This window comes from Urocitellus parryii, chromosome 10 (genome assembly GCF_045843805.1).
Source record: "Urocitellus parryii isolate mUroPar1 chromosome 10, mUroPar1.hap1, whole genome shotgun sequence".
Taxonomy (NCBI): domain Eukaryota; kingdom Metazoa; phylum Chordata; class Mammalia; order Rodentia; family Sciuridae; genus Urocitellus; species Urocitellus parryii.
In genome coordinates, this window is record NC_135540.1 from 66,298,271 (window position 1) to 66,370,359 (window position 72,089).

At 42.8% G+C, this 72,089-nt stretch overlaps 3 pseudogenes; 1 reads left to right on the top strand and 2 right to left on the bottom strand.

The window, feature by feature from the left end:
- Positions 1-2,024: 2,024 nt before the first annotated feature.
- On the bottom strand, positions 2,025-40,024 carry LOC144257148 (cilium assembly protein DZIP1-like; annotated as a pseudogene).
- Positions 40,025-45,645: 5,621 nt separating this feature from the next.
- On the bottom strand, positions 45,646-46,173 carry LOC144257312 (ras-related protein Rab-6A pseudogene; annotated as a pseudogene).
- An 8,753-nt stretch (positions 46,174-54,926) lies between these two features.
- On the top strand, positions 54,927-55,941 carry LOC144257149 (la-related protein 1B pseudogene; annotated as a pseudogene).
- The last annotated feature ends 16,148 nt before the right edge of the window (positions 55,942-72,089 follow it).

Sequence of the window (72,089 nt, forward strand, 5' to 3'; positions counted from 1 at the left end):
GCAACCAGCTGAGGAGTCACCTTCACCAAAGCCAACGACAGCTGCGGGCAGCAGGTGTCCCAGTGACCCTGGCCTGGGCCCAGGCACCACAGGTCCTTCTTCATCCCCTGGAGCTGGACTCTCTCCAGATGCCCAGGAGAGCCTCACACCACCGAGGCTCCCCCACACTGCGGAAGCCAAGTTCCTTCAGCCTGCTTTGGCCCAGGCTCAGGTGGCACCCACGTGAGTTGAGGACTCAAGGGCTGGCCTCGCTGCAAGTGCTGCCCCAGGAGCACGCCTACCTTGTGGCCTGAGGCCCGCCTGCCCAGCCCAGCAGCAGGCTCCAGACTCCCCGAGGGGTATGGTGGGCCCAGCAGGTGGGCAGGCAGGGGAGCATAGGTGGCGTGGGCAGGGCGGGCAGCGGCTCTGAACCTGCACCCCACTGCCCCAGCTGGCCTGGCCTGTGCTGCCCAGCCTGCCTGGCGCTCCTGGCAGCCCCACCCTCAGATGCGCCCCTGAGGGTGCCCCATCTCTCACCTTATCACGCGGGCTGAGCCTGTCACCCTGCAGCAAGTGGATTCAGGGCCTGTAAATCACATGTCAAAGTGCTTTTTTAGGGAGGCTGCGGGAGAGTGCGAGTGTTCTCTGCCTGGAGAGGACAGGCCAACAAAATGCATGTGAGAGGGTTGCCACTTCACCATGGAGACGAAGAGTCCCTGTGGAGATCGCTCTGCTTAAAAAATGTGGTGACGACTTGCAAATATGTTTTTAGAAGCAATTTTATTACAAACTGTCCCGTTGGCAAAGCCTGGAAAATTATGGGGCGCCGTGTTCATCCCTCAGGGCCGCAGAGCAGCGTGAGGTTGTGAGTGGGGATTTATCCCGGAGCTGAGGCAGGCTGGGCAGGTGTGGGCCGCGCTCTACCTGCGCGGCCCCGCCCCAGGGCCGGCTGCAGTCCCCTGGCTCCGGCTCCATGCCTGGGCCTGGGGCCGCACCTTCCTTGAGTCCCAGCCCCTGTGCCTGGGCAGGCATCCAGGAGCACCTCCTGTCCTAAGTGCAGCTTGGCATGTAGACCCTGTGGGTTGCTCACCCCCTCTTTCTTCCTGACGCCAGAAATCAGTAACAAGCCACCATGGTGGTCCTGGTGACATGCCCTGTGCGGTACCCCCCAGTGTGGACTCATTGCCACATAATAGGGGGTGGCTCCTGAGATGAGGCCAGGTGGCCTGTGTCCTGCCTTGGGTGCTGAGTCCCTCCCTCTCTTCACCTCCACCACCTCTCTCACCAAGTGCTTTGGGGGAAGCCATCCACTGGGTCCTGTCTACTCAGAGCCCATGGAGAAGCTGACGTGGCCAACAGGCTCTGAGTATCCAGGATCTACGTCTCAACAGCCTGGGAGTGAGCCCAGCAGTGAATCTCTGCCAGTGAAGGTTCCGAATGCCTACAACCATGACTGAGAGTTTGTACTTTGGAAGAGACCTGGAGTGAAGCCACTCCTACTCCCAAGCCTCAGAATCTGTGTGAGATGGCAAGTGTTGTTTCTTTTAGTAACTGTGACTTCAGTAACTTGATACACAGCAGTAGTCAACAAGTACAACCATCATTCCCTCAACACCTACATCATTATCATGGCCAATACTATTTTAGTACCACCACCATCATCAGCATCATGTCCACCTCCACCACCATCCTCACCATGACCAACATCACTACCACCATCAGCACCAATATCACCATGACTATCACCAAGACTACCACCATCAGCATCATGTCCACCGTCACCACCATTCTCACATGACCAGCACCATCAGCATCATGTCCACCACCACCACCATCCTCACCATGACCACCACCATCAGCATCATCACCATCAGCACCCACATCATTCCATGACCAACATCACCACCACCATGACCTCACATCATCACCATCAACTCCCATCCAGCTCGGACCACCAAAGAGAAGCAGGAAGGTGAGGTGGGGCAGGCGTAAGCTTCCCATAGCTTCACTTGGAGCTCTGGTGGGCTGCTTCCCTGAGATGTGGCTCAAGCAGCGCCCATTTCTCCAACCCTTCTCCATGTTCTGGTCTCCTCTAAGGTGGCCTTGAAGTTGCCGCAGTCCAGCTGCAGCAGAATAACCGGGGGGCTGACGAATAAGTTGTGTTCGTTGATACAGCAGGATTGGGAGCCGTTTATTGTAGGGCAACAGAGCTATTTATACATTTTGCACAGCTTATCTTAATTAGCATAAACTAGATACATCAATCAACCAATAAGGCATCTCCAAACTTAATGGCTCGCTTTTGTTACTTTTCAAACCACTCCCTCTGACATTTTGCCAGGCACCATCCAGACTTGTTTACGAACTCTTAACATTTCCCTGGCAAAATACCAGGTGTTATTTTTTACTTATTTACAGACCTTAACAATTACAGACCTTAACAGAAGTCTCTGAGTTAGCAGAAGTGCCCATGGGCAGCCTGGTGTAGGAGTTAGACTGGAGGTTGTGACTTCGGGTTCAAAATGATGTGTTTAGAGATGCTGAGGGTGATGTTGCCACCATGAGAAGCTGGGGAGTAGATCATCCAGGTAGGCTGTATGCAGCAGGCCAGGGCCCCCAGCTGGCTTCTCAGATCTGCTCTCCAGGGCCACTGAGCTACGGCATGAACCGGCCAGCAGGTGGCGCCTCGCCTAGCTTAACCAGCAGCCTGTGCCCAGCTCCCAGCTCCTCTCAGGACCAGGTCAGTCCAGGGCAGCCCAGGCCTGATCCGAGCAAAGGTATCTAACCCTCAGCCATAGCCCAGTGCCAGGGCAGGGAGTGACAGCCTTCTCAGAAGTCCCAGCTCTCATGGGTGGACCTCGCTGCCCTGGGTGGGCGTTATGTGGGTGAGAGGAGCACTTCCTACCCAGGGGCTCCTAGAGCTGCCCAGGAGGACCAGACCCCAGGGTGGACCCCCGGCTGCAAGCACAGGCCCTCTTAGGCTCCAGGTGGACTGACCCGTTCTGCAGGCTTGTGGGACGCCCTGAGGTTTGGGGCAATCTACATGGAGAACACCTGGGTGGCATGAAGAAGCAGGCAGCCAGTGAGCCAAAGGCCTGCCCCGGGGCCACTGCCTGGTGCATGGCCAAGTCCACTCTTGCTGGAGGGGAGTCTGGAAGGACAGGATTTCCATCTCCCATTGGCCCCGCAGCCTGACATCACCTGAAAGTGACTAACACATGTCCCCTTTAACCAGGGCCATTAATTGAAAACACTTAATTACTCTGCCCAGGAGAGAGATCAAATGAAGATTGTGTCCCTCCACAGCCACACGTATTGACTTTGTTCTTCCAATTAGCCGTCAGGCCAGCGGGTCCTCTGGTGAGACTTGACCTTACCATCACCTGAGCACTTCGGTGGCTATGGTCCATGCCAGCTGACCCTGCTGACCTGGCGCCCCTTCCTGCAGCACCTGCCTGGTCCTCTTGGCTGGGCATGGCTCCACTGATGGTTTCACACATGTGGTCACCTCGAAGCCGTACGGCTGCCCACTAGAGGAACATCCTGCTTGCAATTAACTGCTTTATTTAGGGCATATTTTCCTTCCAAAGCAATTAGGTTTTTGTAGCCTTTGGAGAAAGCAAGTGACCCGGAGCCAATACCTGTAATTCAGGCTCAAAGATGGATGAGACCTATGGTGGTGTGTTATTGCCCCAGAACTGGGCTGTGTCCTGCAGACATTCCCAGTAGGGACACACCTCTGTCCTGGAGGGAGGATCCCGGCCGGCAGGCCTCACTGATGTGGAGCTCGCAGGGCCACAGCCAAGCTTGCAGGCCACCCTCCCCACCTCCCTCCTTCCCTCCACTCCCTGTTCTGTCCCCTCCCTGGCCCTGTCCCCCCAACCCCGCCCAAGTGCCACTGCATGCAGATGTCTGATCATGGACATCCTGGAGTCCACCCCACCAGCCTACAGCCTCAGTCCCCCGGTCCCCCATATTGTATGTGCTTCTTCCTCTCTGGCCAGCACTTGGACAGCACCTATGTGACATGTGGCCATAGTTTGTTCTCAGGGCTGAGCAGTATTCCACCTTGTTACCCCTTCACCTGCTGAGGGGCTTTCTGGGGTTTCCAGGTTGGACTGTGGCAGATAAAGCTGCACTGAGCTTGGTAAAGCTGGACATTTGATGGACACGTGTGTTCCTTTCCTCCGGGTAAGTGAAATGGCTGGGTTATGGTCCATGTAAGTTTCAGCCATTCAAATGGGTGTGCAGTGGTGCCTAATTGTGGCTTAGTTTTCATCTTTCTAAGACAAGTAGCGTCCGGCATCTTTCTTGGGCTCTGGTGACTCTGGTAGAAATGCCTGCTCAGGGAGCGAGAGGTGTGCTCAGCAGTGCGCACCTGCCCAGCATGCTCGAGGTCCTGTGTGAAGTCAGGGCTTCCCTCCTGGAGCCCAGCCCAGCAGGTGTAGGCAGTAAGCACCTCAGGAGGATGGGCAGAAGCTAGTGGAGACTGGAGAGGGACTGGCCTGCAGGCCAGGGAGCTCAGGTCCTGGTGTGTGGGACTGTGGCAGGGGCCCAGACTCCTAGCATGGCCACACCTACCTGCTGTCCCCTCCTCTGCAGCCTCAACTCATCAGTGAGGCCAGCCATTGTCCTGCTGCTGAGCAAGGGAGGCAAGGCTGCTGCCCTGGAGCAGGAGTCCTGCTGAGAGCCACCAGGGTGCTCCCAGGGGGCTTCTGCCTCAGTCCCAAGCAAGGGAGGGCTGAGTCCTGAGGCCCAGTGCTCCCCGAGATGTGGAGAGGGAAAGGAGGATTCTAAGCAGGGCACCCCTCACCTGCCCAGAGAAGACCACCCTGCTCTGCTTGGCGCCTAGCACCAGGAGGCTGGACTCCTCTGGTCCCCTCCCCTTCCCAGGTGAGGCAGGTAGGGCAGCTAGCCTCGTGCATGGATGGGCCTGCCAGGCGGTCCTGTCCATGTGCAAAGCTGGCTTCTCCAGCTGCCAACCCACCAGGCCCAGGGAAGCAGGTTGCCCCAGACAGCGAACAGAGACACAAAGTGTGAAAAATTGGACTGACAGCCCTGCGCGGGAGCTCGCTGAGTGAGTGAGCAAGGGCCTGGAGATTTCCATTTATATAGCACATTTCACCAGGCTGGGCCCGTGCCCGGGCCTGTGCCCATGCCCGTCCACCAGCCCCACACCACCAGCCGGCCTGGGAGTGCCCACAGTGGGCAGAGCTGGGTGGGCAGAGGTCCTCCGATGAGTCTGCCTCTGCCCTGCACAACAGGCCTCTCCAGAGACCTGGGCGAAGCAGCTGCAGCCCAGGCCCAGGATGAGGACTGCTGGACACCCAGAAATGAGCTGCGTCCCCTTCAGGTACATGTGCCCCACCCCCATCATGAGGCAGCTGGAAAAGGACCTCCAGGGGTGACCCGGGTTAGGTGAGGTCACAAGGGGGGAGGTCCAGAGGACAGGAAGACACCAGAGGTGTGGGGGTGCAGTGAGAAGGCGCCGCCTGCAGGCCACAGGGAGAAGCGCAGAGCAGGTGGCCTGGGCAGTGCCTGGGCTCTATTCTGCCAACTGGGCATCAGTGGGGAGAAGCAGAGGAATGACTCCACGGGAGAGCCACCCACATCCCTGGAGGCAGCAGCCCGCGCTGGGGCAAGAGGAGCGGCAGAACCCACACCCAGAGGCAGGAACAGGACCGCCAGATGCTCAGGACAGAGCTCAGCCCGGGGACAGCGAAGGCACTGCTAGGCTGGCGTCACACCCCCAAGGGGAAAGCCCAGGAGGTTCAGGGCTAGACCCAAGTTCAGAAGGAAGTCCAGCGGGAGTCCCCAGGAAAGGCCCAAGAAGGCGAGCGTGGGCTCCAGGGTCCAGGCCTGCCGCAGGCGGGCAGGAGTGTGCAGCAGAGCCACCCAGTTGCCAGTCGGCCACACTCCTGGGAGGTAGACGCGAGGTTGCCAAAGGCGGGCCAGGACAGAGGCTGGCAGCCTGGCGCAACCGCCGCTGCCAGGAGGAGGAGCAGGGCTGCCTGGGCCTCCCAGCCGCAGACTGGCCTGGCTCTTTCGGGCTTTTCCTTCCTTCTTCAGGGGAGCTTTGGATCTTTTTCTTTATGAGTTTTCTTTTTAAACCAATTTTAGCCTTTCATCTCTCTCTGCCACCTTTTGTCTGTTTGGGGGAGAGTCTTGTCATTTGAAATGCCAGAGTTTATGTAGTCACATTTGTCAGTCTCCTAGGTTGTCTGTGTTTGTGTCACATGGGAAAGTCTGTCCCCTCTGGAACCACGTCTTAGGAACAGGGAAGTCCTCACTGCAGCCTGTTTTGATCCTTGGGGTGTGGGGTGCCAGGCAGAGGCAGGCAGGCGGCTTTGGTCCTACTGCCCCTCAGTGCCCACCCAGTGTCCACCCCAGTGCCCACCCAGTGTCCTCTAGTGTCCCCATTGACCACTCCAGTGTCCCCCAGTATCCATCCTGTGTCCCCTAGCACCCATCCAGTGCCCACCCAGAGTCCACCCAGGCAGGTCTAGAGCTCCGGTTTGAGCTAGACTTCAGGCCGTGGTGCCCTGCGTAGGTCTGGTCCTCTCCACAGTTCCCACAGTGTAGCCTGGCCACTACCCCCTCCTCGCCCTTGGGGTGGGGGTCCCTTCTGAGACAGAGGGCAGCGGCTGGGTAGAGGTCAAGACAGACCCTTCAGAGGCCCCCTCTCCTCTCACCTGAGGATGTTCTTGCCCACCCATCTGCACCAAAGTGGGTCCTGATTGGCTCACATCGGGAGTGGGCACAACTGGGCAGTCTGGTTTGGCTGGGTGCTCTTGACCGGCAGTCCCACTCAGTCTGACGGGGGGCTGAGCCACTCCCAGGTGGCCAGGGCTGGGTGCTAGAGGTAGTCCAGAACTGGCCCTGGGAGCCCAACACCTCCTGCAGAGCTCCTTGGGCCTGGCCACCGGGATAGCTGGAGCCCTGAGGGGTGTCCACTGCCACCAGGGCCTCCAGGGGGGCTTCTGGGAGGGGCTGGAGGGTGAAGGGTCTGTCCTCTGGTCAGATGGAGGAAGAGCATGGTGGGAAGCCCCTGGCTGGTCTGGGGACTGTGGTCACCCTGGGACTCCAGGTCCCTTAGAGGGACACCTCAGAGGAGGATTGACAGGTGTCCCTCTGCTCCTGTTGGGGAGTTGGTGAGCCTTAGAGGGACCACTTGGGAGCAGACAGGCCTGTTGTTGGCCACTGGGGGAGAGTCAGGTGGGCAGGGGAGGTCCCAGTGGATGGGCTATGGGACTCAAGCTGGGCACTGGGAGCACCTGGCTCCTGCACGAGGGCCACAGCTGCTGTTGCAGACCCACCTGGGCCCACAGGTGGTCAGCCTCAGGGCAGGACAGGGAGGGTTCGCTGGCTACCGTGGCACCCAGACGCTGGGTCTGCAGTCCCAGGTACGGCCCAGACAGAAATGCTCCAGGACGGTAGGCTTCCACTTGGGCTCTGCCTCCATGTTTTTTGCCGCCCGTGAGTTATCAATCTCCGCTCCCTCAAAGACAAATGCCGCATCAGGCTGGCCGCCCGGACCCCCATTTATCACCATTTAATATGTATTAAAGCGCTCTCACCTCTGATTGCAAAAACAAACAAAACTGCATGGACCACAGGCCGGCAACAGGCGGGAGGCGGCCGGCAGGCTGGGCACCCCTTCCCTGGTCCCTGGCCTCGCTGTGCTGGCCAAGGCTGTGGGTCCTTGCTAGGGTCTACAAGGGCAAAGACAACCTTCTCATTCAGCCTGGGCCACAGTTAGTGGAGGACACGGCCTGCCCCCCAGCCTGACCTCCCGATGAGGTCCTCATCAGTCCAGAGGAGTGGGTTGGCCCTGGCCAGCAAGCGTCCGGGAAGGCCCTGGCATGTCTGCACAGGTCTCCGTCCTGCGAGACTCATGACTGGCACAGGTGGCCTGGGATTTGGGGACCCCACTGCAGGGAGCCACCTGAGAGCACAGGAAGGGGTGGGGTCCTGGCTCTCCCTCCTGAAGCCCTTGGAGCCATGGCCCCCGTTAGAGGGGGAGCTGAGGGACACCCACGAAGGGCTGGGCTGGACCCAGGACCAACTTCCACCAGGAGTGGACCTAGCTCCAGGGAAACCTGGACACCAGAGCTGCAGCCGCAGACACTGGCGTGAACAGAGCCCCTCCCTGGCCAGTGAGGAGCCTCTGGGAGCGTCCCCTCCACAGATGGAGAAACCGAGGCACGGGGCAGCAGCTCCTACCCAGCCTGTAGACGGGACATGCAGCTACTCCTCTTCCAGTGGGGACCAAGGCACCCCCTCCCTGTTCTCTCTCAGGCATCACCAACCACTCCCTCGCCCATCCCATAATACGCCAGGCCCAGTCCCGTGGGGGTGGAGCCCCTCTGCGGCCCCAGCAGTGGGGGCTGCAGGGCTGCTGTGGGATGGAGGGGCACGGCTCGGGCCACTAAATCACCCCACGCCTGTCACCAGCACTGCTGCGGGAGCTGCCCGAGTGGAAATAACAAATGGCTGTCATTGTGGAGCCCAAACCTGTGATTATAATTATCACCCCCTCGGTGACCTTGCATAAACTTTGATCCCTCTCCAATGGAGCATTTAAATAGCCTTCGCTGCTGCTCGCAGAGGCCGCCCGCAGCTGTCCCAGCACTGGCTCCCAGGGGGCAGGGACGCCTCTGGAACCACTGTGCCTGCTGGAGCTGCGCCTGGGCTGAGCTGGGGTGCCCAGTGGCCCTGCTCCCCAGGCCGGTTCACAGGAGAGGGCACTGGGGGTTGAAGCCCAGGAGGTGGCGCCAGGCACTGCCCCAGCCCTGTCAGGAAGGTCGGAGGGGTCAGAGGTGGTGGGGCCCTCGTCCCCTGGCCTTCATGGGGCTGGGGACCCAGCCACCTGCCAGCTCCTGTGGTACTCAAGGCCCTGAAGCTCTTCACCAGCCCGGGGTCCCTGCCACCTCCTGCTTGGCCAGGCCCCCTGCTTCCATCGTCCCCGACACTCATTCGCCATGGAGGGTCCAGGCCCCAAGGACACTTCAAAGATCTGGCTTTGTGGCTTTGCCCAAGGCACCAGGGAGACCCTATCCTACAGCTCACGGTCCCTCAAGAGTAACTCCCCTCCAAGGACAGGACCCAGCACATGAAGCCCAGGGCCCAGCCCTGCTGGACAGCCCAGCCCTGCTGGACGGCCACACCTGGGAGCCCTCCTTGGGGCGTGAGGGATCTGGACATGAATCAGTGTTCCTCTATGGCCCCCGAACACATGGCCCTCCTACCCAAGGCTGCCCAGCGTGGCCTGTTCCCAGGTTGGGCTTTGGACTCCAAGCCTAGAGGACTGGGCCCATGACCCTCGGGGCCCAACAGACTGGGACGCACAGCTGCCCCGTCCAGCCCTCTCACACACAAGCCCTTGGTTGGGGGCAGGTGTTGGGGGGTGGTCTGAAAGCTTCCCAGAGGGCCAGAGCAGAGGGTCCCAATGCCCACCACCAAAGGCACTGACGAGTCGTGTCCTGGAGAAAGTCTTTGGCTTAGTTTGAGCAGTGGGCTCTCCATGTGGGTGAGAGGAGGAGTCCCTTATGTCTGGAGCACCCCCTCCCAGGTGGGGGGATGGGTGGAGCTCTGCCCTCCCTCCCTCCCTCCCTCCCAGGGATCGACCTGTGCTGGGAGACCCCAGACTACACTGCCCCTGGAGCTGACAGGCATTGACTAACTCATGACAAGTGCAGGAGTCCTCGTGAGGGTGGCCAAGGCCTGCAGGGGTTAGTCACTGTCCTGAGGAACCGTCCGAGCAGGCAGTGGGGAGGGAGTTCCAGAGGGTGTCAGGGGACCCTGCACAGAGCAGCCAGCTGCTCTGAGAGGCAGGGCCAGCCCAGGCATGGGGCCAGGGTCCCCTCTCCTGCCCTCACACGGCACATCCACCACACATCTGTTCCTACTTGCTGTGATAGCTGGAGATGCCAGTGACGTGCACCCATCTTCCTGGGTGGGACAGCCATGCACTCAGGCCCCCTGAGAGCCCCCCTGGCTCCTGCTCAGGGCCTGCAGGGTCAAAGTCCCCACAGCCACAGCCCCTCTGTTGCTTCCCCAGTGCCTGTCCCCCACGCGCCCCTCCAGAGCTGTTCCTGCCCCTGCTGAAGGTGCTGGGCTTGACGTCCCCTGCTCGGGATCCCAGCTCACCCTGGAAACTCACAGCTATCCTCTGGCCCTGGCACCTAACAGCCAGGGCTGTCACCCCAGAGTGGCTGGAGGGTGGCAGGAGGGTGGCAGCTCCAGAGAGCGCTCCCTGACAGTCCCTGCCCACACAGGGCTGGACCTGCAGGGAGACGGGAGGGTGGGGGGGGGCAGGCTAAGTGTCTGCAGGCTCCAGAGCTCAGCCTCACCAGGACTGGCTCAGGTGAGGTGCTGGGGCAGACCCCCCTCCGCACCCCCCACGGCTCTCGCAGGGCTCAGCTGCACCCCAAGAGTGGGAGTGTGGTGCTGTTTGAGGAGGGAGCCCCCCCCCGCCCCTTGGGGGCCTCAGGTTCTGGCCAGTCCTAGGCGAGGGCAGAGCTGGGGTCCCTGAGGCAGGTGCCTCTGGAGCTGGGAAGCACAGTGGCCTGGACGGCCGCGGCGGCACAGGTGCTGGGACTGGGGGTGTCACAGTGCCCGTCGTCCCACCGCTGTGTGGTGACAGCCCAGCCCCAAATGAGCCACTCTGAGGCCACATAATTGCTGGCTGCCATGGGATCACCCTTGACCCTCACAGGAATGGCTGTCAGATCAGTGCCAAAACCTAGCTCTTGGGGCTCAGAGGGGTTGTCCCCACCTCTCCTGGGTGATGGTCTCTGTTCCTGGGGGACCTTTCACTGTAAGAGCAGCCAAGCGATGCTCCCTGTCGACGGGGGCTGCAGTTCTCCCCCCAGACCACCTGGGTCCTCAGGGACTTCCCCAGGGAAGCCAAGGGGCAGACCGCTGGGGTGCAGACCCCACAGAGCCGAAAGCAGATAGAGTGCGCCTGCGGTGGGGGCCCTCACTCCAAGGCCACCATGGGTAAGTCTGGCTGTCCCCACCCTCACTGTCCTCCTGGGGGAGCCACCATCTATCCCAGAGCCTACTGGGCCCCTCCCTGTACCCACCTGTGGCCACACCCACCAGGAGGCTGGTAGTGGGAAGGCGCGAGCCACCATCCGAGATGTGTCCCAAGGCCTGGGTGGGAGCACCCTGCCACTCTGCTGCCTTCCTCAGGCCTCCCTCTTACAGCGGGCCCCTGGCTCCAGAAAGGCAGGTGGGAGGTGGCCCAGGCCCTGGGCAGCCCTGGAGAAGCTCTGGTGCTGTCCACCCTGTGTCGGGGCTTGGTTCCCTGACCAGCTGAGAGGGTTCCGGCCCAGTCTCTCCAAAACAATCAAGAGGGGAAGAAGAAAATACATCCAGAGGCCAGGACCATCAGAGGGCCACATCACTCTGGTGGCCAGTTGTGCTGTGCCTTGTGGCCACTGTCAAGACACTGACTTTTGACTGTCACACAGTGTCCCTCAATTGTGCAAAGCTCTGGGGCTGTGCGGAAGGAGCAGTGAGGCTGTTGGGGGGGGGGAGACGACGATGCAGACACGCATGCACACGTGCCATGCGCATGTGTCCAGATGTGTGAGCGCATGTGCATGGATGTGCACTCAGACCCACACAGCTGGACACGTGTCTGCACAGACAGACGTGCGGGGCTGTGCACAGGTGCACACAAATACTTGGGCCTCTTTCCCCAGCATGCACTCAGCCTCGGCCTGAAGCACATGAGGAGTAGTGACCTGAACACCCTCTTGGGGGCTCCACCTGGTCCAAGCTGCCAGAGAGAGGGGTAGTCAGAAGGGGTATTCAGAAGGCTGGCATGGGCATGACACATGGTGGGCCCAAGCCATAGGCCTGGCGAGCAGGAACGAGCGGCTCCAGGAGGGGTGCTCCGTGCGGTTCGTCCATCTCCGTGCCCATTGGCTCAGCGTCCTCCCTCTCCTTCTCTGCCAAGTGCTCACTCTTCCATTCCTCTCTTACCCACTCTTCTATCCAACCACAGATCTGGTCCATCCACCCATCACTAGTCCATCAGCTCTATCATGGGCCTGTCTATCTATCCACCAAATCTCCATCCATCTCTGTATCTACTGCTTCCACCAACTTACACGTGAATCGATTTTCCATCAACCAATTGACCTATGGATGTGAGAAGCCTGGATTCTGGTGGCCACAGGTGGTGCTGGCCCTTTCCAGAAATGCACAGAGTCCACCCATGTCTGGGCGGGAGTAGCTGTGCAGTTGGAGATAGAGCTGGCAATGTGACAAGGAGATGTCCTCTTGTAGGTCATTGTTGTTCTCACTGATTGAAAAAGTGGGTCCTCAGCTGAGAATGAAGAGGATGCAAGGACACTGGGCAATTTAAGGAAGGAATGGAGGGGGCTTTCTCTGAAAGCCAAAGAGCATGAGGAAGAAATGAATAGGGTTGCTTGGCCGAGCTAAGCACCTCTGAAAAGCTACAAGTGACAGACAGCTCAAAGACATTGTGTTTGGGTTCAGCCACATCCAGCTGCTCAAGTTCATGAACATATCCACCCACTGGCCAGCAGTCCACCCACCCAGCCATACTCCTCGACCTGTTCTATCCACCCAGTCACTATCCACCCATCCATCCATCCATCCACTCATCCACCCACCCACTCATCCATCCACCCACCTGTCAACCAACCAACCATCCATCTATCCATCCACTCATCTACCCATCCATCCACCATCCACCCACCCACTCATCCATCTACCTACCCACCCACCCACTCATCCACTCACCCACTCATCCATCATCCATCCATCCTTCCACCCACCCACTCAACCATCCACCTATTCACTGGTCCACCCAACCATAAACCCACTTATTCATCCACCTACCCACTCTTCTATCCATCCATCCATCCACCCACCCAACCCACTCATTCATCCACCTACCCACCCACTCATCCATCCACTCACCCCCCTTCCATCTGTCTTCTACCCACCCACCATCCACCCACCCACCCTTCCATCTATCCACCTACCCACCCACTCATCCATCCACCCACCCACCCTTCCATCTATCTTCTACCCACCCACCATCCACCCACCCACCCTTCCATCTATCCACCCACCCACCCATTCATTCATCCATCTACCCACCCACCCATCCTTCCCCCCACCACCACCCATCTTCTCTGGTGTCCATCACACGCCCCCCTCCTCCACTTCAGGGAAAGGCATGAGTAGCAGGTGCTGACCCTGCCTTCAAGGAGTGTAGAAGAGGGACAGTGCGTGCCTGTGGTGGTGCTTGGTCCCTGTGTGTCAGGCTGCTGAACCTCTGGGAATGATTGCCTGAGCCCCATCCCCCACAGAGTGTCCCAGCACACCCTGGACACCAGCCTGGGTGGCCCAGAGCAGAACTGTGTGAGCTGTGCTTGGGGCTGGGGGCACACTCACTGCCCCTTCCAGGCCAGGCTTGGCGCCCTGGGGCACCCAGGTCCACGGCCCACATCCTATAATGGCAAGATGGCAGGACATGAAAACGTTCATGTGCCCTGTGTGACCCCAGGTCCCCTCTGCCCGCTGGGGAAGTGGGGCCCAGGAGATGGAGGAGCCCTGAGTCCCGGCCCCAGCATGCTGTGACAGTGGCCCTGGGGAGGGCTGCGGGCAGCATAGCCATGCTGGCTGTGGCTGGCCCTCAGAGGAGAGGCCCAGAGCTACCCGCAGAGCCCGGTGCATGGAGCACCCCAGCCAGCTGGGTCTTCTCAGGGCCTCCTCCCAAGGCACGTGGGGGTGAGGAAGAGGCACGCCTGGGGAGACCCTTCCTTGGGCCAGGCGCTTAGCACTGCCCCCTGTCGGCTGGACACGGCTGGTCAGCCACCAGGCACTTGCCCCCTGGGCAGGAGGAGAAGGCTGTGGCCAGCTGGGTCAGCTGGGCCAGACCAGCTGGGGAGGGGGCTCTGTCTGAGCCACAGCAGTCCCTGGCTGAGTGCTGGGGGAGGAGGCGGGTGGTGACAGCGGCTGTGACGCCACACACAGGAGCACCCTGCAGGAAAACGGGCTGGGGACATGGGACTCCTCCCCAGCGACTCCTGTCCCACAGGACAAGGCCACCCCTGCCCTGTCCCACGCTTGGTGCCAGCTGCCTGACCGGGCATGGTGTCTGAGCCTGGACTGAGCACGGCTCTCCCTGGCTCCTAGCAGCTCCTTCACAAGCGTCACCCGTGGGACCTCAGTCATGAGGACTGGCTGTGGCGTTCCCCTGAGAACGCCCTGGGTCCCCACCCTCCTGTCCTGGGCCAGTGGCTGCCCCCTGGGTCACTACAGCTCCCTGTCCCCACCTGCAGCTGCTCTGAGACCCTGGGGGAGTCCCTGTGGTCATCCTGGCTCCAGAGCCTCTCCTCTGCGGTGACCTTGAAACGCAGGAGGAGCCCAGTGATGGCGGCGACTGTGCTCCCTGCCAATCTCAGCACCTCAGAGCTCCATCTGTCTGCTCCTGGGCTCCCTTCGTCAGCCTCCCAGACATGTCCGCCGCCCCCACCCCGAGCCCCCTGCAGCTGAGAACGCGTCCCCCAGCCTCCGCCTGGAACCTCAACGCCTCCATCTTATCACGTCTGTTATTTATGTGTCTCCTCTGGGCAGATGAAACAGGACCGCAGAAACCACAGGCCGCGCCAGCAGCAATGGACAGATAGACCCAGGGAGGGGCTTCACGGGGTTCTGGAGGAAGGCACACTGGGCCTCCTATGGGGCCCCCTGCCCTGGGCCATGGACAAGAACCCAGTGCCCCCCACCTGGTCCTAGAGCACGGTCCACCTATGGGGCTGGTCATACTGTGGGGCCCCTTAATGACTCCAGGGGACATGCCAGCTCCCTGCAGGCTCTCACACAGACGGGGACATGGGTAGCCTCACCAGAACACAGCAGCCAGTGGTCAGGCACAGCCGGGCTGGCCTGTTGGCTCTTGGCTAGCAGAGGGCCTTCACGGGGATACAGGAGTCCGTGCCCACCTGCCATGTGGATGAGATTTCTGTGTGGTCTTGATACTTGCTCTCCAAGCCCTGGGGACATTGGTTGGAGACCTAGAACAATGGTGACAAGTGTTTGCCCCCAAAATACAGAACTAGCAGGTCTGACACTGCAGCTGGGATGGGAGCGGCATGGAGGGGCCTGGGAGGCCCCTTCCACAGAGCAGGCATGGATGAGGGGTCCAGGCAGCAGAGTGCAGGAAGAGCAACTGTGCAAAGGCCCTGAGGCAGGAGGTGGGCCTCTCACAGCCCATGTGCACTGTCCTGTGGAGACATTGAGCTGGTGGTGCAGCCAACTGAGCAAGATCCTGGTCACAAGAGGTGGAAGAAAGACTCCCAAGAGCAGTTCCAGAATTTCAAGCTAAGGGTGCCCCGGGCCTGCAGGGACTGTTTCCTGCAGCAAGGCTTGCTCTGGCTGTGGTGGCCAGGGCTGGGGAGGACAGTGCAACATGCAGTGCTCACAGCAGCTGGAACCAGGTAGTGATGTAACTGCTGGCAGGGAGGGACCGACAGTCACCCCCCGGCTCCGTGGCCCTCTCCTGGGACTCCCCGTGCTGTGCTCCTCCAGATCCATGCTGAAGCCCAAGCCCAGCACACAGGGGACCGCTTGCAGACGGGGCATTGAGAGTCCATAAGTCAAAAGGGGCCTCCAGGGCTGACACACAGATCAGGGTACCTGCAAGGACAGCTCAGGAGAAACCAACCGTGTGACCTTGCTCTGACCTCCCTGCCCGGGGTGGGGTGTTGCTGAGGTGACTGAGCAGACCCGTCCTGAGCGAGGGCGGAGGTGTGGGGAGGCGCTCAGAGCTGGGCAGCGACAGAGCCTGGGCCTCTAAGCTTTGGGTGCCACTCAGGTGGTGGCGCAGCCTGTGGTTTCTGCCGTCCTGTTTCATCTGCCCAGAGGAGACACAGAGATAACAGGCTGACAAGATGGAGGCGCTGAGGTTCCAGGAGGAGGCTGGGGGTGACTCTCAGGGCCAGGGGCTGTCCCAGGACTCAGGCGCTTACTCCGCAGGCAGTGGGAACGCTCGCTCTCCTGGGCCCAGCCTCCCTCACACACAGGGGAGGGTGGAGGGCTGGTTCTAGGTGGGGGTGCTCAGCCTCAGTGGGCAGTGGCCTTTAGGGCTGTACTTTAAGGTAGGAGTCTCCCTGGGATGAGGACCCCAGCAGGCCAGGCCAGCTGAGGCGGGTATGGGGTGGCCAGCGGAGAGCCAGTGCTGGCTGTCCAGAGGCTGGGGGCCTCTGTGGGGAAGAGGCATCCTGGCTCCCTTGGTCCCTCTGGAAGTTCCAAGGACAAGTACCAGAGGCTGGCAGGGTCCTGCTCCCAGGGAACACAGGTCCCTTTGAGTTGGGTCCAGGGAAGCCCAGTCCACGGTCATTGCCCTGGGTATGGAGGCTCCAGCTGCACCTCCCAAGTCCAGTGTCCCGAGGCGGTGGCTCCCAACAGGAGCCCTTGGCCCTCTCCAGGGCGCAGACCCAGGTGTGGCCCTGCAGGGATGGCCGCTCCTGATAAAGGGGTGCTCCCCACATCCCCTGCGTGTGCACTGATGCCTGGCCAGGTACAGCCCAGCAGGGCCGCCAGCCAGACGCCCAGCGCCCCAGGAACCGTGGCAAGGAGGGGCGGCCACAGCAGAGAACGTGTGGGACGGAGAACCCTGCCCCAGGTAACTCAGTCTCAGTGCAGGACAGGAGCCTCTCCCTGTGCTGGCCCGAGGCCCAGTGGCCCCCAGGGGCTCCGCGAGGCCTCCAGGACAGGGACAGGGAACAGGGGACAGGGAGACGCAGCAGGGGAGGTGGTTCCCATTTCAGCTCTCACAGCCCCTGACAGCTGCTCCTCCGCTTCTTGCCTCTCAGCTCAAATTCCTCCACAGAACAGGGGTGAGAGCCGCTCGCCCCCTGGAGGCACCTGGGGGTCGCCTCCCCACCCCAGGCCTCAGGGGCCAGCACAGCCCACCCCAGATTGGGCCAGGCAGACATGTCCCTGGGATTCAGCCACACCCAAGAGGCAGGGGTGGTGCTGGAGCTGGGCAGGCTGCATCTGGGCTTTGGGCAAGGGGCCAGTGAGCTGAGGAGCAGAGGTGAGGCCTGCACCAGTGAGGGGAGATTCTGGGGGAATAGGGGAAGACAGGGCACTGCTAGGGTTCATCTGGAGCAAGGACAGGACCCCAACACACAAAGCAGCAAGGGAAGCTCCCTACTCAAACAGCCAAGTGGGCAACAAAACCTGCTTCAGGCAAGGTTTGAACCAGCAACTCCAAGCGAGGACCAAGTTGTATCCACCCTTTACTGGGAACTCAGAGGCCTTTTGGAGGTGGGCAGATGTAGTGCATGGGATTTCTGGGCACTAAGACAAGCCCTGGGGGCAAGGGAAGTGAAATGAGTTCACCAGGGTCATGCTAGGTCCTGGGAGCAGTGGGAGCAGGAATGGACACCGTCCCTGGAAGATACCCAGTGGTGACGTGGCTGAGCATCTCCCCCAGATGGAAGAGGAAAGCTATCTCCAGTGTGACCATGGAGGAGGGCCTGGCCCTTCTGCAGGAGCAGGGATTGGTGTGCCAGGAGGACACCCCCGTGGTGGCCACTCGGCGTCCTTGGACTCAGACCCTCAGGCCTCTGTGTTGTGAGGGAAGGTCCCAGTGGTTCTGGGTGGCAGGCTTTGCTGGACCCTCAGCTCAGCCTGTGGAGCCCGGGCCTGGCCCCTGTGCTCCTGGTGCCCTGGTTCCTGCCTGGTGAAGCTGGCCTCCCTGCAGCAGAGACGCCTCATAGCCCCTCACCGCCCCACAGCCACTGCCCTCTCCATCAAGGGAGGCCCCCGGTCCCTGGGTGGTCTGCTCCCCAGGCCCGCCTCTGGCCAGCTGAGAGGGAGCTGCTCGGAGAGTATGTCTGTCACCTCCCACCGCAGGATCAGCCTCCGTCACTGCACTCAGAGCCAGGACGGCAAGATCACGGATTACAGGACACGCTCTCACGCCCGTCTCCGGGCCAGCAGCAGAACTTAATTATTTTTATGGGTCCAGATAGGGCACCCGGGGACCAGAATGCCAGGTCTGCGGTCCGAGCCGCAGACACTGCCCCTGCTTTCGCTCAGGAGGACCCGTGCTGAAGCTGGCTGGCCAGCCCCTCGATGCCTCCTGTCGAGGAGCAGGATAATGGGAAGCTGCGTTTCGCTATTGTTCCTGCCCCCGAGAGGAGTGGGCCACCCTGGGCTCTCTGAGTGGCCGGCGGGGCCATCAGTAACTCTGAAGGATATTCAGCAATCTTTTTCTTCCCCCAATTGCCCACCACAGCCTATATTACAAATACATAAATCATAATGTTTCAACAAAAGCAAAATTTAATTTTCTCCTTTCAGCCGTTACCTGGGCCGGGTGGTATATGGCAGGCTACACCCGGCTCATTTATTACACCCGCTAAATGGATAATGGCAGACCCTGGCATGTGCACCTGTCAGTGAGTGAGCACAGGTGTGTCCAAGCTGGAAGGTGCTATTCAGCTGTGTGGCGAGCTGCTTTCCCTCAGACTTAAGGATTTCCACTTGGGATTAATTAGAACCTTTCCTTAAAGCTGGCGGTTGCTGTCAGGGTCTGCTTTCAGACTTCTTTTCTCTCACTATTCCCCTTTAGAACCTACATAAATGTTTTGTTTTTGTTTATGTTTTTTAAGAATGAGGTCTGCTTTTAGTTTTATTTTCTTTTTATTTCTTGCCCTTCTCCTTAAAAATTGGTTTTGTGAGAAAAGGTGGAAGCCGTTCTGCGTGTACCACATGCTGGGCCACTCCTGCCCAAGTGAGGGTATCCCATGTACATGCACATCTATGTACCTACAAGAAGACTGGGCACCACCATTCCCCAGTTCCTCTCCAGCTCATTTTCCTACTGATGCATTCAGGAACTTTAATTTAAAATCCTTATTCTGTAGGGCAACCTTCTCCAAACACAACTGCTACAACATTCCAATAAAGGCTCATTTAACCCCCCTCAAAAAATAAACTGCAACTATACTTATATAAAAGAAAGACAAAATTTATGATGCTTCAAAAAATGGTAGCTTTTAATTGCATCTATTTATAAACTTCAGCAACATATCTATGAAAAATATGTTAATGAGACAGGTCTCTGATCTACTGAAGACCAAAATTTTGGTTCCAGTTTCCCATATTTCTGTTTAGCTGTGAATCATTCAGAAATGATTAGGCACACATCCTCTCTGTAGGAAAAATGTTCATAATAAATGAAAAATTGATTCATCCAGGTGATGCTAAGGAATTACGTACTGTATCATCTATTAGCAACTCATTCCATCAGATAATGCTCAAAGTATAATTTGCAAGAATTTGAACTTAACTTCAGAACTCAAATGACAGAAGTGAAAACATGCAACATCAAACTTATTAATATTATTATACAACTACAGCATAAAAGTCTTGATTGAAAGACTCATTTTCTGACCAATATGTTAATTCTGAATGTTTCAAATTCATCAAAAATACCATAGAAGACAATTCCATATATAACCCACCACCACCATCAATCATCAGATTTTAAGCCATTACACAAAAGAAATTAGGTTTTAGATAAGTAGATTTTTAAAAATCCCATGTTAAACATTAAAGTTTCCTAATGCAATCTCTTAGCTATATCTTTGTGCTTTCACATCAGTAATTAGATAAGCATTAAGCACTTTAAGTGAACATAAAATAAACACAAGGAAAACAAAACAATGTAAAATGTGGGCATGCCAATTTCTTTAAATGTAAGCAAGCATGAGGATTTTCTAATATTGTAGGATTGGGGACATTGCTATTTAGGGGCTTCCCCATTTTGTCACAAGATACGTTCATGAATTCAATCCTACCTTGATATCCTATTTTCTCTCAGTGACATGTATACTGGATAAAGTGGAGTTGACCTAGATTTTTAAGCACAGGAACTGGGAACTTTCATATGCAGGAGAGCTCATTTTTCCATATCATTGGCATGTTGTCACTAAGGTACAATAATAATAGTAAACAGCATTTCTGTAACAGTCTACCAACTAGGACTTCCATTCAACAATGGACTGACACAGCAATGGGTGGCACAGAGAACAAGCAAAGAATTCTGCCAGTGCCCTTAAACCTTTGCCTCCAATCTATCAATTGGACTGCAAGGTACCTCCTTTAAATCCTCCATCATATTCTCTAAAGCAATATAATGATTCTATCCTTCCAACTCAATAATAGTGCCACTTCATTAGAAAAGCACTGACTGCAGTGTGTGTGTGTGTGTGTGTGTGTGTGTGTGACTGCATTTTGCATACCACACAATGCAGCTTTAGTTAATAAAAATAGTGAAGGCTATTCTTTTTTAAAGCCTGCAAGCTATCGTTCTACCTTAACAGGGATACTGTAGCACTATAGTATATTTTGCATCTATTAACCTGATTTCTGACCAATATTGGCAGGAAATAAAAAGATGGGTTTGATATGAAAAAGAAACAACATACCTACTCAAAATATACTTGTCATCCTCTGAACATTCTTCTTTTGAGCTGGGACATTACAAATGGGATATAAACCTCAGCATATCCTTAGGCCACAGCTAATAGAAACCAGTGAATAAATTCAGCAGCCTGCTTTCCTCCTTTGCAAGCTATGGTGACACAACACAAGAATACCATTATGGGAAAATCCTATTTTAAAAATGCCAATCCCTCTGTTTTCCAGTTAGAAGAAAGCAAAATATAAGAACAAATATAAACTGTGGCAGAAACGTGCATGCTCTTCTAGCTGCTTTTGATTCCAGTTGCTCTCCTTCCCCTATTTTTATTTCCATGCCAGGATGAACAAAATCTCATATATTTACAACATGCCCTGGTAAAATGAATATCTTTCTTCCTTCTGCAGCAGAAAAGTACAGAATAGCTTCCTATTAATAGCAGTCCTCAGAGGAGATTAGCATTTGTCACAAAGGTTCAAAAATTGAAGTTGCTGTCAAATGCAGCTTGAGATATTTCATGAAAGCAATAGCAAGTAAAGGGTTCATCTATATTGTTTTAAAATACTTTTAGAAAATAGCATTGTGAATGCTTTAAAAGTGGTGGATATTTTTAAGTTTCAGTTTAAAGACCCAAAACAAATTCATAAAACTTCTAAATAATTCTAAAAAGTAACAATGGGTTAAAATGGTATTTTCCTGAACTCTTTATTTAAAGGTAAAGAATTTTACTTTTAATGTTAACCACTAAAGCATACCATCATAACACCCTTCTACGTCTACTTGAAAATTAAACTATCCATCTCCATCAATAAAAGCTTAGTAAAGAAAGATCACCACTGGAACAAAAGTCACTACCTTCTAATAAAATCACTGTATTGAAAAAGAGATCATATTTACTTTCATGCCTGTATCCATACAATAAACTGTTCTTACAACTGAAATACTTGGCTTTCAGATACTTATACATTAGTTGTTTTTTTATATTAATATTTGGTACATTAAGAGAATTTTTTATTTTTGTTTAAAAACCTCAGATGGGTATATTTATAGTAAGAAGTTACTTTCAAAAAACTCCAAAATACATATTTTAGTAAACCAGAAATTCAGCACAGAATCACATAAGATAATCATAAGTACCATCCTTTAAAAATACAGGTCAATATGGAGGCAAAAATACAAATTATTTTTTTCCTATGAAATACAATCATTATGAATATGTAACAAATACATACACACATACATATATGGAGAGAGAACACTTATTTTGAAGCATTGACCAGTAATACACAAACTTTACAAATATTAAATTGATGTTAGCCACCACTGCCTCATATACCTTTTTTATTGAATCTATCATATGCAAATGTCCCACCAAAAAACCCAAAATTATATTTACAACTCCTTTTAAGGATCCAAACACAAAAATGTGTCATAAAAATCTTTAAAGTAATCAGAGAAAAGAGTATTTATCAGTTCCTTCATGGGCAAAATATATTTAAAAGGTTAAAAGAAAATCATGCCACTGATACAAATATACCATAGTCAATATATTTTGCATTATAAAGTTTTGATGTTGTAAATCAGAAATGTCCCAGGTAAAATTATTAGTGTCAACTTGTTTGAAAATCAAATAATACACACAAACACACACATGGACACGTGTGTGCTCACACACATATGTAGGCATCAAGGCTGGAATGCCTTATTCCACAATGACTTCAAACAAATTTTCTAAACCTGAAGCATTTACAAATATTTAAAAATATAAAACATAAAAAGCTATAGAATAATACATAGTAAGAAGGTGATATTTTAGAAAGTAAATTCAATTGAATATTTTCAAGCTTAGTAAAAATTTATAAAGCAGTAATTGCAAATGTAACTTCAACTTCTGAGATCAAAGACCCCAAAATTTTATAAAAATCCATGGAGTGAAGTGTATCTAGCAGCCAATCTGTCTGAAGAGATTCCTCAAAATTTCTCAGCAGAAAATAGGGTTAAAGAAGAGTTTTCCAAATTTCAAAGAAGACATTTTACCCTCTCATGCAGGTGAAGACCACTTTATTGTAAAGATTCTCAAGTTATTATTCTTTTGTGAATAATCAACTGATTGAGAAAAACCAACATTTTCTTAATCTCATTAAACTCCAAAGAAACCAATCAAATTAATTAACTTTCTACATCAATTTTCAGTCTAGATTTTTCTTAGACACAGAGTATAATACTAGTTTTGTTGCATTCCAATATTTTTAATAATTATTCAAAGTAAAAACAAATAAGACTGCTTCCTTCCACACCATCCTCAGCAGCCTTAAAAACTCAAAAACCCCAAAGCTTGTGGACATTTATTTATATCTAGTTTTTATTTTTGCTTTAATAAATTGCTAAATCATTTGTAATTCTCTCTCATAAGCAAGTATTATGCCAAAGGCTTTAAAAACAGTCCTTTGAGTAGAAATACGGTTCATGAGTTATGCACTATTTTAAATTGCTTAACAATACCATTCCCCATACATAATTTAAAAATAAACTTCAGCCAGGTAAAATTACCCCAATTACAAATTAGCAATATCCAAATTAATCAGATTTTACTATCCTGGAAGAGATTCTATTAGCAACTATGATATATTTATAATAAGCTTTATACTCTAGAACTAAAAATTGTTTTCAACTACAGAAAAAACAAGAAGAAAATGATAATGTTCAAAAAATAATTTTATGCAAGCTTAGTGCTCCACTACTTTAATATTGAGACTGGTAAATGTCAAAACCCTCAAACACATCATAAGAAAATCTGATTTCACTTACAGAACACTTGGTTTCTACTATGGACCACTGCAAAAAAACAGGATAGAAAGACAGCATACACAAAAGATATTCAAAGCATTTTATGAACATTTACTAATCATTAAAAATTACCTGTGAAATACATATTTTAGAGACATAATAAACAAAAGGCAATGATGGTTCTTGGCCAAGGCACAGAAAGAGTCACTCTTGGCCAAATCTTACAACACCAATTCCTGGCTCCTGATAAAAGAAGAAGAGATCTTCAGAACTTGTGCAACTCTTAGAAATCTCATTATATAGATAAAAAAAAAAAAAACTGAAACTCAGAGATGTTAATTTGTCCAATGTCTCCGTTCTAATGAGAAGCAAAACTGTTATCAATCTCTGATCTAGGAATCCCTCTCTAGAATCTCTGCTGTCTCTCTTTCCAATCAGACCATTCCACAAGATGTATGTTTTTATCTGAACTGAATAATATTCTTAAATGTCTTACCATATTTCAAATAAATAAGAATTAGAAAGAAGTATTTACTCCACCTATTAGATGTACCAGAAAGATCAAAGTAGGAAAGACCAAAAATAAAAAGGTGTACATAAGGAACTATTTTCCAAAATGTCCCAATTCCACAAGACTGTTTAAATAATAATCAGAGAGAAAAGTGTAAATACAACTTAAGCCAGTCATAGCATGGGACAAAATGGAAAAGCACAAATACCAGCCAGGCAAGGTAGTGCATACCTGTAATCCCAGCGGTTCTGGAGACTGAGGCAGGAGGATAACAAATTCAAAGCCAGCCTCACAAACAGTGAGGCAGTAAACAACTCAGTTTGATCCTGTCTCTAAATAAAATAAAAAATAGGGCTGGGGATTTGGGTCAGTGGTCGAGTGCCCCTGAGTTCAATCCCCAGTACCCCTCCACAAACAAAAAAATTAAGAAGAAAAAAAGCACAAATAATTGTCTGAATTTTTCTTGGTATAACTATTCCTAATAATTTTAAAGTAAAATTTAATTTGCCTACTGATTAGTACCATCTAATAAATACATTATGTACCTAAATTCTCTCTCCATTTTTTTCCTGATATGCCCTAAGAACAGACCTACCTTTCCTTATAAGGAAAAAGTTAACCTGTGATTAACTAAAAAGTTACCTGTGGTACAACTAAAAACTAAAAACATCAGCCACATTTTATGTGAGCAGGAACTATGTGATCTCTTTAGTCCTGACAATGTTTCTGCAAACTTACCTAGAATATCAGTGTTATTCATATTACCTAGACAACACTGCAGATTATGTCAAACTATTGGCAACCAAGAAGGGCTGTTAAATCTGTTAAAGCATACAAAAAAATTTGAAAAAAAGAGCAAAATTCTTAATATGTTTAAATTTCTTCTTACAAAAATAGATCTGTTTATATTTATGGATATATATGTATAGCTGTTATACACATTTATGACTATATATGTGTCTCTGTGTATATGTGTATATGTATCACTATTTGGTTATATCAAATTGAATATAAAATAAATTAAAAAGTTCTTACAACATATATATGTAGTCTTGCTACAATCAAAATGGGAAATTCCAGATGTTTTTCAAAGATAACTATGTTAGAAAGTTCTATCTTGGAAATTAACAGAACAAAGGATCTACGAAGACATAGCACAACTGTGGTTATGACCATGCCTTGGATTTACAGAGTACCTACCAATCTTTCATAATACAAATTGAGTATAAAGACATATTTGCACAGGCATATACTCATGCACATGCATAGGGAATTCTTATTTCATGAAGACATAAATAATGTAAAGCTCAGGATTCTCTCAGTCTGAAAGAGTTTCATAGGCTAAGAAGGATACTAAGTAAGGTAGCAATATGAGGAACAGGTATGTTGAAAAGTCGGGAAACACTAGGGAAGGGTTAAAAGAAGAAGGCAGAAGCAGGGACAAGGAAGATAATGATTGGCTGGCAGGAAATGGAAAATCAGAACAGTAGTAATTCCTGATATTTATGTAACACTTCCTATAGTTTCGGAAACAGTTGAAAGACATTAAGGTGTTAAGACAAGTATGTGTGTGTGTCTGTATGTGTGTGTTTGTATGTATATATGTGTGTGTGAGAATGCGTGTGTGTGTGTGTATTTATACACACACACACACACACACACACACACCAGTTGCAGTGGCACTTGCCCATAATACCTGTGGCTCAAGAGGCTGAGGCAATAGGATGGCAAGTTTAAAGCCAGCTTCAGCACCATAATGAGGCCCTAAGTAATTCAGTAAGACCCGGTCTCTAAATAAAATATTTTTAAAAAAATGGCTGGGGATGAGACTCAGTGGTTGAGTTCCCCTGTGTTCAATGGGTCAATTCCCAGTACTAAAAAAATCAAAAACAGGTATGTGTTAAAGAAAGCCATATATATATATATATATATATATATATATATATATATATATATAATCTCTGCTCTCACATTGAATAAAGATTTTTATTTAAATATGTTGGCCATTTCTCAGCAAATTCCTAAGTGCATCCTTCAACTCCTTTGGGTAAATAAAATAACAAGCCATTACTAGCTTTTCTGATGCATTGTATGCAAAACATTCAAACTTATTAAAATAAAAAATTCATTACACATGTACAGTATAGACTGGGTGTGTTGCTCAGTGATAGAGTGCTTGCCTAGCCTGCATAAAGCCCTGGGTTTTATCCTCTGTACTGCAAGAAAAGAAAGAATAAGATAAAATGTACTTGCAGTTTAAGAAACAGTTAAGAATATGCCTATACTGGATAAAAATATATTCATATAGAGCCTTTCTAATAATTGCACAACTGTGTTTTAATTTTGGTAGCAGCAAACATAGAAGTAACATTACCAAAGATGCATGAAGACTGTGTATATATATATATATATATATATATATATATATATATAGAATTCACAAGTTTTATATTTTGCACTATTTTGCTAAGAATAAACAATTGCTAATAACTTTTGTTTATTATAGTTAAAACCTTTTCAACAATAAGTATATCACATACCAAATCTCAAAAGACATGCCAGCCAATACTTGATACATTCTAAAGTATTTTAGAACCACCTTGATTTTTTTTATAAACCTGAGTTTCTAAAAAAAAATCTAAAAAAGTATATCTTATTCAAAATTCCAATTTAAATTGATGAAATAAAGATACTATTTTGAAAAACATATACTTATATACAAAATGTTAAATGCATATGTGAACCACTGTTGTTCCCACTAAAAACCATGTTAGACAATTACGTGGTTGTCAAATCTCTTTTTCTTCTACCTATTTTAAGTCTTGATTACAGGTTTTTATAGTATAACCACAATAATATTTGAATAACCTGAGGTAATACTTTCATGGAAAGCTAATTCTAATGATTCATCAAGATTATATACACTTTAAGGTATCCACAAAAAATGTTCTTTATTTTCAATTATTTTATTTTGTTTTACTATTTCCCAGGCTTAATCATTAAAACTTTAAATTCCCTAAACTTATATTCACATACAGTATCGCTAACTAAAAAGAAAAGATTTAATTATATAATATGTGAGAAAATCTTATACTTCAAAAACAACTCAATATCAAATTTGAACTCTATGACTCATTACTCTAACATGAAGCCTAACAGTTAAATTAAGGGTATAGTTCATAGTCATGCTATTTGGCCTAGTATGGTAGTAACCAAGAGAATTTTAGCAAACTGGTCTCCATTTTCATGACTATTTACAGATCCTTTTTATTTTCTAATTTAGAATTCTTCTCTTTGGTGATTTTAAGTTCTCAAAAACAAGTTAAGAATGAAGAAACAGTTGTAGTGAAAGATGCTCAATATATGGTAGTAAGTCTAAATTATAGAAGCTAACTAAAAAGTGTGTAATTTAAATTTTCTATGCCTTCAAATAGCATTTTAATTAAAATCCTGATATAACATATCACTAGCACATGTTATAAAAAGTGGTTATGTGCTGTGATCTAACCAAAACATTGCTTTGGCATTATGCCTAACTTTATTTGAATGCAATGGCTATCTCATAGAGGGTAAACTGTTTCTTTTCCTTTGTTTCTTATTGTATTATTAACTAAAGTGAATGAAATTTTGAATAAAAACAAAATTTATATTCTAGATTGACCCTAGGTTTAAGTTAGTGGTAATTTAATTTTAGGTTTCCTGACAGCCTTTCTAAGGCTATTTACTATAATATGTACAGAATCACTTTGAGTCTTTAAAATCAAATGAATGTTTTAAATAATCAATTATTTTTAGTCATTTCTCCTGGAATACTGAAACAACATAACTTGGGGGTGAAAATATTTTCCTTTAGCTCATATATGTTTATTCATTCATTCCTTATTCAGCTTTATCTAAGTCAGAGACACTGTTGAACATTTTTGTGTGTCTTCCACTGCAGGATATAGCCATTTTATTTAAATTCCTACAAAACTGTTCAGACATTCAACAAAAATATTTATGTTTAGGGATGTAGTGATGGCTCAGTGGTAGAGCACTTGCTTAGCATGTATGAGGTACTGGGTTTGATACCTGAACCACATTTAAAAAATAAGAATAAATAAAGTAAAGGTATTGTGTCCATCTATAACTAAAAAATTTAAATATTTATGTTTATAGGTTTCAAAAAATACCAGTTTTTGAGATTCAGACTCATAAAATACAGAACAATAAAACCCATATTCCAAAAGGCAAGATTGAGCTTTCACTGATACTCAGGGAAAGACATTAGCAAATTTATTAATTAGGACCATACTATTTTATATGTTAACTAAAATGTGTTTTAACAAGGCCTTTTTAGTATATTAGCCTTTGTGGACAGTGCAACATAGACTGATGTCAAATACCAAAATCAATCAGCTCACTATGCCCAACTCCAGACCTCTAGAGAGAAGGTACATGCTAATTTAGTTCAATCATCAATAAATATTGAAAATACATATTGCTTGAATCAAACTGTGAAATATGATGTATTAAGAACTATGTAATGTTTTGAAAGACCAACAATAAAAAAAAAGAAAATACATGACTTTGCTAAATGTTACAAATATACAAAAGAACACATGTGTCCTGGCTATTAGGCCTTTATAATCTAATTAGGCTGACTGGATATTTACATATGAAATATAAAGGAGTACAAATATACTGATAGAGTAAAGCCTGAACTCTAAGAGAACCTTGGATTGCCTAATTTTCTCGGCAACTTTAAAAAAATTATTTAAAAATAAAACAACTAAGAAAGGTGAGTTATTGTAATATCAACATTTATTTTTCACCCTTTGATGGGAATCTGTCTGCCTTTCCACCTTCTTCAAGTTTAAATTGGTCACAATCCTTTTTCAAAAATACCTCACAGTCTCCAAAGTAAGCAATACCTATTGTGGTTGCATCAGATGTGGACACAGAAATGTGGGTAAATAATATCTACTATTCCTCACACTTGCCTACCCCTTGGCTCCCACTGGCCTAGTTGATGTGCTTTCACATGAAACACAAATGTAACTGAGAAAAAGTGTCTCTTCTTTTGCCTCTTATACACTTGAAACAGAAAGAAAAGTTTTAACTTATAAAGCAGATGCTCTCAAACATTAAATGTATGCTAAGAATTAACCAGGTTCAATAAAATGTGGAAGTCTGTAGATAGGTGTTTGTGCTCTGCATTTGAAACAAGTACTCCAACTTCTAAACATGCCATGTCTAATAAGCTTAGAGAAACACTTCTTTAAGGTCAAGGTTGCTAATCCCTGCTCAGAATGCCCCAATTATAGTAACATTCTGTTTCCTCTCTCAATCTCCACCAGTTGTCAAATTGAACTGCCTACAGACATTATCTTGCCTTCCCATACTCCAAATTCTTTCAGGTCTGCAAGAGTCTGAAAGCAATTGCATAAAGCTGGCATTACTGGGAGAGAAGCAGACAAACAGATGAAAGTGGGAGATAAGGAGGGACATGAATTTTTTAAGTAGTACAAATTATATTGATTCTGTATTACAAATTAAAAGCTAAAAACATTTCTGTGAGGAAGAATGCAATAGAACAGCAAAAGTTACGTTGGTTCTGGCTGCAGTTCTGTCACTAATTAGCTTTATGATCTCCAGTGTTATCTTTATTTATCTGTAAATTAGGAAAAATGCAATTTTCCTTGCTCATCTCATAGCAATGTTATGAAAAACAAACTAAAAAAAAGCACAAAGCACACAGGAAAATATAAAGCATAATACAATGATATATGGTATTTTTAATATTTTTTATAAACAAACAATTCTAGACATTATGGAACTGTATAACTAAATGTCTTCTGTTTTTTCAGCGTCTTTTAAAAAATAAATTCTAATTCTCATTGGAAAAAAAGGTAAAAGAAAATGCAGACCCTTAGACATACCCTGAAGTTGTTTTTTAAAAAAAATATAGCCTTGAAATTGGCTTGTTTTAAAGACAATTACCCTCCATCTCCTGAAAGTGAAGTGCAAAACAAAAACATACAAACAAAAAAATATGGTTAATTGTGGCTTCATTTTATTTAGTTCAAATTTTTCAAAGCATACCCTGAAAGCATTTTAGCTGTAGATTAATAAGTATTATTTATTAACCCTGAACAGTTAAGGCTACACAGAACAATTCAAAATTATGGAAATTAACTTTTTAAAAACTTAACTAGAAAGTCATAAGATTCTATTTGTGTTTGGAAGCTCTCTTAATGTTTTAGAAACTCTGGAATAAAGACTGACATTAAGTACAACATTTATTTACAATAGATCTATAAGACTAAACTAGTCAAATTTGGACACAAGGAAACATGTCTCCAGTAAACATATATTCAGTACTTGGAGTGATTCCTTATTTTCTAACTTTTTAAGTCTATAAGTAAATTCTTTGCTGATATACCACCTTGCCATAAAAACCTGAAAGCAAATGACACAATTACAAGCTTTCAGAGAACAGATGGCGAATGTTCTTCTGGGCTCTTTTACTACCAATTTTCATACTGCTTGTAATTAATAAAAACATACAAACAGATGCACTATCTCCTAACCCAAAGATTTCCTGTTGGGGAAGTTCTGCCATTTAACTAGCTGCTTTAGGCAAACACACAAAAAAGCAACCTTGGACAGATACTTCTAGTACTGCCTCAGGAATGTAGTTTTAAAAATAGAGACTACTATAGAAACACCTCAGTATGTACTGCAGACAGTCAACTCTCTTAAAAAAATTTGAGAAGCGATAACACAATATGTAATTCATTTACATTTATTCTATTTACACTGTTATTAGCTTCTAGAAAGTAAACATTAGCCTCATCTAACATTTTGTTTGAAATAACCTGTCTCAATTTTTTCTGGGTCATCTCACAAGCTTTATTGTGTTATTAAAGTCATAACTACATCAAAGCTATAGTCTAATAGTATCTTTAGACAGACATTGACAAAGACCTTACCTAAAAGATTGTCTTAAATCTAATAAATTTCAATGAATAAAGGTAAATGGTGAATATTTAGAATGATAAATTCAAAATATCATCACCTTGCTGACCATATTGTTTCAAAGTCTACTTTTAAAATGCTATGATATAAAAATTATTGTTGAATGATTAAAAGATATAATAATTTAAATTCATATTTGTCATATTTTAGCATGAGCCTTGTTAACCAAATAACAATTATAATGTTTCCTTGCTTAAAAGTACATTAAAATATTTTTTTAAAGAATCTGCACTTTTATTTACATTTTTAGTTGTAGATGGACATGATACATTTATTTTATTCAATTATTTTTATGTGGTACTGAGGATCGAATCCAGGGCTTCACAGGTGCTAGGCAAGTGCTCTACCACTGAGTCACAACCCCAGCCCTTAAAATATCTTTAAATACAGCTTATTTTATATTCCTATTAATATTATCCCTTTTTGTGTGTGTGTGTAAGAAGAATCTGGTGTTCCACCTTCTGGTAACTGAGTGAAATTATGTATTGTTTCACAAGTAACTCTTCTTTATTTAAACTTTTCAAATATATATTAACTTGGATTACATTTAAGCTATATAAAAATCTATACCACAGTCCAAAGCAAAATAAAATCTCCTTAGAGATTTTGTTAAAAATCAAGCTTTATCTAAGCTCCCTATAATTTTTACATGGTTACCAATATGTTTCCAAATTCTACAATACATGTAAAATTGATTTTTGTATACTGCTTCACAGCCACATATGAAAATAACAGTCTTGCTATTTCAATGAATAAGTAGCAGCAGTAAATAAAGAAAAATAAAGGTCTCTTACCAATAAGCCCATTTTTCTATTAAAGTTTGAGACTCTCATCATTTGTCATGTTCTTGTGGATCCCTCTCTCATCAAATTCTGTGGGGTTTTATTGAAGTTAAGAGCTGGGTTGCACAGCTAGGCTCTGCTACATAGTAGAACACCCCAGTGCATCTGACTGGTATAACACTTCAATTGCAGCTCCCAAAAGGAGAAACAGGCTTTATATATTCAAAAACCTATGCACTGCTCACTTTTCCTTGACAGAAAATTTGAAGTCAGTGTGCTTGAACTATTTATACTTCACATGTAAACTCCAGGTGAGATATGAAAATGGGGATCATGTAAATTTTGAGCTCAATTCCAAAAAACTGAACAGGAATGAAGTGTTTATCTTTCGAGCTGAAATGGGGTGAGGCAAATTGCTAACATGAGATCTGACTTGGGGAACAACCTGTTTACCTGAAAGTAATCTTATTTTTTGCAAGGGTCACTGTCCTTCTGTTTGTCATATTGAATATTTATTATTTTTCCTCTCTCTTGCCTATAGAAGCCAGTCATGAATCTTCTCATTTCTCTTTATTAATTTTCTAGGAATCTAATCCCCCTTGGTGTTTTTAAACAAATAAGTTACTTCAAAAAACACATATGTAACTGGTCTCCCTTCTTAGTCTATCAATCACATTGCTTCTAGATCACTTTTTTAAAATGAAACTATACATGATTTAAAATATGTTCAATGAGTATTTTATTTAAAAACATTAATTGAATTAGCTATTGGTACTATAGTTGGTGATATGGCTATAAAAATGAATAAATGACAACCTCTTGGTCACAGGCAGCTCCTAGCTGAGTGAAGGAAACAAACATGCATTTCAACAACACAAAATAAGATGCAGAAGCTTTAGTAGTACAGACTCAGAATTCTACAGCAACAGCAGAACAATGAATATCCTGCTGTAACTGAGGCTGAAGAATGAGGAATTCATCAGACAGAATCTAGAAGAAATTGCCTAGGCAGAGCCACACAGATTTTAGGGAGTACAACATGTTGGAAGGACCAGCAAAGTCTTCAATATAACTGGAAAGAGTTCAATATGACTGGAAAGAGGGTACAAAGTGTTGAGAGGAGCTGATTTTAAGATTATGCAGAAACCCACACAGCAAAATGCCACATGTGAGAGTGAAAAAGTTTGGATTTTATCCTCTAGCTATGAGAAACCATTTGTTCAATAAATGGATCAATCAAAGAATTAAGCAACTAAGTCCAGCACTTAGAAGTCACCATATGCTCTAGCAGTTTGCTGTCCATAATATTCATAACAAATCTTGCCATTCTCTACTGTACAAGCTTTTTTTGTTCCTTCTCACTTTGCTCCAGGGGTCTGCCTTGCATGAAATATTTTCCTCTCTCATCTTTTCTACACTCAATTCACCCTTCCAGGTACAGCTCAATTTCTGTTCTTTTCTGTGATATCTTCGATGGCAATTGGACTACACTTATTTTTACATTCCTCCATTACAGGGACTGCATAATTCCTAACATTTAGCACAGATTGTCTAAGAAATCTCTGTCACTGGACTAGGAAAACTGTCAAAGCAGACAGAAGTACAGGGTTGTATAAACTCTCCATGTTAACTGAATGAATCAGAACCTTCTTGTATATCCGAAATGGAACAAAATTTAAATCATACAAGTATCTAGCACCACATATGATTCAGAGTAATTAAAACTACTTAACAGTTATTAATTATCAAAGTTTACTATGAAATATATCAACTCATACATATATCAACATAAATCATATATATATATATATATAAAACACTATTTAATAGTTACAGTGGGAATCTGAATGTGTCTTGGATATATGTGCTAAAACACAGGGAAGTTTAAATTTTTACCATGCTAGTTTTAAAAACATGAAGATAATCTAAATAAAGCCCCAAATACATAAAGGAAGTTATATGAGGTTAAGGAGGGTGCACAGTATTTCTATTTGAAAATTATTGTTCAACCTAATTTTCCATCCAAATACTCCTCAAAATATTTTACTTGTTTTAAGTGTCAGTTTAAACTCAACTAACAGAATTTCAATTAAAAGATTTTACTTCACTTTTTTATTTTTAAGTGTGCCATTTTCATTTTTAACCTGATCCTGAGGTAGACAATGAAGATGTTAATATTCCCATTTCACGAATGAAAAAGCAAAGTTGTTAAATGATTTGTGTCAGGTGACATCTCCTGAGAGAGCTGGGAAATAAGAGTCCAGGTCCCCTGATGCCCAATTCAGTGTTCATTAGTCACAACTGTATTAAACTATATATTTTAGGGGAAAACTACAAAGATGGCTCCTAAACATGTCCTTGCCCACAAAAACAAAATTCTTCACACATTAATCATGGGAAAATAAATTGTTTGAGGAATGGAGGGCAAAAAAAAAAAATATCTCACAGAGACTATAGTTTGGCTATGAGAAAAAATGAAGAATAATTAATCTATACCTATGCCAGGGATATCTCCTCAATGCCGAATCACAGAATTCCCTTTCATCCATCAATCAGGAATTTCTTGGCACAGGCCCCAAACATGCCATACTCTCTCATGCCTCATTGGTTTTTCATAGGCTTCAACTTGGAATTCCCTGTTCTCCTTGTCAACCAAGCAAACTTCTAGTCATGCTTATGTGTTCAAGCATACCCCCTTCCATGAAACCTCCCCACACATCCCTTAGCAGACTCACGGCTTGGTTTTGTGTCCTCATAAATATTATAGCTCCTTTCTCTTTGAATTATAACTGTTTCTACGCATCCCTACACTATAAACTCCTGAGAGCTAATATTGGGTCTTCCTTGTGTTTTTATGATACCTAACTCAGTGCCTATCACATAATAACCCAATAGGAGGTAATTTTGGTTAAATCAAGATAGCAGAGACAGGTTTTTTTCCTTCCTCCATGCCTATGCTCACTTTTCTGATGAAAATTTAAAAAGAAATCCTTACTTTGCAAAAGTAAGATATGAATCATAAGAAATAAATCAATATTAAAATTACAAACAGTATTCTTAAATAATTCCATTTGATGTTTGCATGATAGAGCCTGTGTGTGTCTGGCAGGGTGCCCAGCATAATAGATATACAACAACTTTATGATCAATGGATGTAGGGGTTGTGGGGCTTGTTCAATAAGTAACTGCTGAACTGAACTGAGCAAGGGAAACACTTAGCTCAGACAAGTAAAGGAAATGCCAGTAATTAGTTTTCTAAGTCAAAAACAGTATTATTAATGCTAGAAAGTGAAAAAATGCATTTCATTGGTTTTTCACCAGCTAGACCAGTGAATAATGTACAATAAAATAGTATCTTCTAAAACTAGTCATTTCTACAGACTGGAAATTGAAAAAAGATGAAAGTGTACTCCTTGGATTATTAGGTCTTATTGAATTATGGCTGCAATCAGTGATGATTAAAGACTAAACCACAAAATCCAATTTTGACAATAACTGCTCCATTAGATGGAACAAGAAAACAAAATAGCAAATTCCACCAAGCAAGTCACTGCCTATCACCAATACCCAGTATCACAAATGATATGGCAAGCTGTCAAGAGTAAAGTATGCAAATGAGATGCCCCAGGGTATAATGTTAAAAAGACTCTTTAACTTTCTTTTTTTTTCCATTTTAATTCACATACCTTTTATTATAAATTGTATGCTTTTTTTTTTAACTCCCCAACACTCATCTCAACTCCATGGGGTTGTATAATTGGAATCAGGGACACAAGCTCACTGACAGACTCCAAAATCTCCTTCTGTTGCTGTGACATGGAAAGCAATCAGCAAAAAGTCTTTGAATCTTAGTTCTGTTGCAGTCCACTGGCAAGCACCATACTTGCATTTTTAAATCTGAAGAACTAACTTGATAAGTCAGTGTACACACTGGCCTTTATACATGGCTGTCTGACTTCTCCAGTTGTTGGGAGGTCTCTATTAAATACAATTCATGCATGGGGATACAGCTCAGTGGTAGAGTGCTTTGCCTACCTCACAGGAGACCCTAGCTTCAATCCTCAGCACGACAAAATTTAAAGTAAAACTATATAAATACAAGTTCATAATTGCATAGTAGTCAAATTACTAAGCAATATAGGTGACTTTCCCTAATTTTATTACCAATCAAATATTCCTACCTTAAGAACCTGGAGTTAAAATGATTATACCACGGAGACCACAGCCAGCTTATGTGACCATCATTCTGAGTCCTCTAACACCCCATCCTGCATCACCATTTCCTGTAGTACCTGCTCTGTAGCTTCTGCATTCTTTGCTCCCACTATTCACTAAGCTCTTAAAAGAGGTCTGAGGATTCAAAGAAACCACACACACAGTTTAGTAAGGGGAAGCCAAAAAGAGAGTGCCATCCACACATCAGATGTCCCTCATGCTCTACATGCTTCATTTCATGCAATTCAAAGTCCCCAGTTTCCAGATCAGGAGAATGAGGTTTAGAAGTTAAATGACTTGATACATACCTAGGCAATACTAACCACACCATGTTCTCTGCCCTACACCCAACATTCACACCTGTTTCAGCTCCACTGTTCCTAAACCCACTGAAGACTTCTAAAACATATTTAGCCAAAATCACCAGACAGTAGGTATGAAATCAATCTTATCAATGTGTTGCTTACTTTGATATGTTCATCAAACACCACGCTTCCTCCAATTAACACAGATTAAGCATCCCTAATCCAAAAATCTGAAATGCTCCAAATCTGAAAGTTTTGTATGTGGACGTGACCCTACAAGTAGAAAATTCCACACCAGACTCCATGTGACAGGTTGCAATCAAAATGCAGGCACACTAAAAATACTGTAATGATTTTCAGACTACACATATAAAGTATCTAGGAAAGAATTAAATTTGTGTTTAGACTTGAGTCCCATTCTCAGGATATCTCAGAATGTATATGTAAATATTCTAGAATCAAAAAACAAAACTGCTGCAGGCTGCCCAGCCCCGGGTCGAGCGGGCTGGCTGAGCTCAGCTCCTGCCGCTGCTGTAGCCGAGCACTGCCTGCCACACCCCTACTGAGCGCTTCCAGTGCAAGCCGGCTTGCAATCTTGCAACCCGGTTGGGCACAAAAACACAAGCCAGTCAAATTGAAACAAAGTTTTATTATGTGAGAGGCCCTGTGCGTCCCCTAACAAGTGGGTCCACCCACGTGTGTTCTACCTGAGGGGGGGGGCCTCCACTTCCCCCGGAACACCCTCCTACCATCCTTTCCCAACCAATGGGAACTCTCCCATTATAAGAGTGACATGAGTAACCTGAGTCCCGACAGGGGCCCAGGTAAACAGCAGGAGATCAATTACCATATGAATGTAACTTAACATAATCATAATCTGAATTGCTGGCTGGCAGTCACTAAACCCAAAGGTGCCTGTATCAATATTTTTGCTGTGGCTCCTAGCACAAAACAAAACTAGAGTCTTTTAAGCATTTCAGAGAAGTGATATTTATCCTGTACAATGATTTCTGGTAACTCAAAATGGCAATATTTACCATCCTGGGCTCAATATCTAACCATTAATTGTTGGAGATTAAGACTAAAAGAATGTAAATGTTTGATTATTTAAATACTGTGAATTATGTCAGTGAATTTTCTTGTTCTCAAAAATTTAGGAGTCTACAACTCACCATGAAAACAGCTCAAAAGTAATAATATAGAGGGAGATAGGAGGAAATATAGCAAATGTGGCATATGTTAATAATTGGTGACTCTGGGTGAAGGGTATATCAAAGTTCTTCCTATTATTCTGTCAGTTTGAGAATAGTTCAAAAAATTTTTAATAAGAAAAAAATTTATAAATGGCCCATATTCCAGACCATTTGGGGACTGACCTCAACAGCAATTTGTACATGGTTGATTTTTCTTGACATGATAGGAGGAAATAGGTTCAACAACCAGCATTTAGACGACTTCAATAAAGCACTGCAGATGCTGGTTATTTAATTATTAATTCCCTGTCCAGCTGCAGAAGGTAATGAACCATGTTCTCTATTGGTTTAAATGCCAGCTTTTTGCTTAAGTGTGCTGTCTTCTGAGTTATGGCACAAATTTTAAAAAGGAAGAATGATTCCATAGGAAAAAGCTCTTAAATGGGGACTGGGTTGTTTAAGGTTATGACTGTGACCACAGTACAGCTTCCCACCTGGTAATAGCTGGCTTTGGCCTCGATCATCAGCTGCTGAGTAGAGATCATCTTCTTCCTGCGTTTACACTCCTCCTTGAGAAGCTTGATCTCCCCTGCCTGCTTGGTGAGCAGCTGCTTGCTGTGCTCACAGTCACCCAGGCTCTGGTGCAGCCTTTCCTCCAGGCTGTGCAACTGCGAGGTGAGGAACTCCTGCGAGTACATCAGGTACTCGATGGTGAGCTGTGCCAGGCGGATGAGCTTCAGCAGCACCGGGTCCACCCCCGACTGGCAGTGTGGGCATTTCTCGTCCTCCAGTTTGCAGAAGGTTATGTTCATGATGTTCTCCTGCAGCGTTAGCACGTCCACGGCCCCTGCCACCTTGTCCACGTCGATGGCGCTCAGCCGGCGCCAATCCACACTCTCCAGTCGCGGCCGGAACTGGAAGAAGGGCAGGGGGCCTGATGCCGCACTGGGGGGCACACAGGCCATGGAGGCCGCGCCTGCTGCTGCAGAGGCAGAGGCGTCGGCCCCTCGAGGCCGCTGGCCAGAGGGTAGTAGACGTGCTTCTGGAAGGGCATGCTTGCGAGCCAGTCCGCTGCCTAGGCTTTAATCAGAGGAGCGATTCGGCTTCGCCTACCATCCTCAAGCCGCTTCCGGGCCGCCGCCGCCACACCCTTGGGAAGCCAGAGAAGACCAGGTCGGCGGCGGCGGCGGCGGCCAAGGTCTGGGCGTCCAGGACGTTGCTATGGCAGCGCCCCGCCGGACCCAGAGCAAAGGGCGCGCCGGCCAGCGCGCGGTCAGCGTGCGCCCAGCACCCTTATAAACTCGTGTGGGGGTTGCATTATTTTCTGGAGAGACCAAAATATTTCTAGTAGCAACTTGAAGACTTCAGGCCTCTCATTTTGGGGGTCTTCTGGGGGCTGCCAGTGGCTACCACAGAGATCAAGATGCTGAGGGAAAGCCAGACATTCCTCAATCCACCGGGGAGTCCCTGCTTGGACCAACCACCAGGAAATTTTTTTTCTTTCCTGGCAGGTCTGTGGACTGAGGGCTCCATCCACTGGGCTGCAGGATCAGCGGGAACAAGGGCTGTGTTCTCTCTTGCTCACTGATGTATCCCCAACACCCCAGCTGCGCGCTCCTGGGCGGGTACCGGGCGCTGCAGGCTGACGGAGAGTCTCAGGGGACACAGATCCCAGGGGCTCTGCTGGCTCAGGCGGGGCTCGTGGAGGTCGAGGAGCAGGCGGGCGGACTCCTTCTTCCAGGGTGCAAGATGAAGCGTGTCTCGTCTGGGCAAGTTGTGGCGAGGCTGGTCGCCTGGCGCCGTTCAGGGCCTTCCAGACTCCAGGCCACTGGCGCGTCAGAATCCCCCACCCCCCTCCCGCCCCCAACCCCTCAGCGATCTCCTTCAGGCCTCTTCCTCTGCTGCCCGGCTCCTCTGGCTGTTCTCTTTAACTTTCAACATGTAGAAAAACATATGCATTTGATTAAAGCCTATGAATCCTGTTCCAATTACAGCATTATAATTTAGGCTTAAGAAAGTGTCTCAAATCTCTATCTCCCCACTACCTTGCCTCCTCCTTTCTTCTGACTGGGAGGGTAGAAACATCAAAGATATTAACATAATGAACATTATAAAGAAGAAAACAACAACAGGGTTTCTCAGGGGGAAAGTCTATTTGCAATATGGTTTACCATGCATAGCTTGGGGAAGAGGGCAGAATCTCCTGCAGCTGTGTGGGCTAATGGATGCAAATCATTAACTGCTATCTCTGTTGTATTCCGGAGGACAGTTGCAGGGGCTGAATACTTTTACTAAGAAGAAAAATATTGTCTTATAAAGTAGTCTTGGCGTTTTGCTAACATTGGGTTTGAATTTTAAAATATAGAAACAGGGTATAAATTCTTTGGGCTACTTGGGAATACAAGAACACAAAAGCCTCAAAGAGCCTTAATCTTAAAGAAAGACTGTTCAGGAGCCACAGAGAAGATTCAGATGACTAGGGAACCAGATATTAACAGTTTTAATAATAAAGTAAAATAAAAACAGCAGGTACAATAAGATTTTATATTAACCATTACAAGTCAAGATTCAAGTAGACACCCCATAATTTCTAATCCAAAATTTAGAATTAATTGTTCCTTCTTTATTGCTTTCATCATCTCCACTTTCAAAGGCCCCTGCCTTTGTAATCAACCCTATTTTCCATTACAGATTGTCCTAGATGCGTGCACAAATGAATAACAATACTTACCAAGAACTGCCATGAAGCTATGAAAACAAAACTATACAACTTGCAGCTCTGTGTAGAAGAATACACAAGAACAACTTGGGGAGGGAGGTGAAGAAGAAAGGGAACTATGAAAATCTTTTATCCAAGGTTTCCCTTATCAAAATATCTTATGTAGTGGAACTCTCTCTTTCTTCAACCCTTATCCCACCCCATTATTGGTCTATAGTACTGTCAAAAATTCCAGCAATTACAAGTTCATTTGATTTGAGCTAAGGAGAAGGCTGTTAAAATTATAGTAAGTAAGCTGCCAGAATGAGGTAGCTATCAGTTATTCACACATTGTCCTGAATGAGTTCAATCAAGTCTCTTTTTTTTTTTCAATTTGTCATGTATATTTAATGGACAGATAACAGAGAACAATCATATTAAGACCATAAATGTCAATGTCAATAAGTATGGAGGTTCTTTGCTCAATAGCTTAATATGTACCCAGCCCATCTGATTTGTGGCAGGCTTCCATTTCACTCAAGCCCCCTCAAGTCCAAATGGCCTTTTTAATGCTCATGCAGTACACCAAACACTATACCATCTCAGAAACTGTATGGACATTCCCTCTGTCTAGAATATTCTTACCTCAGATTTTCACATGACTTCTCTTTTATTTCCCTCAGATCACTGAAAATAGGTTACTATTAAGTATACTCTCTTGAAAGAGGATTACTTTAACCTCCTGTCAAAAATACCTTCCTATCTCTACTTCCTCTCCCACTATGTGTTATGCTTTCTATTTTTTTTCTTTTTTTTTTTATTGATTTTTTATTTATTTTTTTTGTCTTTTTTTTGATTTTTTTTTTATTGGTTGTTCAAAACATTACACATAAGAGGTTGTGAGGGGAACGGGGAAAATAAACAAGGAGAGAAATGAATTACAGTAGATGGGTAGATGGGGTAGAGAGAGAAGATGGGAGGGGAGGGGAGGGGGGATAGTAGAGGATAGGAAAGGTAGCAGAATACAACAGTTACTAATAGGGCATTATGTAAAAATGTGGATGTGTAACAGATGTGATTCTGCAATCTATATTTGGGGTAAAAATGGGAGTTCATAACCAACTTGAATCTAATGTATGAAACATGATATGTCAATCAAGTCTCTTCAAATATCAAAGAGTTGTCACCCTGAGGGAGTGGGGCAGGCTGGAGGTGAGACCCAGCACCCTCAGCTGTACTGCTTTTTTCAAGGTAGTTAGCAGCACAGAGATCTTGGGAAATGATAGAGGAACTGAGCTGTAGAACCAAGAATTCAACATGTAAAAAGGGGTGTAGAGAGAGCCATAGGCTAAAGACAAAGCTTGACTTCCTCTACCAATTTATCTTCTTGTCCCAAATCCACCACAGCTTTTCTGACCCTCTGCTTCTACAGGCCCTAAAGCTCAGACCAGTGCTGTCCTAGGCCACTTGGACTACTTAAGTAGGTTAATTACAGTATCTTGGGGTGGCTCAGAAATCTCATTATCATGTATATGATCTCTAAAGTCCTAATAATTTGTAAACATATCCTTAGAACACACACTGTTTATGATAACTACTTGTAATTTTCAACATATAACTCCCACCCAAACAACCTAGTTAGACCAGTGTCTTCTGTTTTGCAAATGTTACGTTTTTTATGTCACCATCCATTGAACTCATAAAATATCTCCCTTGCACAGATGGTGGTAGCCCTTCTTTTCACGTTTTACTTTTTCTTCAATTCCAAATCAAGCTCTATCTTTTTGAGGCCTAATTACATTACTCCAACACTCACCAAATGCCCCTTTTTCCCTGAACTTTTACAGCACTTACCACACAATCTTCATAGTTATTTATTCTTCAGTGTGTTTACCTTAACTTTCTGAGTATAGACTGTGAGCCAGCAGTCCACAGGCAGAAATCATCCATTCATCTACTTAAGCATTCAATAAGTATCTACTTTGTACCAGCAACTTTCAAGGATTCATAGCCTAAGGATCATCAAGTAGTCATAGGACCATGAGATGTGCTATAATTGGGGTATTCTCAAGGTGACATAAATGCAAATGGATGACTGTAACTGGCCTAGGGTAGAGGATTGGGGAAAGTTTCAAAAGATGTCACCTGAGTTGAGACTTATATGAGACTAAGCAAGAGAGTATCAGGATGTTGTTAGCCCTCTGACTTTGGGTGAGATGAAGCAAGACCAGTTAGGGTAAAATTGCAACTTTGACTACATAAAGTCTTAAACTAAGGCAGTGGGATTGGGGGATATTCAACAATATTTTTAGGAGGTAGATTGTACAGGACTAATAGACCAAAAATGATGATAATTGCTATCATTTATTCATCACTTACTAAGTTCAAATCAATGTTAAAAACATTTTGTCAAGGCTGGGTATAGCTCAGTGGTGAAGCATTTACCTATTATACATCACTTGGGTCTGATTCCCAGCACCACAATAAAAAAAATGCTTTATCCACTTAATCATTTGACTTAATCATTACTGCAAATTTGCAGTGTATATAATAACACTATTGTCATTTCACAAGTTGGAAAACCAAGATAGTAAAATCAAGTTATGTCACTAACTTTACATGACATATAACTAATGGAACTGAAATTTGAACCAAGGCAATTGAGCTTCAGAGCCCACATTCTTAAGTGCTTTAGCATACTATCATCAAGGACAGGGAACTCGGATAACTGTCAGGTTACTGAGAGAGAAAAAATACAGGCAGAAGTTAATACAGTGCATAGAACTTAAATACATGGCTTGTGCATTTATTATTTACTGCTGCTCCTCATCTCTAACTTTGAAGGCAAATTTTTCTCTAAAATAGTGTCCCATCAATACCCTTTCTACCAACCAACAATGCCTAAACTAAGTTGGTATCTTTGGTTTTAGTTTCTCTCTCTCTCTCTCTCTCTCTCTCTCTCTCTCATATATATATATAATCTACATTCATTTTCTTGAATGGTACTGGTAACCAAACAGGTTCCTGATCTTCACCTCAGTCTGTTTGAGCACTTGGCACATTTAGCCTCTGCCTAAATTTATCTATGAATGTGGTTTATCACCTTACTAGATGAAAGTCCTGATAGCAAGAAACAAATTTTGTTCAACTTTGATGAACAATAACTAGTACCCAATATGTTCTCATTAAAAATTAATTGGCTTGAACATATAATACAGTGTTTCTTGAAGTTTCTACTGTTTTCACTCATCTCTTAATTTTCTTCATTTGTCATCTGTAGCAACTTTATCATTTCTTTCTTTTATATTAATCCTCTTAAACTTAAAATTTATCTTAAAAGGAAAATGTATATTCCTAAAAGTAGAAAATTAATGTAATTTACCATTAAAAGAAAACCATGAAATAGATATGTAATTCCTAAAACAAGTAATGCTTATACATAACTAACATCATTCTATTTATTAAGCATACCACACTACAGGATAGATAGATATTTGCATTTTTTTAATTGAGGTAAAATTTTCATGACATAAAAATTTATGGTTTTGAAGTGCATAATTCAATTCAAGGCATATAGTGTATTCAGAATGTTGTGGATTCATTCCTTCTTTTTTTTTTTGGTTTTAACAATAATATTCTATTATAAAAGCACTTTACAACTTCATCTCATCTTTGAGTATAATTTATACGTATGTGGGCTAATGCTTACCTGAAAACATTTCTCTATTCAGATGCGTAATGCAAGTGCTCTCTGAATATTACCAGGTAACAATACGTGAGAAGTGAAGGAGGAAGAGGAATAGAGGGGAGCAAGGTTTTCTGAGTTAAGTGTTTTTTAGCAATGAGAAGATGAGGAAATATGAAGTTATTTTTGTTGTCTTTTCGTCTTTATACTGTGTTAAGTAATGCTTACAACATAAATTCAGCAGGCTTTTCCTGAGCTTTAACTCAGAAATTTTCTCCCTGCAAACAATGTATTTACATATGTGTTTATTAACTTACACAGCAATCTCACAATAACTAGTATAGATTAAAAGGGTGCACTACTAATATATTTGCTTGCAGTGTTTCAAGGAAAATACATATTGCCATGGTGATGAAGCTCTAAAATGATTCATCAAAATATCTAAAAATTCAAAGTTAAAAAAGGCAAAGAAATAAATATAACAAAAGGAAAAAAAGATTAATTGTAGCTTAAATATAAAACTAAATCACTGGTTAATTAACCAAACTACACAGATCTAATAAAAAGCAAAACCAGCTTGAAAGACCCAACATTTTTTAAAGAATGCTAAAACATAAGGCATAAATCTGCATAATATTGACTTTTATTTCCATTTTCTCCTTTCCCTTTTCAATGTTCTTATCTGCCTCTAGGGGCTTACAAAAATTATTTCCATTTTAATTTTGACTTCAAATGTTCAGAGTAGGGTCTTTGCTATTCTGTGAGGGTTCTATTGTGGGTAAGCTTTAGATATCATTATTTCTATTTGTCATAGTTTTGATCAAGTCATCAAATTTAAATTCTTCTACTGTTTCTTAAAGGAAATTGATTTTTTCAATGCCTTGCCTGCATAGCATTTTTTAATTTTTTAAAAATATTTATTTATTTTAGTTTTCGCCGGACACAACATCTTTGTTTGTATGTGGTGCTGAGAATCGAACCTTGGCCGCATGCATGACAGGCGAGCGCGCCACCGCTTGAGCCACATCCCCAGCCCTGCATAACATTTTTTAAAAGACAGAAAATACAAGCAAAATCTGTTACTTAAAAGGGTGGTGGTGGAATTTTTTGTTTTAAAACAAACAATAGCTATATCAACAATTTTAAAAACCTTGGGAGAAAGAGTTAATTGGAACTGATTTTATGATGAATAATTAAACATTGAAAACCTATTCTGAAGCACTTGGTTATTTTTTTTCTCCCAGAGTCTAATAAAGTACATGTGAAAGGGTCATTTGTCTTGGTCAGAAATAAATTTTATGCTCATCTATTTGTAAGTACTCACGTATGTTCATTAGGACTCATTTTGAGGATACACCAGAACCCTTTCCTCATTTAAGCATTGACCACCATGAAAGCTATGTTTTGACCTCAAAGAAGGTCAAAACATAATTTATATCAGTGCTCAAGAATAATTTTGGACATCTTGGCCTAGAGCAAGTGGTTATCTGTAAAGGATAATTCCAATGGATTTGCCACCTCCTGTTTGTTTTGTGGGAGGGTGAGAATAGGGAATGAATATAAGAGAGAGGTGAGAAAAGCAGGTAAAGATCAAGTAGGTAGGTAAATGTTGCTGAGAACATACTACTCCTTAACCAAGCCATGCTCATAATGTTGAGATTTCCATCATTTTAAAGTATGTTATCATAACATTAAAAAAGAAAAAATGTGAAGAAAATGTATCTGATCTTTAAGGTTATCACTGGAATATGCTGGAATCTTTTGGCTTTTTTAAAATATAAATAATGAAGACACTGATATTTTTGTGCTTCTGAAGCTAATAGATCATCTCCACAAAACAGGCAGCAATGATGAATTGCAATACGTTATTACTAAAGGGAAATTGTTCAAGCCAATAGTCACACTGCAATCAATGAAAGAGTACAGAGTAACGGAGCCAAAGCAATGAGTTTCTGGAGAAGGGTTGAAGATGCCATGAGAGATTAGCAGGAACAGCCTCCTTCACAGACTGGTTGCTCCTGAGGCTTTTCCACTTTAATGTCAATCATGTCTTCTCTGCTTCTGTCTTGTGTGCTTTCCATTCCAGGCAAAGCCTGCTGCTACAGGTCGGAAGAGCTGCTTTATTGTATCCTGCTTTTGCTCTGGTTTCAATGAAATTAACATTCAGCTCTTTGGCTTTCCTCTCTCCTTCCTCAATTGAAACTTGCCTCTTGTCAGCAAGATCTGTTTTATTTCCTACTAGCATGATGATAACATCACTTCCACTTTCTGTTCTGACATCATCAATCCATTTTGTAGTTTGCTGGAATGAGTTAACATTTGTGATATCATAAAAAAATGACTGCCATAGTGAAGTCACGAATGTAGCTAGGAATCAAGCTCCTGAACCGCTCTTGACCTCTGTGTCCCATAATTGCAATCATACTGTTCGATCCTCCAAGTACATGGTTTTTTGATAAAAAGTCAATGCGAATTGTTGCCTGATAAGTGTTGTCAACACTGTCATACATGAATCTGGTGATCAAGGATGTTTTTCCAATGCTCTGTTTTCCTAGCTTGAATTTCCTCAGAGGATTCCTGAAGTCTCCGTCCGCGGAAGTGATGGAGCCCTAGGAGCTGCCACAGCCTCAGCCCAGAGACCTCCAGGACCAAAGCTGCTCCAACCGGCTGTGGAAGAAGGCGAGCGGAATGGCAGGCGCTGAGTTCTCTCGACCCCTGCAGGGCCAGGCAAAGGATCAAGGCTTGAGGGCAACAGGACTCTCCATAGCACGCAGCTGTTGCTGCCTTCCAGCAGAGGAGCCTCGCACCCAGGCAGGTCAGCCACAGCAAAGGGAAGGAGGGCAGTGTCGGAGGCAGCCAGGGGTGTGCGCAGGGCTCCAGAGGCTAGGGCCTTCTCTTCCCTCAGCGCCTGGTATGGAGACTAGGGTGGGAAAGGCTGAGGGTGGAGGAGCTGGATCCTCAGACGCATCAGGGACCTTTCACATGCAGTGCCTGGACTCCCACAGCTGTCGCCGCTGCCCAACCTGCTGAGTGCCTAAGCTTTCTCTTGTTGCAAAAAATTTTCTTCATCACCCCTAGAGGAAACTCATACTCATTAAACAATTGGCACCCATTCTCCCCTGTCTAACCATTGGCTATTGTGAATAGTGCTACCCTATACACAGTTCTACACAGGTGTAGACTTGTTTCGGTTATCAATTTTCAGTTCTTTTGGTATGTACCTAAGAGTGGAATATCCAGATCAAATGATTAATTTTATGTGGAAATTTTTGAGGAAGTTTATATATACATACAAGGAAATAGGTTCATTCTCGACATGCTCATGAAAAAACAAACTTCAAATATTTTTTATCATACTTGTGGGATAATAGTTTTCTTTACAGCTGATCCTTCTATAATAGTAGTAGATGATTCAAGCAATTACTAATTTTGGTCTTCATATCTATCTAAAGATACATAATTGATTTCATCACAATCATTCCCTTGTATTAACATTTCCCTCACAGAATATACCTTTATATTTTAAAAATTCCACTTTTACCTATTGACCCATGTTGACTTGAAGAGGAAGAAAAGAGGAAGAAAAAACAAAGCAGAGGTTTGATTCCAATTTACAATTGTTTGTGAATATGTTATATTTATTTATTACCATTTTTTGAAAATAAGATTTTACTGTATCACTATAAAAAATGCAGTAACAGGGCTGGGGTTGTGACAGAATGGTTGCCTAGCATGTGTGAGGCACTGGGTTCAATCCTCAGCACAACATAGAAATATCAATAAAATAAAGTTATGTACAACTAAAGATATTTTTAAAAAAATGCAGCAACACTTTCTCAGGCATACCTGAGCACTGTACCAGTAATTCATCACTTGCTCTAGAAAGGATTCTGACACCTACTCTAGTCTTTAGCAATAACATTCAGGTACTGATAAGCATGGTACAACCAGGCATTCTCTTTTGTAATAAGCATTAAAAGAAGTAGCAAATTGAATTTGTGTTTGTTTGTCTACTTCTAGTAATATACCACACTTCAGAAAATGCTGATCTAAGAGGAGCTATTTTTTTTTAAGCTGAACTAGCTATAGTCACACATTTTATTGCCAAAGAGAGAGGAAGTTTCTACCTCATCTGCAAGTGGAAAAAGCATGGACTCCTCATAAAAATTGGAAAATGAATGAAGCTTTCAAATAAATATGAAGGTCCATTCCTCTTAACTTTCCAGGAGAAAAGTTAAGTGTCTTTGGGGAACATCTTATAGAATTCCAGCTGGAAAAACAAGTACCTTAGGGAGGGATCATGATCACCTTGCACTTAGCAACATCTTCCAATGGGAGATGCACTCATCCTGTGATTTCATAGGATATTTTGGGTTTGAAGAGAAATAATATCCAATTTAAATAGTATGCTATATTTATTCCTATGTGCAAACAAGTATGTCAATCCCTAGAATGTTTTAAATCCAATCAATTGGTTTACAAATCATTATCCTTTTTTAATATGGAGATTATCATATCATCCTATTTATCCTAATTCTGAGGTAAAACATATTTAACCATGTTTCCAAGTGCAAATATCCATTAATGTACACAAAAATAGGATGTGGCTAAGAAACTGTATAAAAAAAAAAAAAAACAATTTTCCATCTGAAGACTTTACATCACTGGCTCACAAAACTAACAGGGATGAGTTTCAATTAAAGAACAAAACATCTGAATATAAACCTGTCCTCAAAGTATTTTGAAAATCATCCCAAGATATATTAAAATAATTTAAGAATACACATAGCGAGGTGTGGTGGTGCACATCGGTAATACTAGTAGCTCAAGAGGCTGAGACAGGAAGATCTTGAATTTAAAGCCAGTCTTAGCAAATTAGTGAGGCCCTTAGCAACTTAATGAGACCCTTTCCCTAAATAAATATTTTAAAAAGGACTGGGGATGTGGCTCAGTGTTTAAGCACCCCGAGGTTCAATCACCTGATAAAAATAATCACACACACACACACACAAAGAAATGTAAAATTAAATTTTATAATATATGTAAACTGCCTAGTATAAGATCTATTTGTGTCACAGACATTTAACAAATGACAGCTTAGATCCTGTAAAATCACCTGGCTTGCCTTGGAATTCATAAATCTTCTGGATTAAGTTCCAATTGTTGGGTCTACTGTACCCTGTTTTATTCCCCTCTTTCAGCACAGCACATTCAGCCTCATCTGATAATTACACACACACACACACACACACACACACACACACACACACACGTGTGTGTGTTTTATTAAGTCATAAGCATCTCTGAAGGAACCTCAAAGCTTTTAAAATAAAATGTAATTTGAATTTTTAAGTAGCTTTAATGGATTGTAACATATATCATAAAATTAACCTGGTGTAAGTGTACAATTCAATAGTTTTTTAGTAAATGTACTGAATTGTGCAAATATCACCATAAAAGTTTTAGAAAATTTCCATTTACCCCAAAGATATTTCAAATCCATTTAGTCTCAGTTCCTACACTGTATATTTTGTAAGGAATTCATTTTTGCATTTCATTTAAGAATGGTAGCTGTGATATGGAGAAGAGATTTACGGGACTTAAGCCCAGAGCTAGTATCTCTCTCTCTCTCTCCTTTCCTCTCTACTTTCATCTATCGAGGATATATTTATTGAACACTCAGTTTGCACCAGTATGTCCAACTATCCTATTCCAGTTCAATGCAATTCATGAAAAGGGCTGTCAAATATAGTGTGCTAGTGAAGTTTAGTTGTTAATACCTACATTTTATTTTAGTCTACAGGACACATTTCTGAAATGGTTTTACATATAATTTAAAATTTAGGGCTGGGTTTGTGGCTTAGCAATAGAGTGCATGCCTAGCATGTGCAGGGACCTGGGTTCAATCCTCAGCACCACATATAAGTAAATAAATAAAATAAAGGTATTGTGTCCAACTACAACTAAAAAATAATTTATTTTTAAATTAAACACATAAAAGAGAAAAACATTTAACAAACACAAGTAACATCACCTTATTTTACATGGTGAACTTTAATGTACTTGATTTAATGAATTTATTATTTTTTATCTCTACCTTCCCAAGAAGGAAATTGAGATCAAGCAATTACTTGTTAACAGCAAAGCTAGGATTCAAAACTAAAAGACAAATATGGGAGAACACTGATAACTAAGACTGAAGGTAGTGAAGGCGATGAAGGTATAGGACATAGAGATAGAGAAGACAGACAAATGCACAGGTGCACAGAGATCTCATGTGATCACAGAGATCACATGCTATACTCATGTGAGGAAACTCCCAGTTCTTCCTCACACTCAGGAAAAACTGCTCAATCAAGGGATTCTAAGATATTTCTTAAAGGCATGTGAAATGTATTGTCTTAATTTTGCTTAACTATAGGCATAATGGTGTCATCTCTTAAAAATAGTCTTACAAGTGAAACATGGAGGCTCATAGAGATATGTAACAGGGTCTAATCAGGAGAGATAAACCACACAGTAATTTGAATTGGGAGTTGCACATAAGAAATTAACTAGGGCAAGGAATTGGAATAACAGGAAATTGGAGTGTTTATAAATTGTCTAGTAATAAGAGAATTCTTTTCAAAATAAAGAATCAAACTATCTGTAGCAAACACCACCCCTATAATACCCAAAGAAGAACCTCCTTCACAGGGCTGAGATCAGACTTTTATTATAGAGGGCACAGTTATATTTTGATAAAGGGCAGAGAAACTGATATGGTGCTCATGCACTGAATTTGTCAGAAAGCACCTATCTGGAACCTGATTCAAATGCACCTAGTAGAGTTAGTTTATAGAATATATAGACCATAAAATATGAATATTCATAGAATGTGCATGTGAACCATGTATTAACACAAAAATACTTCCAAAAGACATCACAAATAATGACATAAAATTGTCATCATCAAAAATGAGACAATTATAGCGAGAAGGAGGAGGATATCTGCGATGGCATATCTGGAATGGGTAATGCTCAGGAGCTCACCATGACGAAAGAGGTGGAGAAGAGTACTAAACCATGGTAGAGTGTAAATCTTCCACAAACATGGAGGTGTGTTGGCCTAATAGTTTCTTGAGAGCCAGCCTCTAAGCTTTCAGTAGCTGAAATGGTTGTTGCTGTGGGGAGCATGGGCTCCCTTGGATGGATCTCCTTCAGTGTGAACTGTAGACATTCTTTCATATTTTCTAATGTTCATGAGGAAGCACAGCTGAATCCTCTTCCTGGAGGTGACCTGTGGCCACTGGGGGCTGAATGGTCTTGGGTAAATATATGATCTAGGCGTTATTCAAATATACCAAAAAATATGTTGGCCTAGAAGCCACTGAAGTGCTATGAAAAACTCCCTCCAAAGAAGAGAGTATCATGGCACTAAATTCAGGTTAATTTTTCAAGCCCGTAGACTTCTATCAATTTTGAATTATAATAACAGTATGAATGAATTTAAAGTTATTCTGATTAACATTTTCATTTGAATAACAAGTAAATATAAAACTAATGAAATTTGCTTCAAATGATCTTAATGGTGGAAGTATGTCCAAATTTCTTCAGCTTCATTTTTAAATTTTTTATTCTTATTTGTTATATATGACAACAGAATACATTATAATTGATATTACATACGTAGAGCACAATTTTTCATCTCTCTGCTTGCATATAAAATATATTCACACGATTCATGACTTTTTTATACATGTACATAGGGTAGTGATGTCCATCTCATTCCAGCTCAGCTTCTTTTATAGAAATGGAAAAATGAGATTATTTGTGTATCAGCACAATTATTAACACAGGTTTTTATTGAAGCCCCACATCTAAAGAAAAATTTTGCCCTCATAATAGCTTTTACTTTTCCTTATATAACATTAACTTTAAATTTCCATATATTTTAACTTTCAAAAAACTTTTATGACATCTTCTAGCTTTGGGTAAGCAGCTGGTGGCAATTGCTGTATTAACAGTGAGAAAGAGAACTGTGGTCAAGAACACAAGGGCAAATTACTTTCATAAAAAGCATCCCATAAAGCTGAAAATAAATAATTCATTTAACCACAGAACTTTTAAACCCACAATCTTAAATAAAAGTATTTTCTAAACTGTGGGAAATTAAAAATAGCAGCATTAGTATGTTGACTTTAATAATATAAATCAAATGCTAGTGTGCATTTAAAAGTATCTACTGAAGATTTAAAATTGCATGAGATCTTACTTAGATGAAATGATACTAAATTTTGTGTAGAGTTAATTACAGAGTGTTGTGGATATATAATATAGAGCTAGGAACAGAGGCCATCCCTCTATGGTAGATCTAGAAACACAGTACTTCTTTTGTCTCTGACACATTTTTATACAAGAGTATAATGCCAAGAAGTTTTCCCAAATAAGCTGATATTCAAGATAAGACCTGAGGGATAAATATGGAAGGTCAGGGAAAGGCATTCCAAGTAGGAAGTCATGATTGTTTCAAAAGTAATTTATTATTATTTGTTAGACATTCATTCAACAAGTATGTATTGAATAACAGCCATTTGACCATAGATATGTCTTAAAAAAACTCTTCCAAATCTGGGTTCAACAGTTCATTGTTTTGAGTTGTTCTGAAACTATGAGCAACAAAGTTCTCTCATCTTTACAATTCTTTCCTTTTGCCTCAATGTGAGAATTTCCCTTTGTTTTTTGTCTTTTTTAGGCCTTATATTAATATATTTTCTAATCATATGTAAAATTGTTAAATATATTATATAAAATACATTACAAATGGACTTGATGTTCAATCTAAAAACATGTTTATTCATGATAACATTGTAAGAGAAATAATCTAAAACAAAAATAATGAATTCATGAACTTTCCTTATGAAGCTCAGAGCTGTGAATAAGGAATCATAAAGATTCATTTATCCCATAACTATTATGATCAATAAAAACAATCAGTAAGATAACAGTTTCAGAAAATATGAGAAAGCAGTTCTTTTCTCTTTTTTTTAATTAGTTACACATGACAGTACAATGACCTTGACATATCATACATTTGATGGTCTTTTCATGTTATATAAATTTTAAAATTGAAAACAACCACCTTTTATCAATAAGCTTTTCCTTTAAAAATAAAAATAATACCATGCCACTAAAACTTTCAGGAATACCTGGGAGTTTATTTCAGGGCAGTGATGAAAAGTTGCACCAAAAGTAAAGGACGAGTGTAAGCTCAGGGAGAGATTGAGGAGGGAAAACATGCTCTTCACTTCACATGTGCCCATATGGAAAGATCGGGTCATATTTCAGCCCCCTGTCCATCTTTATTCAGTTGGGTCCAGAAGAGTAAGAGAGGCTCACTGACAAGGGATTTGAGCAGGCCATAGACAAAATGACTTAGTCTATGGCTTATTTTCTAAGCAGCTTTCCTGAACAGAGGGTCCCTGCTGGACTGTTAAGAAACCCATAATCTCACTGGTTAATTTTATTCTAATGCAAATGTTAGGAAACCACAAACCCATCTATAGCTATCCTCTGACATTTTACTACTAATTTGTAATAGTAGATATTTGACCTCCGTGTTTTTGATCTTTGAACTTGCCTCTCCACTACTTTCATACCATTACTGAGTTTGCAACCTTGCACAAGACACTAAACCCACCCTATCTCAATGCACATAAGTTTCAGAACAACTCGTGTGAAATGAAGATAATTTTTGATGGTCAAGTTAGTATTATTAATATTTAGAAGTTCTTAGCCTAATTCAGTAAGTAGTAAGCACTATTTAAGTGTTATTAAATAAATAAACACAATTTATAACTTTTATAACTCCAGCATATCCATGGTTGATCTCATTAGGTCTTTGTTATATAAAGACAGAAATTTGGAATGTGCTCAAACATAACAGTGAGTACAGTGTGAGGCTTGTATTATAGGGAAATAGGAGGAGAAGTCAGACAGCTGTTGCTGCAGGCTGGAAGAGATGAGATGCAGATAGGAGCTAAATGAGCTGCAGGCTGGAAGAGATGAGATGCAGATAGGAGCTAAATGAATATGGCAGAAAAATTGCTTTGGGAAATCTTTCCCATAGTTTACAACACTTCCACATAAGCCTTTCAAAAACTTACCATTAGGTGCAAGTTTTCATTGTGGTCAGTTTACTTTATCAACAACCTATCAGCAATCTCCATGTCCTCTCAGACAGGCAAATTCCACATGGAGTGGATGAAATGGTGGCTTTCAATGTGATGTCTCCATCTTCAATTCTGAAACTCATACAGATTACACTGTTAAGGAAAACATGATCTTTGCATGTTTAACAGTGTGAATGATCTTGAGATAAAGAGATGACCCAGAATTATCTGAGTGCCATAGCAAATGACTTGTTATTATAAGAGATTGGAAGAGGAAAATTTGGGACAGACAGAAGAAAATACATGGAGAAGAGCCAATGTCATCCAATGTTGTCAGCCATAAAACAAATACAGGGATACTGAAGGGCCATATTAATGTGACTTTAGAATCGGATAAAAGTTGAAGGCTGGAAGAATTTGGAGAATCATGATTAAAAAAATATGTAGACTATTGGTAGACATGAATTCCCAAACTGATCTGGTGAGAACTTAGAAATCTCTAGTGGCTTAGTTGATAAATATATTCCATATACAGAATATTGGCATAAATATGAATGTTAGGTCCACTCCCGCTGTATGTTAAGGGAGAAGTGAAACATATATAATTGGGAATGTGAGGAAAGGTAATTCTTATATATAGTGATCAAAACTTGTCTTGAGTTTTGTTCTTTTTTATGCAAAGCAGAATTTGTGATGAACTTTAGCTGAAGGGATTCCCAAGGAAATTTTTTCTTTTCTGGAGCAGGAGGGCGGGGAGGCTGAGAGGGCGGCCAGGAGAAGGGGTGTGGGGAGAGTCCTAAGCTGCCACTGCTGTGGGTGCGGGCGCTCCTGCGCATGCAGGCGCTCCACCAGGTGCACAAGGTGCGGCAGCCCCGGGGCCCCTTTGTCAGAGAGCTGCCAGCCAAAGACGCCCAGGATCCGCTGGGGTCTGGGCCCTGAGGGGAAGCTGCCACTGCCCAAGGAGAACCCCTGGAACAAAAAGCCTCCTGAGCGCATGTCCCTCGCCATTATGGGCGCTGCAGCCCGGGCTGGAGACCCTGCAGGCAGAGCTCAGAATAAACGCAGGAAAACTCTAGACAAGGAAATCCAATAAGGCCAGTGATTTCCGTGATATGGCAAACTGGCCAAAACCCGGAGAGTTAGTGAGCACTGGAAAAACCGTTTTGCCATCTCAGAGTGTCATCATCCAAGGAAATAAGAAGGAAGAAATTAGGAAAGCAAAAAAGGAGAGATGGTTGAAATGAGGAGTAACAGGAAACAAAATTAGAAAGTCCTATTGAAAATGTCAGTGAGGATGCCCAGTCAAGCAGTCAGGGAAAGAGCTCATAAACACAAGTGAGTACCACTGCACTCAGAAGATGTAAGGCCAGAGAGTCGGGAGAGACCTGGATCCTCCACAGCTCTTGGTGTCAACCTGAAGCAAACAAGTCTTCCCATAACAGGAGAAATGACACGCGAAGTTGGAGGGGAGACAGACAAAAAAGGGATGATCAGGATGAAGTGTCCAGTGTGAGGAGTGAGGGGGTAATATATGAGGTTCCTTCAAAAGTCAAGGAAGAGGACTAGAACAGGGAACAGGATAAGGCAGAGGAAACCCTCCAGTGAACTTTGATTATTCATATGGTTACCGAGAACTTGGTGAAAGGACAGATCAGCCATTTCAAACAGAAAGTAACGCCAGTATGATGTATTACTATGACAACAGAAAGGGTGTACAGGTGTATCCTGTGGAAGAAGCATTGCTTACAGAGTATATTAAGCATTGAATTGAATATTACTTCAGTATAGAAAACTTGGAACATGACTTTTTTTTTTTCAGAGAAAGATGGATGAGCAAGGTTTCTTGCCTATATCCCTGATTGTTGGATTTCACTGAGTTCAGGCTCTCAGCACAAACTTGAACCTCATTTTAGAGGCCCTGAAGGACAACACAGAAGTAGAAGTTGCAGGTGAGAAAATGAGGAGAAAGATAGAACCAGAAAAATGGCCAATCCCCTGGGCCCTCCTCCCAGCAGTGTGCCACAGACAGACTTCTCTCAGCTGATGAATTGTCTGGAGTTTGTGCAAGGACAAGCCTTTTGCTCACAGTCAGGATTATTATCTACTGATGCCCTGGATGTCATCTGATGGGGATGTGCAGTAGAGCAAATGGCTCACTGAAATGCATTTTAAATACCGAAACAAACCATGCTGTAGAGATGGAAGCTACCAGACTACCTTCTGTGTGAGAGTGTCAACTGTTGACCCCTAGGCCACATGACAGTGGAGATGACCACCTGTGCTATGACCTGAGACAGAGCTGAGACCTCATCTGGCATTCCAGAAGCTGCCTTCCCTTTTCTGTGTGGCTGGGCTTAGACAGCATGGCTACTTTTATGTGTGGGGGAAGCTAATTGTTATCACTGTGGGAATACTACAAGGTTCTGTCTTTTTTTCCCAGGCATATGTACTTGTGTCCAGGTCAATAAAGCAGAGAAAGAGAAGACAGTGTAGCATTTCTCAACTTCCCAGGGCTTGGGCTCTTGGTCTTTCTTTGCCATGGTGAACATTGCACAACTCACATGTTAAGATGTTTCACATGGACTGTAAGATTTATTAACGTGGACATTTAAGGGGTAAGAAATTGAAGAAATAAACAAGGATATTTTTTCCATTCTTCAAAATGTATTTTTGATACATTAGTGTAAGTCCTGCCCATCAGAAATGCATTAATGATGGACAGTTTAACATAAATTTTTATCTCATATTTCTTTGTCAGCCCTGTATTTTTAATTGCAGCAAGAAACTTGTTTTAAAAAGTTGAAGAAATGTGACATTGTTTTTTGCTTGTTTTTTAATTTATTTTAATTATTTCTCATTTATATATAACAGAGGAATGCATTCCAATGCTTATTACATGTATAGAGCTCCTTTTTCATATCTCTGGTTGTATACATAGTATACTCACACCAATTTATGTCCTAATACATGTACTTTGGATAATAAAGTTTCTCACATTCAACCATCATTAATTAACCCATACCTCCTCCCTTCCCATCCCACCTCTTTGCCCTATCTAGAGTTCATCAATTCCTCCCATGCTCCCCCTTCCTATCCCACTATGAATCAGCTTCCTTATATCAAAGAAAACATTTGGGATTTGGTTTTGGGGATTGGCTAACTTCACTTAGCATTATCTTCTCTTACTCCATCCATTTACCTGCAAATGCCATGACTGTATTCTCTTTTATTGCTGAGTAATATTCCATTGTGTATATATGCCATTTTTTAATCCATTCATCTATCAAAGGGAATCTATGTTAGTTCCACAATTTAGCTATTGTGAATTATGCTGCTATAAATATTGATGTGGCTGTATTTCTATAAAATGTTGTATTTAAGTCTTTGGGGTATAGACCAAGGAGAGGGATTGCTGGGTCAAATGGTGGTTCTATTCCCAATTTTCCAAGAAATCTCCATACTGCTTTCCATATTGGCTATACCAGTTTGCATTCCCATTAGCAGTGTATGAGTGTACGTTTTTTCCCACATCCTCGCCAACACTTATTGTTGTTTACATGCATAATAGCTGCCATTCTGACTGTAGTGAGATGAAACCTTTTGATTTGAAGTTCTTTAATTGCTAATTATGATGAACATTTTTTATGTGTTTGTTAGATTTATTTATTGTGTAAATTTATTGTGTAAACTTGGGTCCAAGATGACATTTTTAACCAGCTTATGAACAATCATTGGTAAGATGGATAATATGGAAAATACTTTTTCCACAGGATAATTAATTTAAGTCATTCAAGTTGGTGATGCCATTAACCATTTATGTGTTATTAATAAAATTATAAAAACAAAATTATTTTAAAAAGACTCAAACTGGTTAACTTTATGCTGAAAATTTTTGAATCATGGATCTGTTTAAAGATTTTTATCAGAAGCCAAAAACAGAAATGGTAATATCAAAGAAAGCTATGTAGAGGACTTCCTTTCTAATAATGTGTATCATTGTGATGCACACAGACAGACAAGTAGAGTTTTGAGAATGGTTTAGTGCAGAAATACCACCAATAAAAACAGATTTTTCTTTTCTTTTTTTTTTTGTGACTGACAGAAACAGAATTCAGGCATATCTTAGAAACCTTTAGACTTCCAAAATTCTTTAGGCAAGAATTAAGGATGTTGAGCCATTAAGCTACAAATGTGTGTGACCCTTTAAGGAAAAGGAAGAATGGACTTGATAGCAGAATATGGTGGAGCAAGGGGAACAGTGAATAAAATAAATGGAATCTGAGGCCTGAGGGGCCAGCTTTGAGTCTAGCAAAGGGAACTGCAAATCATACATTACCCTCCAGGCCTTAAAACCTAACAGATTTTTTCTTGCTAGATTTGAACTTGATTAGGACTGGCAAACCTCCCTTACATATAATTTCTTCTGAAATGGAATATATTTATGCTCTATCAGTCCTACCATCATAATTTGAGGGCAAATAATTTGCTTTCTAGATCCATAGGTCTTTTGGAAAGGAATTTTACCTCAGTTTGGATCATATCCAGAGTCTCACCCATTTAAATGCATTAAATGATGAGATTATGACTTTTGAACTTATGATACAGAGATGATGATATAGAGATGATGATATAGAGATGAGATTCTGGTTGAGATTTCTGGGGATGTTTGGATTGATTGAATATATTTTGCACATAAGATGAATTTTAAAAGGCCAGAGGACGACTATATTAGGCTGAGTTGTCACTTCCACAAAGATATTTTCTCATCTAAAATCTTGGTATGGTAAATTTTAACTTCTTTGAGAAAATGATCTTTGCATATGTGAAGACATTGAGATTTTTCAATTAAGAAAGCATTCTGGATTATCTTGGTATGGCCTAAATCCAACAAAAAGTGATATTATATGGGTATGGCAGAGGAATCTTTGATATAGCAGAAAATAAGAACATATAAAGAAGGGAAGGATGTGATGTGAACAAAGAGGGAGACATAGGTATAGTGTGACTACAATCCAAGAAATACAAGGAATTTCACCCAAGACAGTATTCCAGAGTAAAATGTAAGTTCTTTTCCTTAACTTTAGAGGGGTAGAGGTATCAGCTAGGCACTCAAGCAGGCCGCAGCAGCCTGTTACTTACAGGCTGCTTAATGTTGAGCAAGCACATGACTCATATGGAAGTCCTTCTGCCAATCAAGAGAGAAAATTTAAAGGAGCTAGAAACTGATATGCAACTCTGGATTGCATGAAGGCCATGATAAATTGCTAACCACATGGGGAATTATATTTTATAGAGTGACATTGTGTGGCAGAAGCAGCAGAAACTTTGTTTCTATCTTTAGTTGAAAACTATTTCATATTGACTGGCTTTCCTTTAGTCACCAAAGAATTAACAAAGTTCAGAAGCTTAGGCAAATTGACAACTATTTATATTTGCCTTTCTCTCTAGAGAATGTTTCGAATAAGTCAGTTTATACACACAGGCTTCATTCAAAACTTCCATTCTCTGGATAATTTTACATCTCTTTTCTTTTCAGTGATGCTTAAAATTTGAGGACTCCAGAATCACATTTATACAAACACATGTAAACACCCCAGCCTGCCCTTCCCTATACAAACCACATGGCTACTTCTGTTAGTCAGTTTTCCATTGCTGTGACCAACATACCTGGGAAAACAACTTATGAAGAGGAAAGATCTGTTTTGGCTCATAATATCAGAGGAGTTCATGGTCAGTTTTCTCCATTGCTTTGGTGCCTGTGGCAAGGCAGAACAACATAGCAGGGAGTGTGTGGTTGGAGCTTAAAAAGCATTTACCTCCTGAAAGTAAAGGATCAAAGCAGTACTAAACTGAAAGTGATATGGCTAAGTCTGGAGACAGTTTTGATTGCCATGACTGGGAAGAAGGAGGGCCCCATTGCTGAAGTTGTGAAAACCTGCATTAAAGGAAAATTTCATTGTAAATAGCAGTTTTATTCATTATGTTCTAACTCCCGTTTTCAGCAGCTTGAATCTTTTCTCCCTTTACTTCAGGAATAAAATAAAACCAGGTGTTAAGAAGCTCAGTCTTTCTTCCACTGTCTCAGGGAATCCCAATGCAGAGGTGCAAGGGAGTTTAGGAAGGAAGTGCTACAGGGTGAAAAATATGTACTTGAACACACAGGAAATGCTGTGAGGAAACTCTAGCCCTGTTGATCTGTTGATCTGCCCCACAATCCAAAGCACCATCAATGTGAGAGGGTGACAAAGGCTTTAGCATCTGCATATTTATCAACAATAAGAAGAAGATATTAGGCAAATTTAGTTTTAAATCAAGCCCATCATGCTTGCACACAGCAAGATATAAAGGAACTTGCTTGAGACTGCTGTACCTTTGGTCCTGCTCAAGAGCATCATGACTCCATCATTGAATGCCATCTGCTAACCAGGAAGACCTGGGCCTGCTACCCAGGAATACCTGGGCCCACTTCCAGGACACTACCCTCAATTACTGAAAACATCATCATCAAACCTTTTACAAATGATTTTTACAAAATTTATGGAAAATGGAAACTATTATGGATTGAATGTGAAGTGTCCCCCAAAAGCTCATGTGTGAGATGATGCAAGGAGGTTTAGAGGAGAAATGATTGGGTTATAAGAGACCAATCAGTGAATTAATCTCCTGATACTGAGTGGTGAAAGTGGGAAGGGTGTAGCTGGAGGAGGTGGGTCACTGGGGGCATGGCTTTGGGGTATATATTTGTTTCTGGTGAGTGTAGTGTCTTTCTCTGATTCCTGATCATCATGTGAGCCATCTCCCTCTGCAACATTCTTCAACATGTTCTTCTGCCTCATCTGGAGCCATGAAGAATGAAGTCAGCTGCCTGTGAAACCATGAGACCCCAAAAAAATTTCCTCCTGTACAATTGTTTTGATGGGGTCTTTGTGTCACAGCAGTGAAAAAGCTTACCAAAACAGAAATAATTTATTTAATTTCTTAGGACAACTCTTAAGGAAAGCATGAAATGTTAGTGTTAGATGAAAAACACCAGGTACCTAAGTTAAGCTGAAATAGTTGAATAGTTAAGACAAAACCACTATCTTAATAAACTTAGATTAAAAGTGTTAAAAGTTTCAATTTGTATCACATCAAAAGACTCAAAAGGTTTTTTTTTAAAAAAAAATACTTGTTAAAGCAATTACATTAATTATTGGATTGAGTTTTATAGGTAATATACAGGTTTTACAGGTAATATATGCATATTCCTTGTAGGTAGTCTCAGGTTATCAACAAAATGTGAAATATGAATGAGTTAAAAGAAAATATCTTTATCTTGGCATGAAATAATTCACTCAAACACTTCCTGTGACATCCTGGATGTCACAGTTCCTATTTTTTTTTAAAGAAAGAGTGAAATGAAAAGTCATGATACCAAGTAACTATGAAGTGTTGATATTTGTGTTTAAAACCATGTGAGTTAACATGTTCTTCTTTTAAGGTAAAGCACTGTCATAGATAACTTTATTAACCTATACTTCTAAAAATATTTTTTGCATTGAGTAGAAACATATACACAGAGAGAGAGATGAATGAAAGGCAATATAAAAGATTATTTTGTTATGATTTAAAACTCTGAATGAATGTAAAGTAAAATAAATTTTCCAAAATCCACATTTTTTTCTACTCCTGGTCTTTATTTGAATTAATGAGGAATAAAGTATGAAGAAAAAAAGAAAATAATGATTTATGAAAATTAAATCTGAATCCCTTCATTATTAAAAAAAAAAAGTGTACATAACAAAGAATGAAGAACATAAAGAACACAAAGGATGTGAAACATAGTGGTCATGTCTTAAATCACCCTTTATCTTTATTTTGGCATTCTCCCAAATTAGGTAACTTGCAGCTATGAATCCATAAGAAGCAAAAAATTATTATTATTACTTTTGTAATTCTGCCTGATCTTCATATTCCTTGAAAGAGACAGTATTGCCTCAAAATGGGCCACGGGGACAGCATTGGGAATATTTTAACTTAGAACAGTCAAGGTAAACTGTCTGCTTAATTCTAAGGAATAGCTAGCAGGGGTTCCTGGGGCCACTTTGCTCTTTTGAAAGAGTTTCTCCTGCACTTTTTTTTTAAGTGTAGATGGACACAATACAATGCCTTTATTTTTATGTGGTACTGAGGATCAAACCCAGGTCCCGCCCATGCTAGGTGAGCGCTCTACCGCTGAGCCACAATTCCAACCCCTCTCCTGCACTTTTTAACACAATTGACTCATACAAATATCTTGTAACCTTTTCTGGTGAATTCACTTTAGGTTCTGCATGAATTTAATATTTTATTTATTTGGGAATGCCTGATTTTAAAACTTCTTGGAAGTACCTTTAAAATGAATCTTAAACTGCAATTAAGTTCCAAGCTTTCTATTTTCTCTTCTGCTGAATTTCTTCTTATATTAAGAAAAACTGTTTTTAAGGTTGCTTGCAGATTTATTCATTTCACAGTTTTATGTGGAAAGCAAATATCTAAGATTTAACTTGTAAATTCACTTGTGAATTAGAAGAAGGAAAAAGAAGAAGGAGGAATAGGAAATCAATGAAGAGAAGCATCAAGAGGAGAACAGGGGTGAGGAGCAAAAGGAGGAAGGGGAGACATAGGAGAAGGACAAGAAGGAGGAGGAGACATAGCCACAGCCATTTTAAGAAATCAGGCTGCTATGAAATCTGCTTTACCTAAAAAAAAATTGTTCCACAAACTTCATAAGACTGCAAATGAATATCTTAAATTTTAGTAGTATAAACAGGTTACCTTAGCTTCTTCCATTTTGTCATAAATAGAATTTGGATTGAACTGTACTTTAATAAACTGGTCAATTCATATTCCATTATCACTCCTGGATATCATGTGTATCAAGTTAACTTTTAGGGGTCTTCTTTGACCAAGTAATAACTTGAAATGCTTGTCTGTTATCTGAGTAATGCAGGTACAACTGCCAAAGATAGACTAGGTGAATAGAAAAGACAAATGTTTATAAATGTATTCCTCATGTTTCTTAAAGTCTTAAATTCTGTGATGTTGAGTATTGATTAATCATATGAGTCATTTCTTAGTAAGAAATTTAGGTAATAGAAGACTGTTGCCTGTTTCTGAAAAAAAATACAGATATTATCATAAGGGTGGTAGTACTCCCTGTGATTTGCTGCAAGAAGCAGAGAAGTTAAACTTCAGCCATTTAATCAGTGTACTTACTCCCCTTGCAGGAACAAAAGTGGGTTGTTAACTTACCTAGATATGCTAGGCAAGTATCAAACTATATTACTAAGCAATATTAAGATCACCCTGAATTCAGGATAGTCTTAAACTCAGCCACTGTGTTCTCATTAGTGCTTAAGTACCATTCATGATTACATCCAGATTATTAAACAAATTTATTCCTGCCATCCTGAGCTAATAGAGTTGCCTTTGGAGAATCCAACTCTTGTGGTGTCCACATACAGAAGCAGTTTATCAAATCAGGGTGTGTTAGCTTGCTATTACCATGATCCAAATACCAGATAAGAATACTTAGAGGAGTAAAACTTGTGGGCTTCCAGTTTTAGATATTCAGTTCATAGTCAGCTATTTCCCTTGTTTAGGGTCCTATATGATGCAGAACATCATAGAGGAAAGTTTGTCAGCCCTTGCAAGGCAAGACAGGAAAGAGAGAGAAAAAGAAGCAAACAGAAGAGAGGAGAAGAGAGAGAAAGGAGATCCAAGGACAAGATACAATCCCCAAAGATACATACCTAATGAACTACTTTTTCTAGCCATGTTTTTTTGCCTGCTCTTCTCACCCAATAATGTATGCAAATTATTATTCCTTCAAAAGGATTAGCCTACTAAGTTATTGTTCTCATAATCTAATGATTTCACCTCTCAATATGTCTGAAATAACACACAAGCTTTTCCAGGGACACTAGATATCCAAAGCATAAAAGACATTGAAGAGATGGTCATAGGGTGGTAACTCAGAAAGAAACACTAGAATCAGAAGTCCTTTCACCTCGTTCCTCCAAAAACAAGACAGGAGCTTGTGGCTCTAGAAAGCCACTCCCTTTATGTAAGGAATAACTGGGAATAAAAAATTAAAAAAAAAAAAAACACAAAGAAAACTATTTTACAAAGTAGATAAAAAATGAGGTGAAAACTTTGTTGATTCTCTTGTTTTGGCCCTATTTGGGTGGGGATGTGACTCAAAGCATTGTGTCTCTTTAGATGTTCGTTTTATCAATGGCATTACCTTTAAAAACAATGTGTTTTTTTTCATTGTAAATGTATATTTGCATTAAACCAACTATAAAATAAATTGCACTAAAATAGTTATTTTCATCCAACTATTTTTTAACATAGGGAATTTGAGATATGTTTTTATTTATTTATTTACCTCTTTATGTATGTACAGAGCACAAATCTAGGCTGTCAACTCTCTATCATTTTCAGCTCTCTGATGTCTTTCTTTTTTAAAAAAATATTTATTTTTTAGTTTTAAGTGGACACAATTTCTTTATTTTACATTTATGTGGTACTGAGGATGGAACCCAAGACCTTGTGCATGCTAGGTGAGCGCTCTACCATTGAGCCACAACCCCAGTCCCTAATGTCTTTCATTTATATAATTCAAAATACTATATACAACCTGTTATCCTGTTTGTTATTTTTGCTTGATCTCAATATCATATTTTCTTTATCTTTTTTTATAAATAGATACTTTGTTTGAACTGCTTCAGTGCAGTTGAAATGAAACCAGAATAAACTGTATTTCTGTATGAGTCATCCCAGAATTCATTCACATTCATTCATTGACAGAATGCATCCTAAAAGAATAACTTCATGAAAATGTTTGGTTCATTATGGATATATATGGATATATATGGATATATCCTTGAAGTTCTTTAACTCTACAGTAGAGTATCTTCAATATTCTAAAAGTTAATGTACTGTCTATCTTCTTTTTTTCCCTTCTTGCCTGAAATTTTCCTGAATGGGACACAATATTAACAATAATTTTCAGGGTCAAAAGATGATACTGTGGATTTTCTTTGTAAAATGCAGATTGAAGAGGTTCTCCACACAGGTGCTACTTTCTGAGGATAGAGGAAAGGGGGAAAGCAGTACTCATTCACAGAGTCTGGTAACCAGCTCTTCTCCTGTTCCCATACTGTATTTTAAGATATCTACAGCCTAAAAATATTGCAGAGAAATAATTATTTCAGCAGTGTGTCAAGACACTGAAACCATCCACAGGAATACTTTCATTCTAACCCTCCACCATCTTAGATTCATTTCCTGATGTATTGGAGCTGGGGTACAACCATCTAATTTGTTCCAAATTCATTTACCAGAAATCACCTATTGCCCTTGGAATGGGTGCAGAGTGAGAGGAAAAGCCTAGGTGTCAGAGTTCCCAGTGCTCAGGGGCAAGGAGAGCAGCTGTGCCAAACACTTCTAGCCACAAGAGGTGTCCATCAGTCGGGGAAGTCCCCACTGATACCACACCTAATTGCTTCTGTTCATTTATAAAAAGCACCAGAGGAGGTGCTTTTGGTTTGTCCCTGTGTGGTCAGGAAAAGTCTTGTAGATGATATGAACTTCCCAGGAAGTGGGTGGTCCCCGATCTTGGGTGCCCTGAGCACAGAGGTTCATCAAGTTCTGTGAGGCTACATCCTGCCTTTTGCCTTCTTGTCCCCACCCTGGCCTTTGGAGCCCAACTCCAGCAATGGGCAGCTGCTGGCATTCTGGCCCTGCAGCCTGAGCCCTACATACAGAAGTCACTTCCCAGCTGTCTCCTAGTGGCCCAACTTGTGGCCCACAGCCCTGAGCTGGGCTTCCAGCACCTTCCCAGGTGGCTGCCCACAGTGAGTGTCCCACCTGACAGCAGCTGGTACTGTGGTGTTGTCTTTATCCAGGGAAGGGCTCAGTGGAGGCTGTGGGCACTGTCCTGAGTCCCAGCAGACCAACCTCCAAGTACACAGTGGGGAAGAGGAGGCACTCCATCCTCCACTGAGGAGGGAAGGGTGGGTGGGAAGGAGGAGACTGGGAAAAGCCAAGCAAGTTGAGGAAAGTGCTTGAGGATTTCCACAGCAGCACAGATGCTTAGTGTCCTTGTCTTAGGGAACCTGCTGTTTCAGAGCATGTATGGAAGATCAAGGTGACTTCTGTTGACCTCCATATCCCTGTTTTAAATCCAAGAGTTTTATGCTCTGCCTCTGAGCATGTGCATCCTGAGACTAGAGCCCTGAGCCCTTGGTCCCTTGAACTACTATTAAGTGGGCAAGTTTGTGTGACAGGAAAGGTGGGTGGGTATTGGATGCACATTTGGTTAGAAAAGAGCACACTGCTCAAATGAGATGACTGAGTTTGTACCCTTGGCAGTTTAATTTGAGAGTAGGAAATAAAAGCTGCCCATTCAGAAGGGTTTTTAGAAAATGATGTGTGGGTGCAACTGATTCCAGGTCTCGTGGTGAGTCCTGCACACGTCTCAGTTAAGATAAAACTCTTGACTGTGCCCCATTGTGTGAAGATAAGGAGTTAATATTGAAAAATGAAAACATAATAAGCATGGGAGTTACTGCTGGTGGAGGAAATATTTGTTAGGATTAATATTTTAAAGGGATTGGACACACAATTTTCTTATCCCAGGCCATTAAGTTTGCTCACAAGTTTGGGTAGTTTGCTACAGAGTCCTTGAGCTCTCTTTCAGAATTTCTCTGTGGATTGTTCAGTTTTAATAGTTACATTTAAAAATTAACCAACTATTTAAAACACTTATTAAAAATAAAATGAAAACATTCAAATAATGCAAAAAAATAGATCAAAAACTAGGTTCTAAATCAGTTTTTAAAAGTGTACATATAAGAACGCAAAATATACATATATGTATAATGTATATAGTAGAATATATATTTTATATATGTATCTATATATCTATATTTTGTAGCATTGTAAATGCCTTCTCCATTTTCAGAAAAAAATAAAGATTCATAGTAACAAATATGTATTGGGCTTATTTGATCTCAGGCCTTGGGCATTATTCAGGAGTTCCCTTAGGGAACACATTATTTTCCTTAAGGTGTATTGAAATGCAGGAGTCTGCAAACCCATTTCTACATTTATTATCATTAGGGGTCCATGAAGCATTTGAAGTGAGCATGCAAAACATGAAATAAAATACCACCCAGAGTGGAACATTGCCCTGGGGGAACAGATTGGAATAAACACAGAGGAACAGAAAGGGCCTCTGTACTTCAATACTATGCATCCTAGAAGCCATAGGTGAAAGGGAATGATTAGTCATTCCCTCTGAAGCTGGTTCTTTAGAGAAGATTTACCTGGCATTTATATTTTTTTATTTTAAAATTTTTATTTTTTCCTACATTTTTGGTGCATTATAGTCATACACAATGACAGAAATTATTTTTGCATTTTCATGCTTCTATATTCTTTCATGCTTCTTTATTCTTCTGCATATTTACTCTTTTCTATGGGGACAACCTGCTTTCCAAGCACCATTTTTTTTAAAGCCTGTACTTTCTTCCATGTGTGTTTTTTGGTGCCTTTGTAAAAAATTATCAGATGAGTATTCCCGAATGGTTTTGCTTATGAGTCTCCTATTCCGTACCATTGATCCATATGTCTGTTTTCATGGCAATTATATTTCTGTGTGTGTGCGACACATGGGGATATAGAGGGACTGACAAATGGCAATGAAGAGCACTCTCAGTGCTGTCCATATGCATGTTCTAAGTGCACTTCCTAAGAAGTATCATCATAGTTCTAAGAGGACACACTTATGATACCACTGATTGTTGGTGAGGAGTTCTGCTTCTCACATATTTAAGTATAATATTAGAGAAGCAGGCCGAGGCAAGCATATAAAGTAGGGTTTATTTAAAAGGGAGTAATACAGACTTTTTCTCCTGGGAGGAAGAAAGGGCCATAATAGTTGGTATCCTGGTATTTCAAGAAGTAAGAGTGTTCTGTCTTTTTTATCCATCCCAGATTTTCTTTGTTCTCCTGCTCTTTTCCCCCTTATCTCTCTCCTTCCTGCATGACTAGGCCCAGGAGATGGCCCAGGTGAGGTGGATAAAAGGTGAGAGGCAGATGGCTGGAGGAGCCAAGGTGGAGTGATCCAAGCAGGAAGGGAGCCCGGGATACATTAATTAACAAGCTTACAACTCCCTGTGGGGAGGGACAATCTATGTGACATGTTACCTTAGCAACAGGTTGGAGCAGGGGCAGGTTATCTTCATAAGGGTGGAGGAAGGGCTCTGAAGGAATTAACATTTCAGTTCCTCATGAGTGGTCTCCAACTTCCAGGACCCAAATTGGCCTTCATTCTCTATTTCTGTACTGACTGCTTGCTTGTCTTTAACTCTGGCTTCACTTGGATGCTACAACTCTGTGGTCCCTTATGCTACTGTGGATGGCTGGAGCTTATTTGAGGATAAACCTGCATTTTATAGAGGGAGAGGTGGGCCTCATGTTCTTTAAGTACTCTGTAAATATGTCTATCTTAATTTCAAAAAATATGTGCATATTTTCCAATGGTCCCACACTAATTTAAGATAGGTAATTTTTTAGTGTGACATTTCCTTATACATCTGCAATGTACAATGATCAGATGAGGGTAATTGGTTTATCTGCCACCTCCGACATTGTGCTGACACTTTTTGCTATGAGTTTGGTAGCAGTTAAAAATGGTGTCAGGGAGGAAGTTTTACACTGTGTTAGGAATGAACCATATAGTGTAGGATAGGAAGTTAGGATTGAAATGTTTTAATAAAAGTTGAAGAGTCCAAATGGCCTCCCTACCTATATCTATAGGTTCTATAGACCTACAATAACCTCATCCACTCTTTAAATAATCAATTCTGAGCTCACATCAGAATGTGAACCAAAAGTGTTGATAGTCTAGTTGATTTTGTCATCATAACTTTTCAATAATGTCTTTTGTAATATTCACATACCATATCTCTCCTACTTAAAGTATACTTATGTGGTTATTAATATATATTGATATTAATATTAATATATATTCAAAATCATCCATGCATCAAAATCCCACAAAACCCATACTGATGAGTACTCATTTTTCCCACTCACTACGAGACTGAGAATAGTGGGTACCAACATGATTGTGAGCTACACATTTAATTTATTTACAGAAAGAAAATATTCAGTGGATAATATTTAAAGTTAGTAGTGTAGCAGTTGTTTGAGTCAGAAATGGTTGAGAAGTATGGAGAAAATTTGCTATTCTACCTTCATTTCCCATCCTGGTGTCTATGAATAAGTTTGATTTCACAAGAAAGGAATGATGTCTTGGCTTGGGAGGAGACACTGATGAACAAGTGTTCCTCTACTTTATGAATCAATACCTCAATCTCTTAGGTTTGAGACTAGAAAGGCCTTGCTGCTAGGTACAGCAGGGTCTGGGAGGCATTTAGTTTTTAGGCCCAGATAGCATTAGGTAATCTACTTCAATTTATCCAAAAGGTGAAATAGAAGTTTCTAGAATGTAACAAATCTTGTGCTCTACCACTGAAGCCACTGGAGGTGAGTTTTACAAAGAAAGGGGAAGGATTGACTGAGTGGTGCTAAGTTCATCTACTCTCTCACAGAAGGTCTAAATAGGGGTCAGTAGGGTGGGTGAGCTTGATGCTGGGAGAAGACAAAAGGTGAAGATTTCCCAGGGCATCTGCCAATTTTGTCCTCCTGACACCCACAGACACCCCTCCCCCAAGCCTTGTTACCTACTTCTCTTATTTGAATTTACTGGAATTTCTCAATAGGATCTTTTTAAATTTTACAGGAGTTCTTCTCTAGGTTCCAAGGGTCATAAAGTCAACCATTATTATGTATAGCACTCTTTTTATTCACCTGATTGTCATGGGTTGGGTGAGGCAGGGCACTGGGATGGTTTGAAACATATTCATAAAGAATCCTTAGGAATCCTGTTTAGTTGTGCCTTTGCTGTGTGTATGAGGTTGCCTCCTGAATTTCTATACCTTCCCCATCTGCACCCCATTTTCCACTGGAATAGGAGATGCTGCAGCAGGAGGTATTGAAAGGGTAAAGTTTCTAAGCTGGAAAGCTTGAATTAAAATGTAAAAGATTAGGTATTATTAAGTTCCTCTGTTACACCCAGATTCCTGAGGTAGTTAAGACAACACCCTACTAGCCATTTAGCCTAGGGCCCTGTGCAGTTTGTCACAGGGCCCGAACCAATCAGTTTGAATGTGTATCCCACTTAGGAGTGACCAATCACCCCCGCCCAACCTGTTCCCGCCAATGAATGTGCCAATCACGTCTTAGAGTTGTTGTTCAATTTTCCCGTGCCTCATGATGATTTGTTCTGATGTATGCAAAGCCCACCGCCCTCTCCAGAAAGTATACTTAAGATCTGCTTGATCTCTGCTCTGGGCTCTGGGCCGCTCTCCCTTCCTGAGTGAGCCTTGAGCCTCAGCATGCTGAATCAGGATCCTCTTCAATAAACTCCCTCCTGCCCATTGCATGAAGCTGGTCTCTTGTGGTCTCTTTCTCCAACAATTTGCTGGATCCTTACATTTGGTGCGTTGGCCGGGAACTGCGCATCGCCGGACAGGGGGACCCAACGGACAGCTTTAGGGAGTAAGTAAGGCACCTCCGTCTCTCCCTCTCTCTCTCTCTCTCTCTCTCTTTCTCCTCCTTCTCCTCCTTCTCCTCCTTCTTGTTCTTCCTTTGCGAGTGCTCAAGTCTGGTTTCTGGCTCAATGGCAGGCGTAAGCTCCCAGAAGGCTTAAGCTCTCAGAGCTCTGGTTTGAGGGTTGGCAGCATGTGGCTGCCAGAGGAGAGTGTAAGCTCCCCCTGGCGGTGGTGGACAGACATGTCCAGGAGCCACAGGCCATGTTCTCCAGAGGGATGTCCCGGAGGACTCGGGGAGGGATGGAGGTGCGACTCATCTGGGGGGGGCAAAAACGCCCCCGTCGGTGCTGCCAACCCATCTGGTTTTGCCGGCTACTCTCTGTTTACTGTCTGGGTTGAGTTTACTGCCTGTCTTTAATGTTTGCCTCTGAACTCCTGTTAAACATTTACTGTGTGTCCATGTTTGCATCACATTTGTATTGTTTCTCTGCGCTTCAGAGTGGCCGACCCTCAGAGTTGAATGGCCCCCAGGAGAGTCCCTCCATCTCTCTCTAATCCTCAATATTGTCTTTCAGCCGGGGCCGAATGGGTGGGGTCCGCGCAGTCCGCCTGGAGGATTCAACCCGGTGGTATGGCGGATCTGCCCCGTCCCCGTTCCTCCTGACGCCTCCACCCACCTGTCCTTTCCGCCCCTTCACCGTCTCCCCTCGCTGGAGGGGGGGTGCTCTGGCAGGTGTGAGGGACCGGCGGGCAAGGTAGGAGGTAAGGTCGGTGGGGGACCGCCCCTCCCCCTCCTCTGCCGGCAACTGGCTGCCATCGGACGCATTTCCACCACAGCCAGGCGGGCGGGGTCAGAGATGGAGTCAGTGAGGGACTGCCCCTTCCTCCATCTGCCTGGCGAGCAGGGAAGTTGGCCGGGGGCACCGGGCCCTTTCCCTCCCTCGTGGAGGCAGAAGGGACCGGGTCCCGGAGTCGAGTTGCTTGGGAATGCATCCCCAAAGCGGGTAGTAAACTTTGCTCCCCTTTGTTAAACAAAATTAGGAAAACAATGTTTTCTTTCCCTCCTGCAGTTGGCTTGAGTGCAAATAGAGATGCCTGCTGGAGATTTAACAACTTTGACATCTCACTTTGACTTTTCTCAAAGCCCTGTCCTCATTATTAAATTGGTGTTAATTGGCTTTGGGGGATGGGAACCAAATTTTTAGTCACAAATTTTGACACTCTCGAGGGGACTTTTAAGGAGTCCCCACTCTGCTTTCTTGGGGAAGCCTAGCACTCGAAACCACTGCAAGCAGAGGATGAGCTTTTTGGGAGCTGGCTACTAAAAGGTTAAAATATATGCCTAGTGCCTAAGGTCAAACCATACTGGAGAAGCTAATCCTATAAGCGAAAGGGAAAACTGAGGAATTCCCAGCAGCTGCCAGAGCCATTTTCGCTTTGGGGAAATTTCCTCATTTTTTTCTCTGCACTGTAAGGATTACTCCACCTAAATGCAATAAAGTCAGTCACACTGAGACCCTTGATTTTACACCTATAATTGCCCCTATGTGAGAACATCTGGTCCACTCATGGGAAATCTAAGGTGCCACTGATAGGAGTCATAATTAAATAGAAGTTCAAAACCTA